Source organism: Nipponia nippon, unplaced genomic scaffold (genome assembly GCF_047370975.1).
Source record: "Nipponia nippon isolate SJK-2023a ecotype South Korea unplaced genomic scaffold, ASM4737097v1 scaffold_4, whole genome shotgun sequence".
Lineage (NCBI taxonomy): Eukaryota > Metazoa > Chordata > Aves > Pelecaniformes > Threskiornithidae > Nipponia > Nipponia nippon.
The window spans coordinates 107,245,570-107,317,658 of record NW_028262358.1 but is presented as its reverse complement, the minus strand read 5'-3'; positions in this window follow the sequence as shown (position 1 = coordinate 107,317,658).

Genomic DNA, 72,089 nt, shown 5'->3' with positions numbered 1-72,089 from the left:
TATTACAGTTTTGCACAGACAACCTTACTATTAGCAGGACATATGTCACAGAATCAGAGTCAGGTAGAGGTTGGAAGGTACCTGTGGAGGAGGTCTAGGCCAGCCTCCCCTGGTCAAAGCAGCATCAACGACAACAGGCTACTCAGGATCTCATCCAGTCAGACACTGAATATCTCCAAGGATGAAGACTCCACAGACTCTTTGGGCAACCTGTGCCAGTATTTTACCACCTTCACTATAAAAAAGTGTTTTCTTATAAAGTGGAATTTCTTGTATTTCAGTTTGTGCCCATTGCATCTTGTCCTTTCACTGAGCATCACTGAGAAGAGCCTGGCTCTTTATGAATCTTTATGATTCATTAGGTATATATCCCCCTGAGTCTCCTCTTCTCCAGACTGGAGAGTTCCAGCTTTTTCAGCCCCTCTTTGTACATCAGATGCTCTTGTCCCTTTATCATCTTTGTGGCTCTTTGCTGGCTTTGCTCCAGTATGTCCATGTCTCTCTTGTGCTAGGGAGCCCAGAACTTGATACAGTAGTCCAGGTGTGTCTCATCAGTGCTGAGTAGAGGGGAAGGATTACCTCCCTCAACCTGCCAGCAATGCTCTTCAGCCCAGGAGGCTGCTAGCCTTCCTTGCTGCAAGCACACATTGCTGGCTCATGGTCAACTTGATGTCCACCAAGAACCCAAGGGCCCTTTTTGCCAAGTTGCTCTCCATCCTGTTGTGCCCCTGTTGGCACAAACACATGGAGTTATTCCTACCCAGGTGCAGGACTTCGCATTTCTTTTTGTTGTACTTTATTTTGGGCCATTTCTGCCGCCTGTCGAGGTCACTGTAAATGGAAGCACAACAAATATATGTTAACATATACTTGAATATATTTTTGTTAGGGTAGCAAAAAAACTCCATGATAAATGACAGAATTCCACTTCCTGTGCAAAGAATTTGCAATCTAAGGTAGATAAAGAGGGCTATCCTCAATTTAGAGACAAGAGAAACTGAAGCACAGAAGTTAAATAATCATCCTATGGTTAAAAAGGAAGTCTGTGGTAAAGGATCTACGTACTATTCCCTAGTCCACTGAAATAACCAGAAGATCATTTCTACGTCCTGAGTATCTCAAAATAAACTTAACATACAGATAATTCTATGCAATGTGCAACCCCAGAAAATTTAGTGAACTAGACCTCAATTACACAGAAATTAGAAAAAATTTTCAAGACACAAAACATTATTGGTTCTCTTGTAAAAATGGCAAATGAATTAACACAGCAATCCTGAATGTACTTCCTAGAATTGTTGTCAATATTTGTAAATCCAAACAGAGATCAAAAGCTAAACCCAAATCTCTCTTTCATACAGCAAGTGGTAATTTCTGTGAACAATTACACAAACAGCATTTAAGGTCCAAAATAAAACCCATGCTCACAAAATCTTCAGTTTCATGTCCGATGTCAAGTTAATACATTAACCTATAGGTCAGTTCATTATTGTTTAAAACCCATTCAGGGCAAAATTTGTTAGGTGTTTTCAGGCATTTTAATTGCCCTTGCAAAATCTCTGTTTGATACTGGATGTATCAAAACCACAATACATATTGCTCCTCGCTATGTACTGTAACACATAACACTGGAAAATATTAATCTCATCTGAATTCTGTATGCGAAGTATGTATATTCGATATTATTTAAATAACAGCAAGCCATTAAAGATATTAGCTATTACTTACATGAACTGATAGAAAAAAGATATTCTGTGAGGATTATTTATTCACTGTTTCTAATCTTTCAACTGTTACATGAGAATGAGGCTCTTTAGATTTTAAAAGCTGAATCTCCTATATCACAATCATTATTTTTTTTTAATCTTGTATCCAAACTGTTCAGAAGCACATTTCTCATCAACTGAACATATGCACTAACAGCACAGGATTTTATATTGTATTTTGCATACACATACTTCATCAATATGCTGAATGTCGAAGATTGTTTTGCACCTGAACTAGTATGCTCCAGAGTAGGACTTGAAGGATTACTATCTAAATTTGCCAATGACACAAAATTGGGAGGAGCTGTTGACACTCTCGAGGGCAGAGAGGCCCTGCAGAGAGATCTGGACAAATTAGAGAGCTGAGCAATCACCAACCGTATGAAGTTTAACAAGGGCAAGTGCCAGATTTTGCACCTGGGACACGGCAGCCCTGGATGTACATACAGACTGGGGAATGAGAGGCTGGGGAGCAGCCCCACGGAGAGGGATCTGGGGGTTCTGGTCGATGGCAAGTTGAACATGAGCCAACAGTGTGCTCTGGCAGCCAGGAGGGCCAACCATGCCCTGGGGTGCATCAAGCACTGCATTGCTAGCCGGTCGAGGGAGGTGATTGTCCTGCTCTACTCTGCACTGGTGTGGCCTCATCTTGAGTACTGTGTGCAGTTTTGGGCGCCACAGTACAAAAAGGATACAAAGCTACTAGAGAGTGTCCAGAGGAGAGCCACGAAGATGGTGAAGGGTTTAGAGGGGAAGCCATATGAGGAGGGGCTGAAGTCCCTTGGTCTGTTCAGCCTGGAGAAGAGGAGACTGAGGGGAGACCTCATCGCGGTCTACAGCTTCCTCACAAGGGAAGGAGGAGGGGCAGGCGCTGATCTCTTCTCTCTGGCAACCAGTGATAGAACCCGAGGGAATGGCAGGAAGATATGCCGGGGAGGTTTAGGTTGGACATTAGGAAAAGGTTCTTCACCCAGAGGGTGGTGGAGCACTGGGACAGGCGCGCCAGGGAGGCAGTCACGGTGCCAAGCCTGACAACATTCAAGAAGCATTTGGACAACACCCTCAGCCATATGGTGTGAATTTTGGGGTTGTCCTATGCAGGGACAGGAGTTGGACACGATGATCCTTGTGGGTCCCTTCCAACTCAGGACATTCTATGATTCTATGATTCTATGTCTATTTTTTTTGAGCACCCACATATATCAATATGAATGTACTTTATATATATGTATTTTTATATGCATATCAGGGGATTTCTTCTTGTATGAATGAAAAAAAACCCTCTCTTAGAAGAATGCAGTATGGTGTTTAAATATATATTTGCAAATTTAAAGAAATGCTAGGTTGTACTATACTGCACTGCAAAAAGGGCTTGTGAAAATGATAAGGTTCTTTATTTCTGTAAGCTTTTACACTGAAAGGCTGCAGTTGACATGCTTATCAGAAACCAGCTTTGCTCTGCTCTTTCCAGTTAAAACCCAAAGATACCTCAGCCTCTTTGCGACTTATTTTAGTTAGGTACCATCTGGTGGGATATTTCCATTCCTTGTTAAAAAAAGACAAACACCCCACAGAAGTTTAATAGGTACAAACTCTGCAGCTGCAGGGTCTCTGCTGGGCACCATCCTCTGCCTTTGGGCAAGGGCACCATCTCTGGCCACCGATTCCTGCCTCTTGAGAAGACAAGAGACCGAGATGCACACAGCAAATCAAAGGAGTGTGCTGTTCACAACTGAGGAAACAGTCTGCAGGCCATGAAGAAAATTTTTAGTTATTTTTTGAGACATTCAGTGCAACTATTACGTACAGTTTACAAGCTGAGCAGTCAGTCAAGTTACATCACTGACATGTACACTCTGGCCGCCCCCGCCGAAGATCGGGGCTTTAACATGGCGATCACCGGCTTTTCGCGCCTCATTTTCGCGCCTTTTGTGCCCTGCCGTGCCCACAGGCACGTACACCCCCCGGCGGGGGGGGGGGCGGGGCCCCTCGGCCAACAGACAGGGCTCGCAGCCAATGAGGCGCCTGGGCTCGGAGAAGCGTCTGGATCATCACCAGTGATGACCACGGCTCAGATCCCACCCAGGCTATAAATGGGGCGCCGCCGGAGGCCCCACTTGGAGTGATCTTCTGAGAGCAGGGGGACTGTGTTTGAAGGCTGTCCCCTTGGTCTAGGATGCTGCCTGAGAAAACCTCCCTGGATTGAGTGCCCTCACCTCCTTTTGGTGAGTGGTTTCTTCTGGCTGTACCCTTGAGTGAGCCCTCGCCCCCTGCCCTGGGTGAGCGGTTGCATCTTCTGGGTACCCATGAGAGAGGGTTTCCCTCCGCTTGTGAGTGAGTGTGTCTGCACACTTGGGAGCATCGTTCCTGTGTGTATTGATATGTAGTAACAATACCCTGACTGATGCCTTGAACCTGTTAGTGTTAAATGTTATCAGAGTGTTGATTGATTTTGGTTTATGCCTGTTTCTTACTGTTTTCTGTTGAGTGGTTTAGGTTGTTTTGTGAAATGAAGTTGGTTGAGCTTGTCCTTTCTTTGGGTTAGTTTTACTGTACCTCTGTGACAATTACATACCTGAAGATGTAAGAAGTAGCTGTGTTTAAGTAATAGAAGTAACAAAACAGAAGACTAAAGAAAAGAAGCCAGGCAAAGCTAGGGTGAAATGAGATGCATTTTTGCATATTCCCTCACCTGAAGTCAAGCTACTGTGCTGAGCCATCTGTTGTCACAAAGGTGCACCCTGCTACCAGGCCTCCACAAGTAAGAGGGGTAGAACACAACAGAGTAAAAGAGGCAGATTATTCACATCACTCTTTGTTCTGGTCAATCAGCATAATTAATCTAGTTCTGCAGCTGACCCTAATGAAGATAAGGTACCTAAAATTGTTTTGCTGAAGCAAACAGTGGCCCAGGAAATGAAACCCATTTTAATCTAAATCAGAGCCCATTGCAGTCAAAATGTATTTGATTATCTCTCAGCAGAAGCCACCAGAGCCTCTGGAAGGTGTCAGTAGCCACAGGAAAAGTAGGATACCCAGAATCTGGAAGAACTGGGATATATAAAAATGGTTTTCAGTAGATAGTGAAACTTCTATTAACTATGAGGAAAAAAAAAAATCTTATTCTGTGCTGAAATATGTCTCTGTCTTATTACAATCTTTATCTCCCTGAATAAAGTCCTCCAGTAGGCACAATTCTAGTTTCTAATCTGACTGAGTCAATGACTCAGTTTGTGACCTTGGGCTAATCACTTGACCTTCCCCTGAATCAGTCAAGCCAGCTGGAAAATTGGGTGAAAACATCATGTTGCTGAAAATCAGATTCTGTACCTAAAATGAGTTTTTATTTAGGAAAAAAATAAACTGCAGAGAAGAAAATAAATTATTATTTATCCTGAACTCTGGGTTGGAAGGCCAAACCAATAATTTACAGTGTTCACTCTGTAATGATACGATGCTTGCCCCATAAATACCATGACAGCGTGTAAGACTGTCCATATAAATAGTCTGCAGTTACTTTATAGGCAAAGTTTATTCCTATACATGCAAGTTTTTAAAGAGTTCTGTCAGTTCAACCTTTCAGCACTAAAAAAATCAGTATTCTCAATGTCTGAAGTACCTTGTAGAAGGAAGGAGAAAAGTTGAAGCTCATTAAAATTTATGTAATTCACAGCCAGGTTCCAAACACATTGCCATTCAAATGAGAAGAAACAGGTTTTCAAAATTCACTGAAACCAGACAAAAATTTAACTCCCCCCAAAATTTTTTTAATGGTATTATTAAAGGCTTGGAAGATAATACATAATGTCTGCAAGATTATCTACCCTCAGTTGTTATCAATTATTGGACTTTCTGGTTGGAAAAAAAAAAAAAAAACCCACCAGATTTTAACAAACTCTATTCCAAATATGCCCTGAAAGTTTACTATTTTAATTTGTGAATGGAGAATCTAATGTAATCTGATTTTGTTATGTGTATATTGTCTGACGTGACAACAGTTAAGTAGAGGGGTATCAACATAGTCATAGAAAGCAAATAACATTTCAACTACACGTAGCAGACTGAAAAATGCACTGTTCTAGCCAACAATCGCTCTTCATCTTTAATTTTCCTTCCTTCATCTGTCATATTTTTTCTTTCATTTTGCAGTAATAAAAAGTCGAAACATTGAAATTTTCAGCAAATAAACAAAACAGTGTTGTTTTGAAAGTTCAAATATGAAATGTAGAATAGCACCAAAACAAGAAGACTTATTTTTGTATTGTGGGCCTGAAATGAAACACTTCAATTTCTTGACACTTTAATTTCTGACAGTCTGGCAATGAAATGCATTTCCAGTTCCTTTATGCTTGTATGGGTGCAGACACTTGGCTAGATTGTATTTCTTTGCAATAAGTGCAGTTAAGCCACTAAGATCTACAATAAAAATATAGGATGTTTGTCCCCAGGGAGGGGGAAAAGAAAAAGAAAAAAAAAATTGCTGCTGAAGTGGTCAACACTTTCAATTTGCCTTGGATATACAGAACAGTTGAAAGCAAAACACATCAAAGTTTTAGAAGACAAACCACTATCAACAACATTCTGAGAGAAATACTTAAGAATTCAACTTACACCACAGACAGAAATTGTGACTCAGAAGCTGTAGGTAGATGACTTAAATTCTACCTCAGTCAGTCAAAGTCAAATGTTGATAGCATCTCTGGCTAAAACATCTGAAAATTTGTGTGGAATGGATGAAAGACAGTAAAGGAACTCAGGTGTAATTTAAGGTGATCTTAGGTGGGATGTAAATATGGCCAATAATCCACTACATTCATTCCAGTATAGGTTGAGAAGAGAAATGGTTTAGTGAAGCTTTTTGAGCAGTCATCCTTATAGTCCTGGTTAACTGATACTGGAGTTCTTTATACCCCCCGAAGTTCACTTATGCTCGTGTTCAAGAGTAAGATTCTGCTTTCCCTGAAGTTAATGCGTTCAGTCACTATGATATGAGAAGAACTATATCCATGGGCAAAAAAAGATGCTCAAGATCTCCTCACATGAGCTTCATAGGGCAGGACTAGAAGTGTGAACATTCAACAGTCTCTCAAATAGTTGGTTTACAGTTTTAATATTAATCTTATTCCAGAAGTAGTTTGAACTAATGTATAATTTGAAGTACTGGCCACTCTTACTGAGATTTATTGACTGTAACAGTCTAATATTTACAAAGGCTTTGCCTCCCTCAATAATAATCTCTTTACTTTTAGCAATAAATCTCTATGTTGGTCTCCTAACAAGTCAATATCTAGTTATTAAACACAGATAAAATAGTTTGAATTATATACATTTCTACTACCTTCATTTGCTAGATAAGCAGCTGATTCTGCTCTGATTATATAAAGTGGAAAAAACTATGTTCCTTTAAAAATTTTTTTAAAGAATTTGGAAAACTATTCCAACTAGTTTTATTTATCTTTGTATTGGAAGAAACATAATTCAATTTCTACTTTACATAAAGGAATATGCTTCATTAAATGGGAGAGGTTACTTCAATATTTTAAAGAGATGACTTCCATTACAAACTAGAAATGATTTACAACTTGTCTTGCCCTCTATGCAATATAAAATGGAGCTGTATTTAATACTGAGAAGCAAAAATTCTTTAATGTGCTCACAGTACTTTAGCAGCTGAATACTGAGTCTTGTTAGAAAAGCTGATCTTGTGCATGTAAAACCACTGAATATTACTTTCCTCCTTTCCCATACATTAAAAAAATGATTACATCTCGATTAACCTAATTTTATTCCATCTCTCAGATACATTAACAGAAGTCTAATAAATAGAAGAATGTACATCTGACCCCAAGTGACCAAAACCAATTGCAATCACTTAGATGCCTCAAGGTATCTAAAAGACATCATGTGTGTGACCTTTAAGAATTGAAATGCTCTGTAGGGTTTCTTACCAGTGGTTGCTTGCCTAACAAGCACACACTTCTGCATGTCTGTATGTACTGAGGAGTTACATATCCACCTAGTCCATGCTTTCTGTTGTGATGTTAGGGGAAAAAAATAAAAAAGAAAATTTTGGCTTTATCTGCACAAAAGAGAAATCTGTCTCCTTCAAATCACAGCTGTGCAGGGAGTAGTGCCTCTGGTGTCACTGCTGAGAACTACACTGTCCTAGCTTGCTCAAGAGTTACTTTCTTGTCCTCCATCTATTCGCTTCAGCTCAGGATGTGCGCTCTTCTTGCCTTTACCTGACCTTAGGAAACATGCTATTTGCATGTATCTCAGTTTCTTGTACTGCTGCAAGTATGTAAGACTACTGTTCATTGCCTAGGCTGGGCCCCAAGGCACCAGTGTTGCTAGAAGACCCACCATTATCTGACCCTTCCTTCCAGGTGCTATTTGTAGAGGGAGAAGTAGCCCCTAGTCCCTGTGACTCATGTAGCTTGGTATTTCTTACAAACTGACAAGGTTTGATTTAAAAAAAAAAAAAAAAAGAATATATTTACAACTAATTATGAAAACTGACAGAATAAGCCTTTCATGCTCAGGGAATATGAGCACAATCATGATTACAGAAAACATATCATTCAATATAATTATTTTTGGAAATACCTTAACTTTGTAGATCAGTCCCTAAGTTCTCCACAAGTATTTGATATTCCACATCAATAGTTGGTATTTGCAAGCCATGTTTTGTCCTGTGCTTCAGCAAGGTGTTTAAGCAGGTACATATCTTCAGGTAGGTAAGTTATCTCCTTAAATTTAAATGAGTTTGCATGTGGTTAAATTCACTTTACAAAATCAAATGACTGTTTAAATATGACTCTTCAGATAGTCAAGTAGTTTGAGGAACTTTTGGTAAAAATAAACTGAAATGAGAGTGAAATCAATATAGTTAACCCAGCTGAATATAGCAGAAAGAACGGTTTATTCTCCAAGTAACAGAAGAATATCTGCATAGATTCTCATTGTTGTTGTACCTGCCATTCTACCATAAAACAGTGAATGTCAGATAGTTTTTTATTTTTCAAAACTTAGGTCATGGAGCAGCTTTTAATGATGTTACCCTTGTTTATTATTGTGACTTATCTTTCACCACAGAAGACGTGCTATCAGCAGATCACTTGGAGAGGATCATCTGGCTAAGGATACCAATTGAAGATGAACAAAAACAAGACTTGAATTGTGTTGATAGAGAAAATAGCTTGAGAGTCAGAAGCCATGCTTATCATTTGCAGTGGGAAGCGTACATCTTCAAATTGTCAGGTCAGTCTATATGATTGTTCCTCAGTTTCTCATTGATGGTAAAGTCTGGGGCACCATCCCTGAGAAATTTTTTCAACACTCCCAAGTCCTGTTGTTTCCATGAGGGAGCGGTGATCTAGTGTTCATCACTCTATCATTGTTCAACAGAACTAGAGTAAAGCTGCCCACCTGGGCTTGTGGTCTTTGGCACATACCAGACTCCAGCCAGTGCCAAATTGGCAGCATGTGTCTTCACTGATCATGGCCCTGTGAACAACCCCCAGCTCCTGACCCAGTGCACCCGAAGAAAAAAGTTCCAAAAGTGCCATAACCCTTATGTTCAAGATCTCAGTTGATCCCCATATTTAGGGGACCAAAAGACTGATTTAAGTACAGTGAAAAAGACAGCAGAAAATCGCTTTGTTCCTTTGATACTAAGGAATGTTCTGTATTAAAAAGTTATTGGTGCAGACTTCTGTGAGCTTGGTCTAATATTGCAGAATGGTCTCCCAGGGAAATTAATGACCATCAGATACCTCACTGCCTTCCCCTCAAGATGCACGCTGTGCTCTGCTTCCTCGACTGTAGTAGCCCAAACTTATTATTCCTCTGGATATCTTTCAAACTAAAACACACCACTCTGCTCATTTTCCCCCAAGGAGAAGACAAGAGGGCAAACATAAGACAGATGTTAGTACTTCTGTTTAATTCAGTACACAGATACATTAAGAGTGGTATAAGAACCTACACAAGCATTACAGACTACATGGTTACTAATGAGTCTCATTTTACGGTAGCTTGAAAAAACTGGTTTAAGAAGTGTTCCACAGAATAATAACATACCTCTTATCCATGCCTTTCACTCGGTGACTCAAGAAGTCCAGGAAATAAAGTAAATGGAAGTGAGATAACAGAAGTTTCATACTCTCTGTACCAATTTAGAAGCTATTGAGAAGTTCATGCATTTTCAGATTATGTCAGGGTGTCATTTGTCTTTGTTTGGCACCAGTTCTTCAGTAAGCTTGTCTTTTCACCATATAAATGGGTCTGATGCTGTATTAGCACAGGGGACTAAACAGAAGCAGCTGTATAGTACTACCCATGCATTTAAAAGCACAACCTATTTCAGTTGATGTCAAAGGAGCTTTCCCACTATCAAAACTGAAACAGGATCTGACCATAACAGATAGCTATATTCCACCTGTAGTGAGTAGAAATAAATCTACAGCAATGCCATTATCAGTACATTTTGCTCTGTATTTACACTGTTGTCTCTGAAAGCAGAGTTTTGTTCAGCTTATGCTCTGTTTTAGTCTATTTGCAGTAGTGAAAAGCATGGTTAAGCATTTTATATAGCTAGGACCACTGAAAGGAAGGTACATTTCAAACATTTAAATGCTTTCACATACAGGTTTTCTTTCTCAATTTATTGTGGTAAGATTTGTTTCCTGAGGTGGAAGGTGTAATTAACAATTAAACAATTGTCAGTTAAATCACCTGCAGATGACCCTGTAGAAATGGAAGATTTTTTGTTCTTGTTTGTTTCTTTCTTTCTTTTCTTGTTTGTTTCTTTCTTTGTTGTTCTGGGAATTGTTTTTTGCTAATCATAGTGAAAGGAAGAGGAAGTACACGTTAGACCTTTCAAATATGAATGTTGAATCCACCTTTTGATTTCGAGGCCTGTTCTCATTAAGTGCAAATATGAGAATCCTAGTAACTCTCTTCTGAGTTCTGCACCTGTCTGGAGAGTAGGATAGTCTTTTTTCATGATTTAGTATATATAAGACCAGGCCCAGCACAGTTATAAAGAGCTAGAAACTTCATTAAAAGAAAGCTAACATTAAAAGGACAAAATCATGATTTTTGTATTGCAGTTTTCATCAATAAAATTTATGTTTGAAATTATTGAAAAGCTTATTCCCTTCAGCCAACCAGTGTCAGCATTATTAACAGTAATGTTTATATGGGACAGACTTACTGCAGTGACAAATGATCTCATTTATGGTAGTGTCCAGAAGTTCCTTTGTTATAAAAGTTACAAATTATGCCAATTATTCATCACTTGCTTATAATACCTTCCTGACACACAACATAAATTTGTTCATAAAAAAATATGATTCCCTTCTCTACCCCACCCCTCCACATTTCATTGAGAAGGTGACATGACTGTGGGTAATGGTTATGGGTCCTAGGTTTTTGCAGCTTTGAAGTGTTCATGCTGTAAGTAAAGCTGGGAATTAGAGCTCTGTCTGGTTAATCTGTGAAATCTGCATATTAATATTTCAGCACTGATTAATGCCATTGTGAAAAATGCAGATTTCCCAGAGAAGCCTGTACTCTGAAACTCATGCTCCCAACAGAGTTTTACACTTATATTGGATAATGAATGTATACCACTGACTAGTGGACATGTTTCTCATTCCCTGAAACAGTGCAGTGGTCTAGCTGAACCTCATAATATCTATCCCAAACAAATTACATGACTCCAACAGTTGCTGTGGGTTGAGTGGAATTCAGGGTGTTTCCCAGGAGGCTGAGTTTGTGAGCAGATGTTTCTGCCTTTCTCTGTACCAGTGTCTTCCGTAAGGATAGAAAGAAAAGGCAAGGACTAGTAGTTGTCCTAATTTTGGGGCATACACGTTGCAAATAAGTAAGGCAGCACTAAAACCTAAAGACCCATAATGATTCTGCTCTTCTAACAGCAGTGACATTTTCAGTGAAACCAAGAGGAGGAACTATGGAACAAAATACAAGAATAAGGGTGGCCACCCGTCACTACAATGTGCGGAAGCAGACTTTTGCCTGAGGCCATATGTCTTCTCTGCCTAACATAAGTAATACAGCTAACTGCTGAGATAAACACATAAAGCTCATGGACCATGCATAGCAGAAGTTCTCCACTACTAAACTGGAATTATGAGACCAGATATGGAACAGTATTTGTACTTATTTTAGAAGTTTTACTCTGTGATGGTTGCTCTTCCTGCTAAATCCAGTTCCCAAAAAATTCTGCAGAGCTATATTATAGATGCCTTGCAGGCAACTGTGGTTTACAGATTTTGAAGACAGTTTGTGAAAATATCCCTCAATATTTACTCAAGATTTTTATTTCAATGTCTGAAGGGTGCTGTGCTGTCTCCAAAGGTAAAATCTTTCAGATTTTAATGGTGATGAAGTGTGCACATTTGATGGATAAGTTGTCAAAATACAAAGAATGTAAGAAAAATATGAAAGCACAAACCAGCATGCGTTGCTAAAAGAGCACTAAAGGTGAAGAGGTAGGGCCTGAAACGTAACCAGTGGAGTACTATTAAGTGGCTGAATAGTCCCATGGCATGACCACTTACTGAAAGATCTCAAAAGAATACCCCTTCAGTACAAATCACACCATACTTCTGTGAAGTATGACTCCATGACGCCAGTTCTGCACGTGGTAAAATGGAAGCATGATATGAATGAGCTACCTATCTAGGACATCCAGTAGCAAAAGAATGAATAAAACTCTGTTGTCCTGAGCTAGTCATCTGATTTCAATATATGACAATGTTCATTTGTCACTTCTCCTTCACAGAAGACATGAATTCTGTCTAATAATGTAGTGTATGCAAAGGTAATGACGCAGGGAAAAAAAAAAATAAAACCTATCAAGGCAAAATCAGTATGTTTAAAAGTTGTGCCAAAGTTTGGATTTTATTTTTATTTTACATTTTTTTAAATTTAATTTTATGTTTATTTTTATTTGGTTACCATGAATTATTGAAATAAACTTTGCACAAATAGATTTATTCAAATGACTTTTTTAGAAAAAGAGTTGGTGTATTATGGTCTGATCCAGTGACACTGAGAACACTGGCAAATCATCCTTTCATTTCAGGGATACGAGATCAGACCTCTGGTGAGTAAAAGGAAAAAACCTATGTATTAAAGATGATGTACTGCAGAGTAATTACGTGTTCCTGTAAATGATCCAATAATTATACCAAGTAACTCCAAAAATAGTTTCACTTGCAGTTTCAGATCCCACAGTAAAACGCTTCTTCAAAAGCGAGAAGTACTCAAGAATATATCCCCTACTTTCATAATACTGATTGCATTGTCCTTAAACTTGCAATATATATTTATGTTGTCACCACAACTGAGCAGGTGCTGAAAGAAAATTCCCAGGAATATTCCTTCACAATTTATTAAAATGTAGTCTACCACGTTTAGATCCCTTTCTATGTTGTATCAGATATATATATATATTATATATATCTCTTCCTAAGTAATAATCTTAATACAAGTAGAACTTTAATTACTATCTGTTGTCACAGTTTCTCACATTTTTAAATTCATATGCTCCATTGTAATAACAGATATATGCTCTAGAAGTGGGTTTAATTGCTGAATTCTGAGGAAAAAAAAAATTAAATAAATATGCTATTTCGAAATGTTAATATGGAAAATAGAACTAGCCCATTCAGTTACTGAAACAGTTGAGATAATTTTGAAAATGAGTTGGTTTATGGGTTTACAAGAGACATGTAGACTTAACCTCTACTACTAAACTTTATGTTAGTCTCCAACACAGGATGACCACATCCAAACTACTTTTGGAAAGAGGCTCCAGACCAAGTTAATTCCAAAACTGTGCTTGGGATGCATTTGGAAAGTGCTAGCTGACACACACCAAACCCTTTAAATAATTTAACTATTTAATGGTTGAACCATTTGAATAATTTAACAATTTAAATGAGGAAGTTCCAGTAGCTGGAGGCATGCCCCGATGGTGTTTTATTTGGCAGAACAGACAGAGACTTAAGGTTCACAAACCTGCATTCACAGACGGTGACCAAAGAGCTCTACTGTGAGTTACCATAGCCTCCTTGGGAAGTGTCAAATGCATTTTAAAAGAGATAGAAGTGCAGAATAAATGTGCTAGCACTTCACAAGCTAAAAAAGATATTAAAAGGAAGATACAGAAGAACTCCCATTAAATATTCACATATAAAATTGCACTGGCCGCTCTACACATGGAAGAAAGTATGATCTCCTAAGAGATCTGAATTACAGACAATCTAAATATTGCTTTATTTGGCTGCGTAGAAATTAACAGAATTTAGAATCTGATACTGGACTGTGGCTCCCCAAATTATATTAGCAAACAAGGAAACCAGAGGGAAAATGCTCTTCACCCTGTCAAATGTCTATCAGTCTCTCCCATCCTTTACTCTTGAATGGAAACACATAGCGAGCGGCTTGCTTTAATTTCCAGAACAGAAGTTACCACAGCTGCATTTCATTCCAGCATGAGAAAAGTATGGAAATGAAAGGGTAAGGTTTGGATCTGTGTGGGTGTATCAAGAACAATGACAACGTCTGCAGCAAGTGAAATGCACATGTATGCACTGAACATCCCATCCGAGGGAGCGCTGGTGATACTGCTGATCACCATACCCAGCAGCTTGTGTACCTTGACCTACTTACTGATAAACTGCTGTGCTATACACATGCTAAAAGATAAATCCTTGTCACCACCTGTGTTTCTGAGCATTTCAGAGGACAGCTCAGGGCTACAGCACACATATACCTTATTAATCACTGAAAAAACCTGCATGAAAACTCCTGAAGAAAGGAAAACAACAAGCCCATTGAAATGTCATGACTGATAGCTATGTAGGCTGTACAGCCTCTCAGAAATCGCATGGTATTAGACTGTTTCTAGATGGCCTATAATGAACCAAGGGTCTGGTGCACATATCCAGAGGAAATTCTTGACAGGAACACCAATACATTACCAGGGGGATAACAATGTGAAGATCTACATCAACATAGGCAAGGAGCTGAAGACTTTGGTTGGTGAGCAGTGCTGACAAAAAAATGTAAGACTTCTGACCAGAGAATTTTATTTTCTCTACAGGGCAAGTAATGGCAGGCAGGCAGGCAGTGCCTGAATTTTTTATTTATTTTTGTTTTCTGAGCAGTATCTGGTTTCTACTCTAGATTTCTCAAAGTAGAGCAGCTGTTTGAAACTCAATCAGAGATGTAGATGGAATAAAATCTCTTCCTAGTGTGGGATACAAATGATCTTTGGAAAAGATTTTCAACTTTGCTCTGCAGCCTTTAAAGCGAAGGCCCAAAACTACTACTTGAGTCATCTTCAGCCTTGTGGTTTTTTCCTGAGCTAACAATGAAGCATTATATGCAGTAAAATTCACCTATTTCCTTAGATCCTGCTCTTGCTCCTTTACCCTGTCTGTAAACACAAGTAGCAAACTGTGTCCATCCAAAGGTTACTGTATTAATGAGAACAGATTTGAGATCCATTATTCCCATCATCACTTTTTTTTCTGATTCCCTCATTTTTTGCTCCTGGACCTACTTCCTGAATCTACAAGGAAAAAAGATCAATATAAAGTTTGTCAAAGAGGGGACTTTGGCAGTTGTAATAAGAGTTTTAGAGACTTGTATCTCTGTAATCTATGCTATAGTTGTGTGACTGTGTTATTGAATGCTACACAAAAGGCTTCATCTGAAATTTTTTGATAAATAATTACAGAAGCAAGATTAAGTAGCATGGACCTGCTATGCAGACATCAAATTTGGTCTTGGTTAATCACAATCTTCAAAATGGATTTAAATCTTTGAAGACTTGGCAATATGAATAAATAAAAAAGGCAGATGTGGACTTCTAAGAAAAACATTGATGTGTTATCAGTAAAAAACCTGGTGTATGAGATTGTAACAATGAAATGTTGATTTTAGAACTTTGATCTAAGGCAACCTTGAAAAAATGAGAGAGAATAACAGCTTCATGATGGACAGAGATTTTGTAGATAAGATTAGTCTCATTTTACTTCAGGCATTTATATCTTAGCTATTTATTTGATGGAGATAAATATTTTTAGCATGCAGCCCATCTGACACATCGTGGGCATCTACTTTAGGGTAATAAATACATACCTAAATGTGATCCTTCCTCTCCACTGCCCATACAGTCAGTCTAAGTTATCTAGGTATCTAACATCGACTTCATCTGATTAAATGTAGGTAGTTAGAAGAAGTCAGAAGGATCCTACCTTACATAGCTGTGGATAAAAACTACTCAGTGAGATTATAAAATACCTGACATTCAAAACATTTCTAGCAATTTCTGTAGTGATTTCAGCATCTTCGTGTATTTTACATTAAGACTTTTATTGTCTCAGCTCCGAGATCTGGATAAAGAGGTGGGTCTGGACTTCGTTTTTTCCAAGGAAAGAAAACTTTTTCATTTTTCATCCAATATTTATTCACTTTGTTTCCCAAAGAACTGCATAATCTCTGACTGACTAGTCATTCACTACTGAAGAATAAGCTAATTTATCAACCTGTGAGATGTCATTATACTAGCAAACAACCAGAAAAAAATTAATAGGAAGGTGGAGTTAACTGAAAAAGCCCACCAGTTTTGGTATAGAGATTTTTTTTTTCCCCAAAACCCATTAATATTCTCATGAGGTACATTTATTCTAATACAGTTGACTGTGATTCCACCTCCAAACAATATTTTACATTAATGGTAATATACACTGCAATGGTGGCAATACAAGTGTTGATATTATTTTTATGATGCCTTCATTAGGTTACCTTATGCGTTGACATCAGTATGGAAATCAAAAGCAGCAAAATAATGTTGATCGGCTGCTTTATATGAATGTCATGCTGCACTTATGCAGAGGAACATTAATGTCAATGCCAAAGCCACATTGCATATAATATCAATATTGATGTTCTTGTGAGCCTTGTTTCTTATTCGTGTTGCAAATGGCATGTTCAGAAAAAATAAAATACTATTTACAGTGTAGCCATAATGACTAAAAAGAAAATAATAATGATGTGAGGATAAGTAACACAGCTGTAACCATGGTAACATTGCAGAGTGAATAATTCACAGCAAATAACATACTTGATGAAGTTAGCCTCCTTTTGCTGCAGTGGAATGACTGCTAGCAGATTGCCGTTTTCTCTTCAAATGTACTTCTAACGCTAAAGTACCTGGCACATGCATGGATATTTTGTATGTGATCCTCAATATCTTAAAATGAAGTTGCTTTGGTAGCTGTGGCTGGAGACCAAACTCTGTTCTTTATGCTGCTTGATCAGATGAGCATCTATTCCCAGAAATTTAATCCAAGTTCCATTAAATTCAGCAGAAACATACCTGTTACGTTTAGTTGGAACTGGATCAATAAGGAGGAGAGTTTGAATATGTCTGTTTATGATTAATGATTTTTACTTACAGAATTTAATAACCAGCCATAGAACTGTAGGCTCTCTATTCAGGAAAGAACTTACCTTTATTTTTGCCTGTACATAGACAAGAAAGGTATGTTCTGATTCTTTGACATAGTTAAGAAATATCTTTTCAACACACCTCTGGATCCAAAAGCTAAATGCAAAGTGGATTGGGAATGATGTGGTCAAAAATCCCCTGGCTGCTGTTGGCCTAGCATGCATGATTAAGACGCATAAGCTTCAGTAGCCAACACCACACCAGGGGTAGCAGTTAGCATCACATTCAGCTGTCTTTAAGTCCCTAGCCCACACAGGTGTTCATTTACAGCTGGATCAGCTCAGGCAGTGGGATTTACAGTACTAGTTCACTGCAAAGTCCTCGCTCACATCTGTGGATCTTACCCAGAAGGCTCAAACACTCTGCTATTGTGCTATCCCTCCCTTCTTTAATCTGTCTTTCTGGCATCCCTAATGGCCTGCGTGCAACCTCAGACCAAGTAGTACTAAGGCAGCTCAGAGAGGCAAACTACTGCCCAGTAAAGAACAGATGAAGTTTTGCCCTGGTTTCACTGTCTCTGTCTTTTTACCCTTCTTTTCTCCTTCCTCACCCTCCTGTACCTCCTCTTTCTCTATTTCACATCATCTGCTGGAAACTGGAGAAGGGATTGTGCTTCACTGGATACCAGTGGGAGAATCTTGCCGAGCATTTCGCTCTAGCACATCAGAGACTTTTTAAAGATATAATGTGACCTAAATAAAAAGTAATTTGTCATGTGATAAGATTTTGTACCATTCCTTTTGCAATTGCAGATCAGCTATTTTTCTGTACTGCATAAAGAGATCCTCAGAAGTGTCTAAGCTGTTTTATTTTACTATTAATGAAAAAAGTTTGCTTGTTACAAGCCTAAAATAGTGGGAAATATTTTCCAGTACGCAATTTCAAAACTCAGATGCTGCTGATTTGCTGAAATCACATCTTGCTTAGGTGACAATCTTGATTCAGAGACACATTAATAGAAATAAGAGTTGTAGTTCAGATGCATGAAAAATTCAACAGGTATATTGGGTTTGGGGATTTCTGAGTTTCTTGTTTGCTTGCTTATTTCTAACTTTCATGAACAGTTTTTTTTTTTCTCCTCTAAAAGCAATTTTAAGTTTTCTTTGAAGATGATTTTCAGTTGGCCATTTAATAATCAATCATTTAATTCCAAATTCCAACTTCTGTCCTATAGCCTTATGAATCATTCTGCATGCTTATTTTCAAATATAACATAATTTTAATGAGTCTTATTCTGCACTGAAGTAGGTTCTGAAATGCAAGTACATATGAACAGATTCTTTTTGAAGGCAGAATAACTTCACTGCTGTATATGTACCCAAAAGATTCTGGGCAACCACAAATTTAGTCCTGATAACAATCAATGTTTTGTACTCTTTATGGAGCTTTTTCAAAAACACCCAATATACCTGCAAGCACAATCCAAATATCCCTTGTCGTTTACATGCAGAAAATCATTTTGGTCACACTTCATTTTAAATACCCAAATAGTAACTTGAGTCACAAAGACAATGAACCTACGAATAAGAAGACAGAGACAGACGTATTTTAGTGGTGTTCAGTGATAGGACAAGAGGCAACAGGCACAATCTGAAAGACAGAAAATTCCATCTGAAGAAAATAAAAACCTTTTTTACTGTAAAATTTGTTGAACACTGGGACAGGTTGTCCAGAAAGGTTATAGAATCTATGTCCTTGGAGATATTCAAAACCCACATGGACACATTGTGATTCTGTGGCTAAAAGGATGTTTGCTGATGCATGATCAGCATTGCTAACTGTTTTCGTTTATTCTAGCAATTTGGCAGTTCTCAGTACTATTACATAGCTTATTTTTCTCTTACTTCATTTGTAGGATTAACAAGACTGGAAGAAACATAGCACGCAAGAAGTCTTTTTCAATACTTGCGGTCCAAGCAAATGGTTCCCACTTATAGAAGGATTAGCTGGATCTCTCAGGAGAGTATGTATAATGCAACAGTTAGGGTTCAGAGTTAATACACCTATACAAATTCCAGACACAACTGCATATTCATTAAAGGAGATAAATGAAAAACTTTTAAAAATTCAGAGTCTTAAAGGAAGTATTTGCAATTTGTCCCAAGAACTCTCAACCATGGTAGACCCAGCAGCAAAAAAAAAAAAAAAAAAAAAAAACAGGCATTTTCTTTCCCTACATCAATAATATCATCATCCCTAAAAAATTCAACTGACTTAGCCTGAATTTTGTTGGAGGCTTGCACCAGCTGTCCCATCACTTTGCATATGGCATGGAGCATGCCAAGGAGCATAATAATACGCATTACCCATGGAAGCATATGACCTTGGGAAGGGGTTCAGCTACCAGCCAAAGCACTTTTAAGCTCCTTTGAGAGAACTGGCTCTGTGAGGACGTAAGAAAAAGCAATAACATCGCAACTAGCACTAGGCTAGAATGTTGTGGAGTTTAAAGGACATATATGCCTGTTCCTCCTTTTACAAGGATAATACGTCTGAGCTCTCCAGTTCGCAACTGTTCTGACCAGCAAACTTCTGCATCTACACGGAGGCCAAAGAAAGCTCTGATAGATGGGAGACACCAGCTGCGCTAAATAAATCATAAAATTGGAGTCTGGGGTGGAGACAGAAGCAATGTTTCTAGGTATTTTTGGCTCTGCTTTTAATTAGTCTACCATTTTACCTCATAAAGCACTTTGCAAAATTTTGTACTGATCACTGAATATCAACAGATAGGTTTAATTTAACCAGCATTTGAGATTTTCAATTTATTTTAATAAAGAGATAGTCTGTTTACTGGTTTCATTAGCGACTAAGCCCTTGGCTAGCTTAAGAAAAGACTGTAAAAAATTGATTGACCTAAATTTCTTGCAAGATAGGTTTTTCATTCTTTCCTTTTTGTATGTGCAAAAGGCATCAGGGAATTTTTGATTTGGCAGACTGAATAGTAGTTTATAATCAAATTTTCTGCAAATATATTATGCTTTCTGTTGCTGCACCATGTGAAATGACTGAGTATCACCCACTGTGAGAGATGCGTCTTTTCTCAAGATAGCCTGAATTTCTGGTAACTAGGCAGCTGATTTTTTAGACGTAGATACCTAGGTTAAAGAAAAGCTTACCAGAGTATTCCTTTGTGCTTTCAAAATGCTATGCAAAAGTTCATACATTTCTTTTGCACTTGGGAACTATATTAACTAGCTTTCATAGTACGCAACTCCATTTCTCAGGTGTCATTAGTATCAGCGCTACTGCTTCATTTTTATCTTCTCTTACAATAATGATAATAATGCTGAAGCTTACAAACATGGATTTACATTAGACATCAAATGAAAGCCCCCAGTGAGTGGATTAACATATCAGGACAGCTGGCTGATGCATTTCAAGCAGCCTCTGAATTATATATGGCCCCCAGTGCCCTTCTCATGAGGCAAAAATGTACTTACAGTTCATTGAATGGGACAGGATAAGTGAAATAGGACAACTTCACTGGGTGATTGGTAGAAGGGTGTTATGCAGCTAGATGAAATGGATTGTTGATGACATTCTGTTTTAAAGTTCAATAAATTCGTCCCCAGAGCATAGACTGGTGTTACAAAATAATGGATTACTCAGTTGGTGGACTGTCATGGTTGTATTTAATATGGTAGAAGCCTTTATGAGATGGTCAATAGCCATAGATTTATACAGAAAGGCAAAATAGCCTTTCACTTAACAGGAAATACTTTGTCTATGCAGTATTTTAAAACAATCGCAAACTTTCCTAGCCTGAGTAGATTGCTGAAGATGCAGTTTACTGGTCCTCTTACAAAAGCAATGGAAATGCAGATCAATTAAAGCAAAACACTAGGCTTAGAGTTAAAGAGAATGGACAAGAAATTAAAACTCAATATATGCCTGTTTGGGGTCTGCTCATGCTTCCTTAGATAAGATTTAATTTTCTTTTGTATTCAATCAGGAATTCAGTCTTTTTGTTTTGTATGGGGAATATAGATAAACTTATCCTTCAGTCTCAACATTCAACTTGTGGCATTTACTCTTTTCATATGGAATAAGTTTCCTGAGAACTAACAAGATAAACTTTTCTAAAGTCATTCCCTCCAGTTTATTAGAAGTGTTGCATGATGGCTTTCTCTCTGGGGTTCTAGTTCAGTCATTTTATGGGGTTTTTTTTATATATAAGGACAAATCTATACAAGTGGAATTAAAATAATGATACATATTCCCAGCTTTAAGAGTAAAATCCCCAAAGTGTTGTGACTGTTATGAAACCAAGCATTTTAAATCCAGGAAATTCAGTATAATTGCACACACAAGACATCCAAACATGTATTGGTAAGAAACAAAGAGTCAGGGTATTCTCCCAGCTTTAACACTGTCTTATGGGACAGAAAGTTAAACACAGAAGAAAAAAAGGAAGGTAAAAATCTAAAAATAATCTAAGAAGCCATGAATTATATTATTTCTTCATGGTGTAGCTACAGAGAAAAGATTGTGTGAGTATCTCTATACCTGACTGGTTTTGCTTTTTATATGAATATACTAGATTTTATCATGTCAAGTTTATGGATAAATGCAACATCCTTTTAAGATTCCTAGCCCAAGACTACTGACATACATTTATGTAGAGGTAAGGTCTGTAAGGAGAGATGATATATTTTGTTAAACAAACCGATAGACCTATAAAAATGAACAAGCACATACAAATCTAGATAGGCTCTTAGTAACATCAGATTGTCAGGAAGACTTCTGTGTCCAAAAACTTGTTTTCCCCAGCAAAATTAGTCTGTTAGAAACTGTTAATCCTTAATAGACCTTATCTTCTTAAACAAAAATTACCTCAGTGATATTATTACTATATATTAGCTATTTCTGTCTTGAAAGAAAAGAATTGCATTTATGACAATCATTGAACTTCAAAGACAGTCACATTCAGGAAACCTAAAACTCATCAAACATAAAATACTGAGTATTTTGTTAACATAGGCAAAATCTTGGCTTCTGTTGGTGAAACTGGGGCAACAAAAGATGCAATAAGTAGTAGTGTCACTGCTCATAATCAAAGGGCCTGACTTTTATGTCCTCACAGAAGACATACAGCGCTGACTGGAACCCCATCTCCAGCTGCATGTTCTACTGTATTTTCAAAAATTACATATGAGAAATATTAGCAAAATTAGTATGAACACAAACAACAGCTTCTGAGTATATTTTTTCCATATTTGAGCCCAGAGGGAAAATTAATCTTTATTTTGCATTAATGTTTTTCTTCACTGTTTTTCTTCCTCCTGTTTCCCTTTGTTAAGAGAGTGAAGAGAAAATTAAGTACTGATCAGGGGCTTCCACAGACTACACCAAAGCTATTTAGTCAGCCACTAAGTAAGCTGATGAGCAAGGAGAAGGAAAGACAGTGCTATTGTCAGTGTTTTTCTCTAACAGTTCAAGAAGCGTTTCAATAAACTACTTATGGTATTGCTTGTTGCCCATAGTGTCTGCACCTTGTAATTTTGTGTTGCTGCAGACAAAAACAAGGGAAGGAAATTAAGCTCCAAACAGAACCTAAGGCCTTCCAATGTTTCTTGATTATAGTAGCTTGATTTTATGATTTCCCAGTATCTGAGAAATCATCATGTGATTAGGTTGTTGCTACTGCAAGAAGGGAAGGAATTTGAGATTGTCTGAGTCCCTGGACAAAAGAGGCAAATGTCTTTGGCATCAGAGTTGTAGGGGTACCAAATTGGATGAGATTTTACTGCCTGGTTCACCTTTGGCATAGACCTGGGTAGCCCAGTGAGATTCTGTTGCTGTAGACAGTGAGAGGATAATGTAGCTGCAGCGACTGCTAAGGATGGAGAGGAAGGTGCTCCACTGAACCAAGGCAGCAGTACTACTCTCCTTCATTCTTACCTCTGACAGCAGGAACAGCAAGCCCTATATAAATGGTGCTTCTTCTGGTTCTCCTCCTAGCTTTGTCCTTTGTCTCTTCCCATGACAGCAGCAGCTAAGTCCTGGCCTAGCCCTCAGCCTTGGAGTGACAAAATCAACATTTGCCTACACTTTTCTCTACCTGGTTTAAGTAGGCTGCACCATGGGGATGAGTGAGACACGTTGTGCGTCTGCCTCTATCAGGTTGATTCTCTGAGTCTCTCCCCCTTATTGAAGCCTGTCTTTTAAACAGTCTTAATAACCTGTGCTCATATACCCAAGCTTCCTGCCTATGGCGAAGCTGTGAGTTGTCAGACAGGATGTTCAGAAAAAGAAAAAAAAAAAAGCTACCCTGAAAATTTTGGCTGTATTCTTTCAAGACTGGATGTATAGTCCTGGCTATCTGCATGCCTGATGCTTGAATTAAAGTAGAGTTAATGTGCACATTACCTTTAAGGTTCCAACAAGCCATAACTTGTATTCCTATGTATTACATTATATACATATATGATACACAGAGAAAAATATATTGGAAACACTTACTGCAATACAAATATAAAATATTATTATTATTAACAAGAAGAATTAAAAAAAACTCTGAAACATCCTCCAAAGTTTTTACATTAATATTTTAAGCATGTGGCTAATATCTGTAAAGAAACTGAAGATGGTCACAGCTGACCATAAAACAAAATTCCAAGAAGTTACTAAGCTAATCTTCTGTTTAAATGAAGCTCACCCTATTATAGACAGAAATAATAAAGCAAACAAAAACATTTCTGATGGATTTTACGCAGAAATAAAAGCTGCTAGTGAGGCAAACTCCAGCTTGCCTTCACTTAGTGAGTTTGAAAACTACTGCAGATTTTAAAAACTTGATCAACAGATGAAAGGGTAAATGAACTTCTAACCACAGAAAGATGAAATGGAGAGTGATGATATGATCGGTATGTGCTAACTTTCTTAAGATATGCATGCGTTGTGGTGACTTAGGCTGCAGTTCCACAAACAAGATAATGATTTCAGGGCATAAAAAGCCATAGCCACATGACACAGAGTGCCAAAGAGGCAGAATATCAGCCTGATAAATTCATGGTTACTGAAAAAACAGTTGAGGGGTTCATTTAAGTTTAGATGAACTTAAGGGTCACGTAGTTTTGCCAGGTGGTTAAACTTGTGTCTGGTCTGTTCAATTGGATCATCTTCAGTTCACAGTCCCGTTTTCTTCATTTTCAGTACTGCCTTGTAGGTCAATACCCTCCATTATATTTCCTTGTTCTCAAAAAGCTGTTGGCTATGTTCACATACTCAGGACCTCTCGTTACCTTCTGTAACACCAGTTTGATTCTTGACTCATCCACTTCCAACACAAAGCTAGATCCCGATCCAGTGACAGATATCAGGAGCCATCCACACTGAAAGCCATGTCCCTCACAGTCGTGTTCTGTAGAGCCTCTTTACTACAGACATACCTGGACCAGTGATCTGCTCAGACTGGGAACAGAAATGTCTGTGTTAAGAACTATTGTTGGGAAGTCACAGAACAATGGTCACTACAAGGCCGTGCAAATGTCACAGACTTGAAAAAGCAGAGAGTCTAAAAGAAGGCTAGGGACGGCTTTCTACACTCAGGCTGTTTCTATATGAGATAGAAACGGCACAGGCTTAGTCACTGTCACAGTCATCCATACTGTTTAATGTTAGCACATTCCCTGACACTGTTGGTCCTTTCTTCCTGAAAAGGGTCTGGCAAGACAGCACAACCCAGGAACTGTTCCCAGTAATCAATATGAATAAGATCTCATCGTTTTTTGGAGCAAAAAGAGTTTCCTTTTATGGCTGTGAGCCACACTGTGACACCTGCCCTGAGGACCAGATGGTGAGCCCTCATTCATTTAATTCCTGAAGAGGGTTGGTTGTACCTCAAGTTTCCCTAGCATGTGTCTACCACCAAAGAAGTTGTTCAGGGTCTTGGAGCACTCAGGAAGCCCTTTCAGTGCAAAAGCAAATAGTCCTCGATACCTTGGCATGGAACTGCAGCTGCAACTCAAGTCCCCACAAGGACTCTGCTTTCTAACCTCCACCATCCTCATTTCAAATCTCTGCATAATTGAATAAATTCTGGACACTTTTTCCTATAAACTCTATTCTAATTTCCTATTCTATTCTATTCTGTTCTATTCTGTTCTATTCTATTCTAAAACCAGATGCAGCTACTGAACTGAATCATCAAACAGATTTACCTGTTAGGATGAACCAACAATGCTGAAGAAATACTTCTTTAGACTATTCTCCCCCTTAATTTACGGCATAATTACGGGAATACATGTAGTCTCAGGTAGATTTTCAAAGTTGACTGCATTTATAAATCAAATTTCTACAGAAATAAAAGGAAGCTTCTCAATTCCTTGCTGACCCTCAGTGGGCAAGAATTACATGGTTTCCTCCAGATAGTCACAGCTCTGACATTTTAATAATGCTTCCAAAAGCTCTAGGGAACAAACACCAACCACCAAACACCAACGTCCTGTGTTGAATGGACGTGTACTGAGTATCTGTTCTTCTTGACTGGGGAGGAAGAAACTACAGATCCCTTAGAAAAATTGTTAGCTACCATATTGTTCTGAGGTTCATTTGTTGAAGTTAATTGGGATTTTTGGCACTTATTCATCTTCTTTAAAATCAAAGGGACACGTATGATTGGCTAGCTTGACTTCCTGCACAAACAGGCCTGTAAACCACCCCTGATGATCTCTGCACTAAGTCTGTAATTTCTATTTGAACTATACTACATCTTCTATGGATACATTCAGTTATGATGCCTTTTTAAAGTTATGAGTTCTTCCCATCTCTTGGGAAACTGATCCAGTTGGTAATTGTATTTCTGCACAAAAGTTTCCCTTGCTTTAAATCTGAACGGGCTGTGGTCAGCTTTCATCTACAGGATCTTATGTATGCTTATATGTTCCTTTTGCCAAATAGGATGTTTACGGCCTTAAGACCTGAGTGTTAATTTATTAGATGCTGAATTGTTCTCATGGCTCCTTTGAGAACTACATCCTTTTTTTCAACATCATGTTATGTAAAGCAGTGATATCCTCTCTTAAATCCTACCTGATATCCCCTGCTATCTCCCAAGAAAGTCCCAAGAACTCTGATTTCCAGACAGTCTTTTAGGTATTGTATCACACAGCCCATGTAAGGCAATGTAACACTATTCGTACTTGGACATTCACTACCATTGCATACCAAAGTACTTTTCAATCCCAAAATCAAATCTAAGTCAAATTTCGCTTTGTGAGAAACATTGAATCAATTATTTATTACTAAAATACAGATAACTGATCTCATGTATTCATTCGAACTGTGTAATTTGCCTGTCATTATTATTTATCACTAACTGGTAAATTTTTCATCACCAAGAAAAAATACTTCTAATAATATTTTTTTCTTCCAGATCATTCATATTGTTAAGAACTAAATACCCACTTAAGTCATGTTTCATTTCAAGCAATTTGCTCTGAGGGATATTCTAGTTTAGCTCAGTTTTGCTTTACAGAATTTCAACAATATTATGCCCAATATGCTGAAAGATACCCATTTTGTATTACAATTAGGCAATGATGACATTACATGAGAGATTATCCTTCCCTATTTACAGTAAATAGCTACAAGTTACAAGAAAATAGAAGCTCTATTCATGAATGATTTACATGCTGCTGCTTCTCAATGTTTTGTTTTATTCAAGTCAAAACTTGTGCCCAGAATATTAAAGACATTTTCTAATTTGGTGTATGCAACCAAAGCTGACTGCATGCAGTGGCTTCTTTTGAATCAGTCTTACCATGGCTATAAATTCCACCCCCTCTCTTACTTTGAGGGGCAGATAGAGTAAATCAATAGCTTTCCAAGATGCATAGTATCTAAGGTACAATAAGATGAACATTATTTTTGGCAGACATGAACATACGCAGATATGTACGTTCCCATGTGACAGTTTCTTTGGTATCTAAGAATTATTTAATTTCCCTATAACTAAAGGAGCAAATATCTGTGATCATTGTCCTGCTATTACTTCCTACCTGAGGACAAACTAACTTTTTGAATGTGCTTAATAAAAATTTAAAAATTTGGTTTTCTACATTTAAAACAGACTTTTATTGAGAACTTAACACAAGGAATTCATTGAAGCCACATTTCAGGAAAAAATAAAAGATTTTGAAAGACACTTTGCAAACTCTTCAGCTGTGAGAACGATGGATAATATGGTCTTTTTCTAAGGACTTGGAAACAGAATCAGAGTACTCATGTTTGATACCTTGGCTGTCCCACTAACTCTGTAATCCATGAGTCTGTCCATAAATGACTTAACTGTTCATCAAATTAGCAAACATTATGTCATTTGTTTTTCACTCCGCCTCCACCCCCTTATGTGTGCAAAGGAATGAATTACCTTGGCAGAAGAAGAGAAAGAACTGTGTGACAGTGACTCGCCAGTGACAGTCACACTGCATTTATTATCTCAGGATCTTTTAGTTCTCACCTACATTTTCATAGGAAAGCTTGCAGAGGGACTTGAAAGCAGAGAAGAGAATGAAATCTGAACTTTTATTCTCATGTCACTACACAAACCAGTTCTTCACGCTTTTGCTCAGTCTAAACATGTAACAAGGACTCCATACACTGCAATGTGTTACCTGTACTATGACACCTTTTCACCTTGGTAAAGATTTGAATATAACATATCAAATATAACAGCAGGATCACCCATAAGTCAGCTGATCAGTACTGTAATTTTTGAGGGGCTTTTGCACAGTTACCTTTGCCTAGCTCCTAACTTCACTTAAATGTGTTTTCTTAGTCTCTAATATTTAACTGGTGGTGAGCAGGGAAAGTGAACGCAGAGTTAGCATTCAGTTGTGCTTCACTGTATGGTCAGAGATTTGCTAGAACCTTGAGCTCTCTAACCAGCAATGGGAAATGTAAATAAACTTGGTTTTAAATGGCTTACTGATGTATGAAGCAATAATGTAGCACAACAGCACAAAATGATCTTTAAGGGGTTTTTTTACATCTTAGGAATAGAGAATGAGATGTGATCTAGAGAGGAAACCTATCAAAAAAAAACCCAAACTTTGTAAACAACTGGAACATATATAACACAAGAAAATGAGGTTTTCTCCTGGCAACATATGCCCCTTCTCATTTTTTTAGTCCCAAAACAGAAAAAACAATTACATAAATACCTAAATAAATAAGTAGAATGCAGTGTTTTAAGTATTCAGTCTCTAATAAGTTTGACAGTATTGATGGAACTATTTATGGCCTCCTCAAAACTCCTTACAAGACTCCCATCAAATTCAGTAGTTCAGGATTAGTCTCTTGAGTTTTGACTGTACTTTTAGACCATTATGAGATTAACAGAATTTAGCTAACATGATTTTCCACCAAAGGGGGCGAGGGGGAGAGGGAGAGAGAGAGAGGCAGGAAGCAAGCAAGCAAGCAAGCAAGCAGCATTATATGGGCATAAAACAAGAAAGTCGTACCAAGTAGAAGTGTGAGCTCAAATGCATTGTAAATTGCTGATAAGCCAAAGACTGTAAAAGTCTCCACATGACAAAAATGTATTACAGTGATGACTGAATTACAAATGTATTTTGTTTCCCCCTGTATCTCATGTTTAGCTCTCTAAACAAATCTGTTAAAAAAATCAAGGATATCTTCAGTAAAACTGGATAAAAATAAATTCAGTCCATCTGGCTTTTAACTAAATCCTGACAAAGAGAAGAGAATGCATATGTTTCTTTACTGTTAAGTCTCCAGGGCAGATTTTTGGCTGCTTGGAGGTTGCTTTGCCCCATACTGCTAAAATATTCTGGGCACTGATTTGTATAACTGACCTTAGAAAGATACTGTCAGGTTAGGAAACCTTCTATAGTCTCAGAGATGGGACAAGAGCTCTTTTGGATCCTTGGGCAATCAGCCTAATTTGGAGTAACCTTTGTAATGCTCTAATTTACCCTGATGACTGTATGTTTCAATGTATTTCTTGCCCCCTTCTCACTTGATAATCGTTTTTTAGGCAAAGCAGCAGATATGGTCCCTTTCCAACCAACTGCCTAAAACCCAAATATTAGCATTCTGCAGTTGTATAAGAATAATAAAAGCTTTCACAAAAGATGAAAGGGGAATAAAATGCTGTATTTTGCTGTGAGACATGAGGTATTTTGAAATTATCTTTCTTAAACCTTTTCATTCTTTCAAGTATACTGTTTCTCTCTCTTCTGAAAACATCTGACTCCCTCTCCCATAAAGTACTACCCATTGATCTATTGGCTCAAGAATAAAGAATATTTTTATTATAACAGTCTTGGCTAAGATAGAATAATTTAATTGTGGTTTAATCGTAATGAGCACCTTAATCAAAAGGAAGGTTACAAAGAATGACTAAGATACAGAACAATGCTGTTTACCTATGGATTTACCTATGGATTTTACCTCTTGATATTTGAGAGATTCTGTATGGATTCCATAGAGAATCTCTCAAATATCAAGAGATTTTTGACATTCATTAAATGTCAAAAGTTTCCTCTTGGAAAGAACCTTATTTAGTTTATTTTCTCCTGCTGCAAACAAAGGAAAAATGAGTTTGCTAATAAAAGTGCATTTTATTTACCTAACTGTATTGAATTGGGTAACTGTATGTAATCTGGAAATAAGGCAATAACAGTATGTAATCTGGAAAACCTCTGACAAAGAAAATGAAGTTGAAGCTAGATTTTTGGTTATAAAGAAAATGCCACAATCTTCCTCCCAGAACTGTATTTGAAATATCCTGCTAAATGAACTAAAACAGAGAAAATGACAGAATAACCAGAAATGCATATTGCAGCATTTCTACTCTGCATGTTCTCAAAAGCTTCATAACAACAGTTATTGCTAAAATAGTTGTATGTCTGGCTATGAAGACTGAATAAGAGAATGAACACTTCTGTTTGCAGAATCATACCTCTATACACCACCTAAGCAAGGAAGTGTCCAACACAACTACTCTGAATAGTAATTAAACTTATAGTGATACTTCATGTGATCAGAAACCCTGATTTACAGAACATCTCTACAGTAACTGAAATTTATAGTCCTGCCTTCCTTCTGAAGCAGTTGTGAAAGATTAAAGTGGGGAAAAACTGAGGAGGAAATGTGTAACAGCCAGTCCAGTATAGCTCTCTCCCTTAACAAAAAAATCAATAATGTCTGTAGGCATCCAAACCTTATCTAAACCAATCTTCTCTTAATTTTCCATCTATTCCAAGGTTCTGTTTCATCTGCTAACCTCTGTTTTATATGTACATCTATTGTGTGTCACCACCATTCCCTATAAAACTCTTTCCTAGAGGTTACTCAGAAATAAATCTGGCAACAAATATTCATGTATATTTTTTATTGAAAAATAGCAACACAAATTCAATGGAAAGTAGAATTATACAGTTGTGTTTACTAATATTTTATCTAAGGTTTTTCAAAATACTTTCCATTACCAAGAACCCTCTGTACAGCTCTTTGTCACAAAGGAGAGTAAACAAATCTCTAAGTACACCTAGGGATGACATCTTTGTTGCATTTTCATGCATGGCTGGAGGGGAGTTCAGAGTGTTTGTATGATCTTTAATTTGGGCTAGGCAATATTTTCTTCATTAATAATGTTTATAAATGTTACTTCCAAAGATCATGTCTGCATGTTCTTCTCACAAAGAAAATGTTGTATTAAAAGCAGACTATCCTTAACACCATATATCTTTTCTTTTAAAGGTATCTGACACAAACTTACCACCGTGAATTAGAGTTCAGTATGAGTGAAAATTACATTTTTATTCACTGCAGGTTTTGTAAAAGCTGCTTTGCAAAACCGATTGTCTCTTACACATTGTTTAAATACAGAATTACAACTTAATTTGGAAACTATAAGGAAATTGAATTTGTAAATCATGGAATTATTTGAATCATGAAATGTTATAAATCCATGCTGTTTGTCACTAAGCTTACAGATTATTATATCTGTATCAGAGGCTCTATATCTATCATGCAAGAATTTTTTTTTAAATAAAGCCTGTTACGGCCATTAAAAGCAAAGGTCTTGGGTGTTGGAACTTAGAATTATGGGTGTGTAAATTCAGCCCTCCACTGAGAATTTGTCCCTGACCATTATTTCAGTGTTGCATCTCGGATTTTCAGCTACTGACCATACTACTAGCTCTGTACAAAACAAAATAAAAATACCATCCTTTCCATGAAGAGTTTCCAGTTTAAAAGAACAACCACAGATGAATAAACACAGACTGATGAGTGAATTAGGGGAAAAAAAAAAAAAAAACCAAAACAGAACACCTCAGGCAGCTTGACAGTGCAGCAGAAAATTATATCCACATAAAAGGCACTGATTCCCTTCACCCTTTGCTCAACTGTACATAACTACCCAGCATGTGTAATATCTGATCCACTGGCCCTACGTTCTCCTTATAATAAAACAGAGAAATATGTACTTTTAGAGTACAAATATCAAACTTGGATTAGATGTCTTTTAGATGACTTTTGAATTTGAATACCTATTTCTTTATGCTCATTATAAGAAAATCAAGGAAACAGAGAGGCAGCAGCCTAATTGTTGTCAAAATCTTTGGGGTTTTTATTACCCTTTTTGTAGTCAGAATAGCAAAGGAGAATTATTAGGATGTTTTGAAGAGGTTAATCAGTTCCTTTTCTGTGTACATGCTCATATGAAACAATGAGCACCAAGAAGCAAACTTTCTTTGTGAATGAGAAAAGTATATGATATAAGTGGATCCTGAACGATCTGCAAAGACAATGATTTGCATTAAACATAAGCTACTTAAGAAACAACACAGAAAGATACAGATGCATTTACTAATGGGAATGCTCAGAGTTAACAAGTCGTAGAAGAAAAGTAGGCCAAGGACAGGAATCTGGAGTCCTCATTGCTTATATGGGAAAAAGAGACTGTAACATTTTACAGTTAAGTAGATCTAAGTAGAACTGATGTAGTACAAACTGTGCAGATCTAGAATTAATATATTTTATAAGAGTGTAGATTCACTGGAGTTTTTATTTTATTTCGGTTTTATCTAATACAGAGAAATTTCCATCTCATTGTATGTTCTGGCATCTGTAGGTTGGAAGGACACTGAGCTTTTCCCGTACTATTTTATCCTAAGTTTATCTCATGACCTGTGAGCTCTCTAGTGTCACCATTGTTTGTATAACATACCTTGGACTGGGCTAATCTGTTTGTCTGAAAGAATTTCCCACAGTGAGATAGTGTTTGATTTATTCCCAGTGTTTATACTACTGAGAAGTGACCTACACAGAACTAGGGGCTCATAGTAGGTATTTTGTTTGGCAGTAAAAAAAAGATTGCATAAAAATTCACACTTATTTACCTGCATATTACTACAGACCTACACAAGATCTGATAATCTCATGGTAGCAAATACAACGTGTCAGTGAACTTAGTTTTATCCTCACCAGTCATACCAGGCTTACACAAGTCTATTTTCATAATCCGGCACTTTTTCCTGTCTTTTTTCCCTATGTCTCTATGAAATTAAAAGCCTGTTTTAGGCTCCTGGAGTAATTCTGTTTCTTCTGTCATAATTCTCCCATCAGAGAAATATCTTCTCAACTTAAGACACAACATAACTCTCAGTTGCTATTGACATGTAAAACATACCACATTACTCTTAGAGATTCAAGGAAATTTCATTAAAACTTTCTAAAGGGTTTTCTTTCATTAGCTGAGTTTGAATTCAGTGACTAGGGAAAGCGCCTAGATTTGGCAAATGAGAAGCTACTCAAGATGAGCTGCTAGTGCAATGCAGTGCCAGAAAAAATAAACAACTTCTTCATTGAAAGATTAGCATCCCATTTCTCTGCTATGTACAAGCCTCATACTATAAATTACACTTGCTCAAATTTAGTAGTATTTTAATAAAACTGACGGCCTCTTTCTTGGTTTTGTGTGGAGGTTCCTTCTTTTGTCCATTAGTTTCTTGTTTATTTTTACCCAGTAATGCTATTAACTTTGACTGAGTTATGTGATATTTCTAGTAAGTATAGGTGAGATCAGAATAAAGACACGCACTGTAACACAGTAGTTGTGCAAGTAGTTTGTGTCCATTATAAATCAAGCACCATTGTTACATAAAAATACACAGTTAAAGATATTATCTGTTTTGCAGTTAAAGAAAGATTTGCATTGGCAGTGCACCCTGCAAAAGCTACTGGCTATATTTGTCTTGTTTTACTCAGTAATTTCTTCATTTAAACTTCATCTAAAGGTTGAACATGATGATGTCTATGGTTTGAAAGAAACAAATCAAAGAATAAAATCCTGAGATTCATCTCACCACTTTTATGTACCCTGGTAACCTCTATTTTCAGAATTTGAAAAGATATATATATAAAAAAAATTAAAAAGGAGAGAAAGGATAATATGTGATTCAAAAACACTTGTTTTCAGCTCAACTCACCAAGACAAAACTTGACCTCAAATTGATCTTGCTGCACATAAAATGAAAGGGACCATTATGCGATAGAACATAGCTCAAGAAAAAAAAAAAAAAAAAGAATGAAAAAAGTAAGAAATGAGCCAAACTGACAGGCATGAATCCTAGCCAAATGAGTGAAAGATGCGTTTATCATTCCGTTAAAAATTAGTATCATGCTGGAAATGCTAGAGGCTGAAGAATTTTAGAATCATAGAATCATAGAATCGTCAAGGTTGGAAAAGACCCTTAAGATCATCGAGTCCAACCGTTAACCTATCACTGCCAAGTCCATCTATACCATGTCTTCAAGCACCGTATCTATCCGTTCATTAAATACCTCCAGGGATGGAGACTCAACCACTTCCCTGAGCAGCCTGTTCCAATGCCTGACTACCCTCTCGGTGAAGAAGTTTTTCCTAATATCCAACCTAAACCTCCCCTGGCACAGCTTGAGGCTGTTTCCTCTTGTTCTATCACTCGTTACTAGGGAGAAGAGGCCGACCCCCACCTCGCTACAACCTCCTTTCAGGTAGTTGTAGAGAGCAATAAGGTCTCCCCTCAGCCTCCTCTTCTCCAGACTAAACAATCCCAGCTCCCTCAGCCACTCCTCATAAGACTTGTGCTCTAGACCCTACACCAACTTCGCTGCCCTCCTCTGGACACGCTCCAGCACTTTTGACCACTTTAGAATTTAGAAATCCATACAGCCTCCCCAATGCCAGCTGTCAATAGAAATTCTTGCCAATTTATGACTGAAGTCACCTATTACTTAGATTGCTTTCACAAGGCAGCCTGGCAGGTGGCCAGTGGTCCCAAAGTCCTGGATGAAGCCTGAGTGGGAAACTTCATGAGGACTTCTAATTGAAATGGAAAGGAAAACCAGAGAATCTTCATCACACTGAAGGGCACAGGTGGCTCTTCCAAAGAGGAAGCAGAGATGGGAATTCCCCGCACTGTCCAAAAGATGTGTCTGAAAGCTTATACCGTAATTAGGTGCATCTCAATGAAGCACAATTGACAACTTTTATCTGATTACACTGTCTCTTCATGACTGCATCGCTATGCTTCAGATCCCTTAGAGATGTGAATTTCAAGGTTTTATATAATCCAGAGTGCAACAACAGTAAATAGGAACAGAATTTATCCTTCCTTTTAGTGATTAGAGCAAGTACAGATCTAAACGGCTGTCCATGGAAACTGCAAGGGTTTTGCCAGCAATGGAGCTTGTCTATTCCAATGGCTGTGCTTTGGAGAGACTAGCTTTTCCACAATTCAGCATTTCTTCTGCTTATGGTAGTTTTCAAAATATGTTTGGTCCATTTTTCCCATTCTCACCCCTACCTGTTTATTTAGAACATATTTTATTCAGAATTTGGCCCTGAAATGGTGTTCAGTTACTAGGCTGGTCTGCTGAAACTGCAAACCACCACATCTTCAGGGAGAGCATGTATCTTAGTATTTTGATGCATTTTCACTATGGTATTTAGAAGTGTTGTCCTTTGCTTTCAATCAATGTAAGTGTTTTAGACTTCATTCACTTCCTTGGTTAATTGTTATTTATGTTTTATGAAAGGCAAGACTGGGTAGAATTGTTGAGGTCTGCTCTTTAGTTACCTTGTTTTCCTGAGAGCTGTTGAAACATAAGAATATTTAATATATCTTCACATATAACCAGTTTTTTAGCATGAGTACAGTACGGATTTTACAGTTCTATCTTATGACACTTACCTTTACATTTTATTATTATCAAGGTTGATTGTTTTTTTTTTTTACCAAAAACATGTATATAAATGGAATATATCTAATATTGCTGTCTTTGATGTAGTGCACCTATTATTACTGTCAACATTAAAACTTTCCTTTAAAAGTGAAATTAAAAAAACCCCAACATTTGTTTAGTGATCTGGTAAATCCTCTTTGAAAAGATTTGTCCATTTTTCCATTCTTCCCCTCTTTTGTTGAGATTTTCCTAAGATTTTAGTAAATGAACCAGTCTTCCAGCAGTTGAGCTCTTATTTTCTTCTTACAAATAATGATTACATATAAATACGTTTCCTTCATAAAGATGGAAAGCATTGGTGGAAGTGGATTGATTTAGGGATTTTTTAGTTTGCAGCCCTACGTTATGACTTTGGTCCTTTCTTTTGTATCTGATATCTATCCACTCAAAAAAGAATGTGGGACCTTCCATGAATGTTTTAGAAATACTGAATATGCTCTGAATTCCTCCTCTTTTTGATATTTAATCAAAGGCTCAAATAAGTTTTAGAGTTACCATGAAAGTTCAGGTATTTATTTTGAAGTACATGTTTTTCGATTGTTGTGGCTGTTTCCACTTCTCTCGGGATCAAAATAATTGATAGACTCATTTTCTAAGTGGGTACTATGGGGGGAGGGGAGGATGGGGGGAGCAGCCAAACCCAGAGTATTAAGATGGACTTTTAAGCAGAAATACTGGACAACACAAATAAAGAAGAAAAATCAATAATGAATCTAAAATGGCTATCCTACTGTCCTATGTTTTTAAATTCAGTATTATAGATGATGAATAGAAAAAAGTGCTATAAATAGGTAGGAAGTAATTTCAATAAAGTTTTTCATTAAAAAGAAAGTATATTGGGAAACGTAACGTATACACATAAGAAGACCTGTCCACTTCTCATCCCATTCTTTTAAGGGAAATACATTTATTAAACTACTAGCAATTATTTTGGAAAAGTCATGGAGGGCTAAGTAGATGCCAGGAAAAAATTGCAGAAATGATGTTTGAAGCATGTAAATAAGATACAGGCAATTACTATCTAAAAGTTTCAACTGAAAATCCTAGTAAAATAAATCATCTGCTTTTAAGAGAGAAAAATGTACTGGTACCAAAGACAGTAATGAAACTTTGATCACTAAACAAAAGAATAAATCTTGCTGTTCAATAACTTCTTTGATCAAATTAAGTAATCAATAAGTGAACTGTAAATTAGTGACTAGGATAAAGGGTCGTACCCTAGATGTATACTTTCAAATTGCAGCTCACTTCTGTGTGACAGAAGTTATTTAACCTTGTAAGTCAGGGTCTACTCTATCTCGACTCTTATTGTTTTAGAGCTCGTTATGTCCCTACCTTTCAGGTGGTTAGTGAAGATAAAACCCATTAATGATTATAAGATGCCCAGATACAACTCTGACAAGGGCCATAAAAGTGCCCAGAAAGGTAATTAGAAGGGAATGCATTATCATGCATTAAAGTTGAATGTAATATCATATAGATAAATGTAAACATAATGCCTAACCATAGCCTAATGTTTAATTTTGTCTCTATCTTGCCCTTTTGAAATTAACTGAAAATTGTCTTGTGCAGCAAACATGAGTAAATACACCTTTGGCCCTTAAAAATTCAAAGAAGTTCTCCATGAGGGTGGGTTTGCTAATACATCAGTCTTGTTGGGGAAAACAGGAAGCAGCACAGAACTAAAGCATAATTAATCTAGTCTCTGGTTCAGAACATAATGCAATATGTTGAAATGCTCAGTTGTATTGAATAGTCCCTTTGGTTCAGAAGGACTGCTTGTGTAAAGTATAAAGCATTTGCTTGAGAATAAGACGGAATCAGGGACACAGTTATTAATGATACCAGGAGAAGGAATGAGTGGCACATTACCTGAACTGACATGCTTCATTCAAAGCTTTTCCATGTATTGAAGGAGATCACGCAAAGCAGAATGGAGCTAAGGAATTTAAAAGCAAGATCAAGCATAAAACATTCAATTCATTGGAGGCAAATATAATTACACTTCTTTACCCTGCAAATATATATATAATTACACTTCTTTACCTTGCATGTCCAAAGAAGGGCAATGAAGTTGGTGAAAGGTCTAGAGCACAAGTCTTATGAGGAGTGGCTGAGGGAGCTGGGATTGTTTAGCTTGGAGAAGAGGAGGCTGAGGGGAGACCTTATTGCTCTCTACAACTACCGGAAAGGAGGTTGTAGCGAGGTGGGGGTCGGTCTCTTCTCCCTAGTAACAAGCGATAGGATGAGAGGAAACAGCCTCAAGCTGCGCCAGGGGAAGTTTAGGTTGGATATTAGAAAAAACTTCTTCACTGAAAGGGTAGTCAGGCATTGGAACAGGCTGCCCAGGGAGGTGGTGGAGTCCCCATCCCTGGAGGTATTTAAAAGATGGGTAGATGTGGCACTTAGGGACATGGTTTAGTGGTGGACTTGGCAGTGTTAGGTTTACTGTTGGACTTCATGGACTTCTTAAAGGTCTTTTCCAACCTTAATGATTCTATGATTCTATGATTCTGAATATTTCTGTGTATACTAGGCATCATAAGTGGTATATGTAATTTAATGGGTCACAGAACATGCATATAAGAATATGGCCTATTTTGTACAATAGAGAAGTATGGTTAAAATCTATTACTAAATGAGCTTTGAAAAATGTTATGAAACTAAGATTAATTTTCAGTATCTTTTGATAACTCCAATGATATTTCAAACAAAATTCGTTTTCTGTGTTGTTTTTCTTTAAAACAGCACTAAGCCAGTAATCACTAAGCAAAGAGAGGGGAAGATGCAACATAGAAGATATAGGTGCACTGACACTGAGCTCATTTCACTTCTTTATATAACATTTTAAAGGTATTTGTAGATCACAGACTGGATGCTTATCTGGAATTTCATGTTCTACTATAGGAAACTGAAATTCAGACTCAGACAGCATTACCTTTGCCCTGCAGGATAACTGATCTTTTCATATGGTGACTAAGAAACCAGCTATTTAAGCAGTAGTGACAGATCACACTGAATCAACATGTTTCTGTGGGCATTCAAAGAAAAATATTAGTGACTTCGGCAATGATTCTTCCTCATTTGATGTGCTTTCCGTAAATATTCTAAGAATAGTTTACCAACCAAAAACATTATGGCAGCAGCAAATTTTCAACAATTGCTGGAAAATATCAACAGTAGATAACTTTTGACCTTATAACTGTAATTATTAACACTCTCACTCACCAAATTCTCACTCTCAGGCGTATATTGGCAGAGATAAGAAGGAACAGCTGCATATCCAATCAGAAATAATACTCAAAGACTTCATAAGTGAACTGTGGGCCATGACCTATTCTGTAAAACCGCAGAGTCACAGTATCAATCACAAAATGCTTGAGGTTTGAAGGGACCTCTGGCTATCATTGGTTCCCAGATGGAAGAACAACATGGGTTAATAGTCAACAGGGCCGGACAAGCTTTGACAGTATCTCCACAACATCCCAGATCCAAGCCCCTTGCAAGCAGCAAACTTCTGTAGATGGCAGGTCAGGTTGGCAGATGGGTGCCTCTGTCCCCCGCTGCAGGGAGTCACCCACTATTATCACTTGCTGCTTCTTCCCAGTGCTCCTACACAGCTCCAGGTAAGTCAGCCCAGATGCTATGCTTGAAAGCATCCCCGGCTCCCTCTCAGCTTTGAGGGCAGTGAACCTAGTTGCAAGCCTTAAGGTGGAGCAGGAGCCTTCCTCTTGGTGCCAGAGGTTACTAGCTTCTAAGCTTTGCCTTCCTCACAAAATGTTTGACAGATGCTTTTGAATAGCAAAGGCAACTGAGATAATCATAATATGCTGCAAAATGTGTAAATGAAACCCCGAAATCTCTTAGTTCTATAGGATGTTGTCTAAATATTTTCTTCAAATACGTTGCAATTTCATACATAGAGAGAGAGAGAGAAAAACAGAGAAAGAAGGAAGGAGGCAGGCACAAAGGAAGAGTTTTAGGTAGCACTGGAACATGGGTACCATGCCTAACAAACAGGTCAGAACAGCATCAAGATCATCTGTCCAAATATCAAGGACTGCTCACAAGTAACCATCCATATACAAAGTATTTCTAATACAGATCTCAAATTTGCACTTGAGTATCTCACATTTTTTTAAGATTTGTCCTTCTAATATCCTTGGCAGGGAAGTACCAATATCCCTATCTCACAGCTGGGCATATGTGCCATACAGTAGTGAAGTGACTTCATTCAGAGGGGTGGTATGGCATGGGGTGGTATCAGTAAAAGTGTGACTCCCCACAAAGTAAAAAATAATTATTTTCTTAGAAGAAAGTGATTAGTAACCTGCTTTAAAAATCTACTTAATACTTAACCACTTCTGAAATCCCCAGGATTAAGTGTCTTTCTCATACTGAAATATTTAAAATTAATCTTTCATATTTTCCTACAGATATCCCAACTGATATCCCAGATATCAGTTCAATTCTGTCTAATATACAGCATCTGTATACTATGGAAGGGGATTCCCTTGGTTGCAGACAAGGGAAAACTGTAGGCATATGTAAACTACTGAGCATATCTACTATCGTCTAATCTAGAGAGATCAAAATGATGGAAAATGGCCACTGTCAGCACACAGAGCTGAGGACAGGACGAACTGGGAAAGACAGCTTGTCTCCTTCTTCCCCTCATGTTCAGTGTCTTTCGCCCCATTTGCCTAAAGCAAATGATACAATTACTTGTCGCAGTATAAGTTAAAACTGTGGAGCTCTTTTTGAATCTCGGGATAAATCAGTGCATTTTAAAGCCTGCTGCTTTCTTCAGACCAGCTGCCTACTCTGCAATGGGGAAAAATCCTTCCCTAAGAAAAAGTTTCAAAAGACTGGTAAATAAAAATGAGTAACAAACCTATTAAAAGAAATACCTTTAAATCTGTACTCTCAGTTTTGGGGGTGTTATTGGACACTTCCTCTGAAGCCAATTCTTTCATATTTTTGAAACTTTAAATAAACAAGAATACTAAGTTCAGCCTTAATGCCAAGTGTGTCTCCCGTATTACTGTGGTTGCCTACAAAATGGATGTATGGCTTATTCTGAGACCAGTACCATCTATTACTAAGAAAGGAAAAGCAAAAGCAAGGTTGTCTGGGCTTCTTGCTTGTACTGTCAACTCTCAGTTACTGAGGATTGTTTACTTAGTTGGTATATGATATAGGTGAAGTGGCACTTGAGCCCCAGCTGTTTATGTCCAGCCGTAGTTCAACAATGGCATTTTCAGAGGCGAGCTGGTTCCCCACAGCTGGGTGTCCGCATGGCACTTCCCAGCATTTGAGGAATACGTACTATATAAGAGGCAGCATGTTGGGTCTGCTAGTCAGCGTTCAGGACAGAAATTCTGCCACCCTGAGCTTCTGCACCGCAGCAGCATGTTCTTCAGTACTCATGTTACCTGTGCTTTTCCATTATCTGTGGTATTCCAGCAGCCCACTGTCCCTGATAATAGAAAGCTGACAGCATTCCTGATTCTGCTACGCAGTTACAATAGTGGTCAGTAATGGAGCTTTATTACACCTCAGTTTATCTGTTGTATAATTGAAGTAATAATATCATTGCATTTTACTCCCAAGCTGGAGATGAGCTGGAATGACAATTAGTGTCTGTAAAACCTTTCAGATCCTGGGATGAAACGCTCTAAATACTGCAAGTGTGAGGTGTTATTACTGCTTTTACTACAGCTAGAGAGTCATCTCTTTGTATTCCTACCAATATCACATCTTTTATTTTTAATTTAGCATCTTCTTAATCAGTCTGGCAAACCTTATCTATAAAAATATTTTTAAAAGTGATTGGTCAAGCTAAAAAAATGAAGGCTAGCTGGAGACATTAAATATGAAGAACTTTTAAAGTTCTTGTTCATAATGAGCTTTTCTGAAAGGACTTGGGGGTCCTGGAGAACAGTAAATTGACTGTTCCAAGTCTCCAGTTGACCATGAGCATGCAATGGCTGTCTTGCAGCAAAAGCCAGCAGCATTCTGGGCTGCATTAGGAGGACTGTTGCCAGCAGGTCGAGGGTGTTGACCCTTCCCCTCTACTCAGTACTGGTAAGGCCACATCTGGAGTGCTGGGTCCAGTACTGGACTTGCCAGTACAAGAGAGATGTGGAGGTACTGGAGAGAGTCCAGAGAAGGGCCACAAAGCTGATAAAGGGACTGAAGCATCTCTCATTGAGGGAACACTGAGAGATCAGCAACTGTTCAGCCCAGAGAAGGGAAAGTTTGGGGGGATCTTACCAATATGTATAAATTCTTGTTGAGGGGAGTAAAAACAGTCAGGTCTTCTCTGATTTTGTGACATATATGCTCAAAATAATGAGGCTGTCTATGCAAAACTGTAATATCACCCATAGGTGATATTTTCATTTGTCATTTATGTGAATTCTGTAATTTTGTGATATTAGCACGATACATAATCTGTTGATAAATCTATTTAGGCTGAAAATCACAAGATCTCCAGTCAGAACAGGAACATTGTAAAAAAAGCTCCCTAATAAGAGTAGTGAAGATTAACAATACCTGCAGATTTCAGGGAAGAAATTGATAAATATATGAAAAGCATTATATGGGATACTTAAATCAGGGATACGGAAGGTCACATCTAGTCTTCTTTGCATTGTATGAAAGCATTTTATACATAATGTGTGGGTTTATGTTTATCGTGACCTTTGGTGGTAAGGACACAAAATTAATCTCAGCTTTAGTTTGGGAGCTCAGACAAAAACCTGGAATATACCTTATCTAGTTTTAGACATGCTGAATAAATCTAGACTCTGGAATATGTTTTTAATTGATAACCACTCTATATTTTATACATTGTTTCTTCTGTCATTTAGTATGTCATGTATCCCAAGTACAGCACTTAAGCATATGTATAACTTTGAAGATGTGAGTAATGCAGGTATTATGCAGGTAAATATGTTATTATTTCAACCTATCTTCCTAGCATTTCTTCTTTAAAACAATACTGAAAAATCTCTTTGAAACTGGTAATCAGCAAGATTATTTGTTTAAATAATCTAAGCGTGTCCTTTCATGGTCAGCATCTGGTATAACCATAATTTGCAGATATTCAAAAGATAAAAGGAATAATTCAAATATTTTAAAATAATGCCGTCTTCATGATAAAAAAATAACATAAACCATTTTTTTAATATTTATTGTAGTTGCCTGTCATGGAAATTAATTACCAGGTGTTCCTTTAATGACAAAGTGATATATCACAAAACCACACGATAACTGAAATACATTACTATCTTATAAATACACACAGTTTTAGCTGTGCTTCTAATTTTCTTGGTAAGTTTTCATCTACATTTTTTCTGATCTTTCCAATATGACCATAAAAAAACATGTTTACCTTCCTTATATCTCATACATTTGATCTAATTCAGGCTAGTTCTCTCGGTTAAGCCAAAAGTTTGTGTGTGGGGAGGGGAATGTTGAGTTTTATACAGAGGACAATCACCTATTCTATTAACTTTTTGACAGATATTGTGTTGGATTGAAGGTTTCCAGATGCAAGCATGAGACTGTAGGTAGAGCAGATCATTGGGGTCTACCACGAGCCATAAAATAGTTTGGATCCATGAAAATACATAAAAGAGATTATAATAAAACTCAGACAAGCACAGTAATTTTTGTGGTGAGGTTATAAGACTATACTAAAGCAAAAGATAAATAACGTTTCTTTTCTCACAGTTCAGTGTGTACTTGAGGTACAGCCATTCATCCCTAATTCCACTCACTGAACATAAGTCACCATTCAATGTTCTTTCATCCACAGATGAATAATAGACTCCTTTGCCTGAAATTGGGTACTGTTTTGACAAGGGAACAGTGGTATCAAAATGCTTGGTACCTCCAGCTCTCACAACAGTTGTTAAAAGCTCCTTTCCCCCCCAGTTGTTATGTCTCTAGGAAAGGACAATGAGCCATTGGCAGCATTCTGCTGTACAGTAGGTTTCTTTATGCTGGTAATCTTCAAATAGTTCATATTTGCTGAGGTTAAAGAGAAATTTTTCATGTGTATTTTTTTGTTTCACTTTGTGTACAGGTGTTAAAAAGGACTGCAATAGATGATGGTCAGTTTACATGCATAGGACACTCTGAATTACGTGGTAGATTTCAGAATGTTTAACTCTGTTTAATTCCACCACACAAACATTAAGCATCTTCTTGAACATTGCTAATTAGATCTCTAAACACTCTGCGAGGAAAGGCAGCCATGTCGATGCAAGCAGTGAAAACACAAATATTGCATACCGGTTTTGTTTTCTCTTGTTCTGCTGTTCTCAGTCTAAAGCAATTGTCACCTACAATTAAAATGTTGATTCTTTTTTTATACTGGTTTTGTGTTGAAGTTAAAATAACATCATAAGTTTTAAAAATAAAAGTATGGTAAATTAAAGTACAGCAGAGAGAGCTTCTCTGTGACAAGTGCTGAGAAACTTTGGGGAAAGCTCAACATAACTTAAACTGCAACTGCATGTAATCTGGAGAGAGTTCTCAGCAGAGAGCTCAAAATCAAAAATGCATCAAGGCACTAAGAACAAAAACTATTTCCAGTTTGATCCTAATGCTCAGGATGAGAGGATATTGTATTTCCTTGCAAATAAATAAGATTGTGTTTGATATATGGCTTAACTATAACATCTTCTTGAAGCCAATCTACAGGAGATGAATTAAGCTAACTTGTGTCACCAGAAAGAATGGCATAGTGGCATATGAATGAAATCATTATGATTTCATACCAATCAATATGGTGTCCATATGGTTACTCCTATGGACACATTCCTGTCATGATTCTTTTTGTCCATATTTTCTGAGCTGTTCCATAATTATTAGAAAAAAATGCTGTTTATTTAAATGTGAAATAGTGACAATGATGGCAATAAAACAGTGAAGTTATTCTAATAAAAGCAAGACAGACCCATATTATTCATCAAATATTCATACTCTGTCTGGAAGATAAGCTAATTGGCCTTTTTCTGAGAGAAAGGGAGAATGTTACGACTTTTCAAACATGTCCTAACAAATACAAGCGGTATCTAGGAAAAATACAGTACCAATGCAATACCATTCTACAACCCAAAACTGAAGGAAAACTAGTTTGAGTGGATCACTCCTCCGCTACAGTCTTCTCAGAAAAATTCAGTATATTCAGAGTGCAATATTGACTAAAAGATCTAACTCATGGTGTTCCATAAGGTCACCTTGACATTTTGGCTCCAAAAGCTTTCATTAAGATTAAGGTCCATTTTTAAGCTGTAGACATTGTCTGTCCTCAGAACCACTTACAAAGGAAATATTTCTAGTCAGTACACTGATTTAATATACTGAATTTAGTTATTGCAGTACAGAATATAAGAACACTCACTGAGATTTCTTATTTGCCTTGGATGAACATGAATTAAATATCAGTTCTCACAATACGATATAGTATGAATATACTTGGACATATCTTTAATTTTCATTAAACACAGAATAGCCCCCGAAGTACTGGTAAAAGCATGAGTATTTGTCAAATTTTGTGTGGAAATCTATCATGAGGACAGAGCTTCATTAGATCTACAGTGTTATCTTTGCAATGCCCTCTTCTGAATCATCAAATGCAAGTAGAATTATCCATGAGGAACAACTGTAATCTGGCCAAAAACATTGCAGTAGTGAGGAACAGCAGTTCACACCTGAGAGATTTTATTATATTTCAGATCAATTGCTTTATTTTTATCTAAGATTTTTTCACTGCAGAGTTAACTGCGTTTCTTGATTGTGCATTGCTGCTAAACAACTTCTCATTCCAACGTAGAAACACCAGGCCCAGAGAATGAACAAGTTCTCCCATAGAGAGGGTTTCTAGAAGTTTGTATAAGGGAGGAAAGCACATGCACAGCCTGTCTGACCTGACTCAACAGTACCATGTCACCAGGCAGAAAATGCCCTTGCCTTATCTTGAAGCTCAGTAACCTCTGTACTCAAAAGAAAACCTGAATTTGGGCTTTCTGTATATTGTACCTGCCTTGGAGATGTCAGGGTCCCCACGGTTGCCTTTTCTACCCATCATTAGCAATGTGACAGTGACTTAAGGACAAGTTAGAATCTGGTGGCAGACTGAGTTGACACCAGACCCAAGTGTGTGGGAACCTGAGCAGATCAGGAACCATGTTTTGTCCTTTGATGCAGTAAGGAGCTTTCAGCAAGCCCACACCCGAACAGTTTGCATCCAAGGCAGCAGTCAAAGCACAGTTATGTGGTGATGAAGTCAGGGTCTTACAGGAACATCTGCAGATAACTTTCCAAACCTAGCCTCATTTTCTTAATACCAGATCTGCTTTTATTAGTGTCATATAATTAAGATGGTATTATAAAAACCTAGATGCTAATTAATCTGCTGAAATTAATGACATTTCCAGGAATGTTTTATTGTAAGCTTTCTTAAAAAGATTTTTTTTTCCCATTTCAGATGAAAACAGCAAGAAAACTGATATTTCTTTTTATCCCTCTCCTGATTTATAACACTCTTGTGAAATGCTCTTCTGAAAACACCTTCTTGTACCAAAAAAACTGTACTCTTGAAACATTATTTCAGAGGATGTAGATGTAAGAGTGCTGAGCATTGAAGTTATTCACTCCCAAATGCCATGCATTCTTCCCCCATCCAGTCAGGACAGTTGTATAACTGGTTTATTCCACCTACTCATGCCATTTTGGAACCAGACTTCTTGTCTTTCTTAATCTGTAGCACTAGCTGTCCTCTTCTACACAATGACTATCAATGGCCTGTTTTCTTAAGGGACCACCTGGAAGTTCAATTCTGCAGAGTGCCTAGCCCGTTGAAATGTCTATTTTCGTTAATGTATTGACATGCATTAGGTTAAACGCATGTTTTAATGCTTTGGAATTAAATATCATGTATCATGGAGGGCTGAGTCTCTATGCTGGACTGAGGAGAGAGGTGGATGTGACAAATATCTCTTTGCTATCCTTTCCTTTTTGCAAGAGGGACACATTGAATTTTTAAGAGTTTTTAATTAGGTGGTCTAGTTCCTTCATGCTAACTGAAAGGAAAGAAGGCAGAGAAGCAGCATAGGGAGTGCTTCTAGGATTACAGGCTGATGTGGTATCAGCACTTTGCTCGCAGTAATTAAAGTGCAGTGGGCACAGGGAGTGAAGCCTGGAAGGGACAAATGCCTGAAAGAGAGGGTGGACCTGGACGTAACAGAAACACAGTCGTAGAGGAAAGTCTCCACCCCTGCTAAGGGACAGACGGATTTTTTTTGAGAACGTATATTTATTTTGATCATGAATTTGAACACTTGAATTAAAACAGTTAAATTGGTACAGACAACAGAAAGAAGGAATTATTCTATATAAGGTTATATGAGTATTGTTTATCTTCCTTCCCATCTGGGAATAGTTGTATTAGTTCCTATCTAATCAAATATATCAACATTAACATTATTATACCCGTTTAACTAAACAGGTTCAAGTCCTTGCATTTCAAAATGATCCAACTCTTCAAGCTGAATAAATTTAACATAACACTACTTCACAACCAGGCAGGACAAGGGGCACAGTAAGTCATCTAATATATGATAACTCATTAAGTGGCAGTAAATCTGACCAATTTCACACACGTCACCATATCTTTAAAGTGACATAACTGTATAATTAGATTGCTCACTTCTGATATATATAGGTACTTACAGTACTCTTTATAAATATCCGTATGTAACATTGTGCAACAAACCGCAGATGAGAGAAAATGGTTGGCAGTCATGTGAAAAAGTGCCAGCACGTACAGCTTTAGAAACATAAAAGATGACCCAAAAAAACTAGATGCTGGTAGTGGACAGACAAAACTGCCATTAAAAGCAGAGCAAACAGAGCAGAAGAACCCTTGAAACTGAGAAAAGATAGAGACAAGCAGAAACAGAGAAGATTGCAGATTAAGAAGGTCTGAATCTACTCTTAGTCAAGAAAAAGGCATAATTCACAGAGTACACAAGAAAAATGAAATTCAAACCAAGGAAACCTATGATATACTTCCAGTTTTTCAAAGTGCAAACTGTAAAGCAATATACTTAAACAAAACATGCATATTTACTCCAATCAAGTCTAAGTATTTTCACCTATTTATAGAGCAAAATGGTATATAACTTCCTACATATAGGCAAATTCTGTAGACATCTGAAAACTTTTCCAGGACATCCCAAAAATCTGATTTTTTCCCAGCTGTAGATAACATTCCATTTGCATGACAAGAAATCAATTGCTAGCAACCAAGCAACAGTGCGAGTTGCCTTATTCAAAGCGTTACTTTATAAAAATACTCAAATGTCACTTGGTTCAAATATTTGGCTTATCAAGCACTGAATACCAGGGTTATTTGCTAACAAGATAGTGACCTGGTGTTAATGTGCAATGAGAAGCCTTTATGTGAAAGCTGGGGTAACTCGTGGACACTTAGCTGTCTATCAGCTTCAGAGAACATGACAGCGCCCGCCAGAAAATAGTGTGTTGGCCCCCTCCAGTGTCACAGCAAACTAAGTGTGTCGGCTGTGGTGTGTCAAATGAACATGCCTGCTAGTGACTCACCATTTTACTTTACTCTGACCTTATGGTTCCACCACAGCAGATAAAAATATTCTTCAACAGCAGCTAGACTTAAATAAATAAAAAATCCATGTTAAAAATAGCAGACAATATTCAGGGGTCAATCTGCTCTTAAGAAAGGAATGTAACAAATAATTATTCTTCAGGGAGCAGATTTAAATGAGAAGCTGGTAAGTGACATGCAAGATCTGGCCAGGGTTTAAGTAATTCTTTCTTTCACTCCTCTTGTCCTTCCTTGTTTCTATTTTACAGCAAAGCATTTTCTTCCACATCTGAAAACTTTTTTGAAAGATTTTTGTTAAACTTAATGGAATCCATTCATTTCAGCTTTCTACCTATATAAATTGTTCTACATACTTCTACTGCCTTCTTCCCCTGTACAATGAACAAAGTACTGAATTATGAAGAAAGCAGTGCACATCTTCATGAAGAGACAAGAAAAACACGTTACCAAAGCACTTCCCTCTTAATCGCAGTCCCAATAAACTCATTTCACATAGTGACAAAGCAGTGGAGGTTACTTTAGGATATCCTGCTGCTTCTTGGACCTTACTGAGAAAGGTATCATTACGAACTTCAGGCAGTTGAACCTGCCTCAGTAAGCCAAAATTGTCTCCCTGAGTTTAGTGCACCAAGGCTTTGAGAAGAGCTCCTCAGAAAAAGGTGAATATGTGTCCTTTCTCACTCATTTTTCTCTGAAATTATTGCCACAGACTCAGAACCAATGTTTAAGGGAGACTGCAAACAGGGTCTTATGCTACCCTAAATAAAATGCATACTTCTTACTCAAGGCTGGGAAAACCGGAGAGCTTTCCCACTGCTCGTAAAAGGGCTGGCAGAGTTGTGCTGAACACCTTTTTACGATATCTTTCTCTAGAGCTGTTGCTGCTGACTCTAGCTACCAGTGGACAGAGTTTGCACTTTTGGAAGTCAAGAATCACCCAAACTCAACTGGCTGCACATCACAGTTTGACAAATGACCTAGGACCGTATCTATCTAGAACATTTCCCAGCACTGGGAAAACCTGGCCAGCATATGCAAAGCAGCAACTGCAGAAAACAAGATATGGCTTCCCAAAGTCCTTCTAGCACATCTGCAGTTTGACAATAGATTTTTGGGGGAGCAATTTCTTTAAAAGGCCCAAATGTCTGGTTAAAGATTGGAAAGGATTATTTTCAAGACATAACACACTGGCTCAGCTACAGTAATAAGTCACCTAATAAACTTTTTCCAGAATAAAGACTGTGTAAAGTTTCAAAGGATTTTCACTTAAGTTTACACTCAAGTCTCTTGCCTTACAATAGGCCATGAAGTCCACCTGTCAACCTCATTCCAGAGTGAAGAACAAGACAGAAACTTTTTCTGCAAAAAAAGCCCCCCCACTTAGTGTAGTTACATTAGCATAGGAACCTAAGCCACCAGCAAGACCCTTGATCTCCTCTGTTCATTTCCTCTGACATGTTATAATTACGGCTTTTGGTTTTTCAGTTGCAAATTCAATACAAGTGTTGGGATGACTTTTGTGACTGTCACTGCATTGTAATAGTATATGAAAGAAGGGCACTATGGCTCCGTCTAAGCTAAATGCCTATTATGTGAGCACCTGTTATTCCTTCTAGTCCTGTGGTCCTAAATACCAAACAGGTTTTTGTCAGTAAGGAATGGGTGAAGTGAGGATATCTTTAGGGTGTTTCAAAGCTGTACTGTTTACAGCTGCAGCACTAACCTGTACCACTTGCAGTTCTGCAGGCTGCCTCCCAAAGGAGCTGCTGCCAGACCTGGTTGGGGGCACCAAATGAGGTTGCCCAGAGTGTATTACTGTTTGTTGGTGTGGTGAGTTGGTTTGCTACATAGGTTTTAACTCAATAGCAGCATGAAGAGAGGGTGGTAAGCAAAGTAGCAAAACTGAAGCCAAGACCAAACTTCAAAAGCATCAGGCATCTCTGGTGACTTGACTTCAGCTATTGTGGTGGATATCCAAAAGATTATATTCAAGTGATAGCCAGTCCCTCTTCCAATGTTATCTTGGGTTTTGGCAAAGGACCTCCCCCTAGGCTGATATTTCCTCTAGCTTTGAATGGGTCTTTCCCAAAATCTTGCAGAAAACCATAAGGTGCAGAGAACACAAAGCATTTGTCTGATATGGAGTTTCCCCTCAAAAGATTTTGAATTAAGAGGATGGTAAGAAATAACTGTCTAAAAAATCCCACCAAACCGTCTGTAGGAAACAGGGTTTTTACCTGACTAAAAAAGTTGGCAGGCTTTCATTGGCTGAATGATAGACTAGTTCTGCAGTGCCCTTTGATTGACTACTGCAGCCAGACGGATACCAGCACTACAGGCAAAAACCCGCGAGGTTCTGAGAAATACTCATAATTGGCTGACATCTGCTGGCTGCAGCTGTGCATTGGCGTTACAATCGCACCACTAACTCCATCATGTGTCAGAGAACATACAGCGGGCTTACATGGTATATTTAAATTTATGTATAAGACAGTTACGTAAGCTACAGAGTTCTTCAAGAAAAGGTAAAAAGCTATTACTTTTCTAAACAAGTGTTTTAAATTTATTAAAAAAAAAAAAACTCCCAAACTAATTCTAGCTTTATAAAATCATATAATTGGCTTTATATTTTCTCATTATCCAGTAACTAGTGATTTTTTAAAAGACACTAACAATTTAAGGGAACTATAAAGTGCAGACTGAATATAGAAATAGGTATCTTGGCAGAAATATGCAACTTCTCTAGCACTTGAACTGATTAATTGGCAATAAACTATCTAATAAAACCATGTTATGTCCCCTAGTATAAAAAATGTTCTACACAGAAATGTAAAAAGTAGGGAAAAATTGAAAGACTCATACCTGAAGGGAAGCAAATATGCATTTTAAGAGAGGGTTTTTTAACAGTCTGCTTTGTTTTGATTGATTTATTATTATGCTCAAATACTGCAATATTGTCTAAGTTCCTGTGGTAAGTAAGAATGTGCAGTATGTTACATAACTGATTAAACCCATTAAAACATTACGGAATAGTACTATTTTAGTATATTAATTTCAATAGGTTAGTTGCACTAATAGTGCTTTGACTTTGATTTTTTTTGGCAACGTCTCCCTGACGACCCATTCACAAAATACATTGAGCCATCATCCTAATGAAAAATCCTGCAAACAATAGGAACACATATCTGATTTAATTCGATAATATTGCAACTATTGCAAAAGATAAAATGAAGGCTTTACCTTATGCCTTTAGCATACTTTTACTATATTTATTACTGCTATTACTCACTGATGGGTTACTATTATTCAGTGATAGTTAACATGATTTAAGATAACTTCCATTCTTAATAGCATTTCCTAAAAGAACCATTATTACTATTAATGTCTTAAATAATACTTAGCCAATGCAGTTCTGTTAAGTGAAGAGCTAAAGTTGGTAAAGGAGCGCTTTGAATGTTTTACAGTTTAAAACAATCTATAAGGTAGACATATTGATACCTAACATGAAAACACCTTTTAAGAAGCAGCAAAACTGATAAAATAGTTTGTGAAAACATCAAAAAATCTTCTGAAATGCAGAATCTTGTGGTGATTATGCAATACTTACATAATTAAGCATACAGTTAACTTTGGCACATTACAATATGAGTAATTTAATTTTGCCTGCCTGAATTTTGCCTGTAATTTCCTAGCCTGTAGTAGTTTAATGATACTATGCTTTAGGCTACTTTCCACCAGTGGGTGACTTCAAGGACATAAGAAACAGCTTCCAGAGGGGTGATGATAGCATCTGTCCCCAAGCAGCAGGAATGTTCACTCACAAAGTCCGTTTTACAGCACTGAGGCCTTAGTCAATAAAACACATTGGAACCTTTTAGCAGGAAAGATGCACTGCAAGTATAGAAAGGTGTGGTATAATACCAAGATTAACTTCACCTTCTTAATGCTTTTATTTAATATCAATGGAGGAGAATTATAATAGATATCCAGGGCTATTTATTGTGGTTTATGATCATGGACAGACATCAACCTCAGGCTTCAGCCACTGCCTTTTTGCATTTATTCTCATACAAGATGCAGGGAAAAAACTGCTGCTTTAGCTGTATACAAAGATCTGCCAAGTCTCACATATGCAGTCAGCCCACTCTTTTCACATCCCCAATATATGCCTCCTGCACTGGTTTTATGGCACCATGCCTCCCTCCTGCTCCATTATCCCTTGCGCCAGAGGCAATTGACTGGCAACTCCCCCGCTGGTGGCATCTAGTACACAAAGTCAAGGAGACGTAAAAAAGGCAGTGAGGCTGTTCTGCATCCCAGGAACCACACGCTCCTCTGCAGCGGAGCGGGACCACGGATCCCCCAGCATGGAAGTCCCTCCTGTCACACGACTGTGCGCTGTTTGGTTAGCCTCAGCTACTGAGAAGCTGCTAGCTTAGGGTCCCACAAAAAACACAGTGCTGTTGCAGATATTGATGATTTTGCAGATTTTGTCATTCATTGTACATTCCACATCTGTATATTTTGATGACATGCAGAGACCGCAGAAACCAAGGCACAGAACTGCTACTTCCCTTAGGCAGGTAGCCAGTGAAACCTCTCAGTCTCAAAGACTAGGACCACAGTAACTAAGGAGCCAGCCAAGCCGTGCCTGCACCCATCCATCCTCCCCAGACTTGACAGGCTGGCCAGCATGGCCCTGGCCACCACCAGTGACCACCCTCTCAGGCTGCCCGGGCCGGTGACATGCCAAGAACCATTCCCAAAGGATATTTGGCCACAGCCACCCTGAAGAAGGATTGAAAGGCTTTAACTGTATGGACATAAGTTGTGCCATGTCTCTTTGCCCCAGGACCAGAGTCTGGTCCCCAGCCTGTTTTATTTACTAGTAGCCAGCAGAAGGTGTGTCCGGTTTTTTAACCACAAACTCACTCTTCTGCCAGGTAGAGTATGACTAAAGGCCAGTGATCACTATTAAAATATTTACCCTGCTGTAAAAATTCAAGATGCTTTAGGTTTCCGTTGTTCCTTTTAAAGGCAGAGCTTCACATAAGTTCTTGTGTGCTGCTGCCTTTTCCCAGGCAAATCATGTCAATGCTGCTTCATCTCTGAGGCAGCAACCTGTCTCTCCTGTGCCCTTCAGTGCTGTTCTCCACAGACACAGGGAAGCAAAGTCATCTCCCTCCTTCTGTCCCCACATTTTTGGTAGTATGATTTTCAGTAGCAACACATGGGAGAATTGAAAAGAAATCCTACTGGTAAACAGCAGGAGCAGAAAATACCCTTCTTAGTACTCTCTGGCACACCCAGAGAACAGCTGGTCCGTCATGTGCCAGGTTTTTACCAAAAATCCAAGTTTGGTATAGTTTATCCCTACTTGAAATTAAATGGACACACTTACTGTTCCAAATACTCCAAGTCAATCTGGATGTGCAAGCAACTGAAATAATGGCGAAAGTTATCCAACATGAAGTACTCAGGCCTGAGGTGTGCTGCAGATGAATATTGCTATCGAGACATTGAATATCTGCCTTTGGCTAATCATACAGACAGCAGACAAACCCAATGCAAGTGGTGTTTGACACTGGGATGGAAGGAGAGAAGGGAAGAAAGACACAAAGTCTCACTCAGCCTGATACTTGCCGAGAGCCACATGGCACAGCTTAGGCGCCAGAACTTAAATCAGGAACTAGCACCAAGAACTGACCCTGTTGAGCAGACACTCAACTACTTGCAAAATGGAATCGGATGAATTAGGAGAAGTGGCCTAAGACTTGCTAGAACAGGGTGGAAAACAGGCATAGTGTGCCATCAGTGAGAATCTCTCTTTTTACATACAGTCATTACTACAAACAGGTTTTATGATAGATGCAAAGACAGAAAAATCCACAGTCACCTGAGACAATAAATTATGTGTGTTCAGGTGCACTCACTTCCAGGACATTTTGAATGCATGAATCTCAAGGGTAAGTAGAATTTTATGTACAAAAATGTTCTGGTACTTCAAATGGTGTTTCAAGGCACCTCTGTGTATCAGCTTTTAGAAGACAGCAGGTCAAATAATGCTTATTACACCTCATTTTGCTTTCTTTTTGTTTTTTTTTTTTTTTCATGTCATGAAGTCAATAGTCATTACTGATGTGTAATAAGAGTTAAGCTTTTCTCTGGTTCCTCTTTCCAGCACCAACTTGCTTCAAATACAAATTAAGTGCTACTGAGCTAAATTGTCCTTTCAAATTTGCTATAAGGCAATTTGCCATTCTCCCAAATCCTGAATAAAAATAGAAACAAGGTTTGTGTTTCTAGCAGAAAGCTTAAAACAGTCTATTCCAGGCTGAGAGGCATGTGCTGAGAGATCCTGTGTTTTATAGCAGCTCTTGCCAAATCACAGCATCTGAGAAGCAACCTTCCCACTCTTCCTTAGCAGGATGTATTTCGCATTAATATAGAATAATCTGTATAAGAACTGCAACACTGCCAAGAGGAAGTAGTAGAGACTGACACAGTGGAGCAAATATACTTTCATATTAATATATACTTGTTCATTTGCTTTCTTTGCACATGACCTGGCTACAGACAAATATATAAAGAATAACTCATAACGAACTGATAGAGTCCTCTCCTAACCACAAAAAATTGAAAACGTTGATCATTTTCCCTTCATTATGAATATTAGATTTAACTTTTAAAGCCTAGATAAAATTACATTCTGGTTAAAGCTCACAATAAGAGTCTAGCAGAAATCCTTTCCTTTTACATTTATTTCAAATTTTTACACTTATCAGACTGGAAAAAAATGTTTGATAATTTTTAGTAAGAAAATGTTTGAAATTCTCAATGTAAGTTTACTTTTCTGAAATAGTGAAGGTCAGAAGTTTATTTTTTTCCTTTCAGAAAGAGGTTTTCATTTGTTAGTTAAGACTGATCACATTTAGGAATGCAGTACATGTTCAGATAAATAAATAACAGTTACTAGCAATGTATACATTAAAAACAGTGGAAGAAATTAAACTCAAAAGTCATTTGCCCAAACATATTTCTTCATAAAATGTGAAAAATAAGTTTTCCTATTGGTAATAACCTTCCAAGTACTCTAAACATACTTCTGGATAGATTTATTAGAAGATGGTCTATTACTATAAACAAGCAGTTCCCGTATTTGGAAATCAAGGGTGTCATTGCTTTCTTCCTAAATTGTTGGTGATTGACTTGAGAGCTGAGGTCACTATCTTGCCATCAACTCATGTTTTCTAGACAGATGGCGACTACAGATATTCTTGGGATGAAACAAGGCACTGATGTAAGGCATAATGAATATGTGACAAGAATGATACTAGGTGCCAAGAAAATTCACAAGATATACTTCTAGAACTGTTTCTCTAGGGAAAATGAATTGTCTAAGTAGTTTGAGAGAAGACTTTGCTTTAAATCTCATCCAAATTCCAGATGGGGTGGCCAAAAGAGTTTGTGTTTCATTTTAGCTCATGGGGGAGTTTTCTGCTCAGGCTGCTTCTGAAACCAGGACGAGCTGTGGATATAAGAGTTGAGACCACAGTACAATAATATATTCTTCTTTGAAGGCAAAGGACCCTCATCTTATAATTCAGCCCCTGGCTTTAGGGGCTGCTTCACATGCAGTGAACTGTCGGACTGGGGCCAGGGACTGGGAATACGTGAATTTGAGGGCTGCAGTTCAACAGAATGGCTTTGCTTTACCTAGCTGTAAACATATATGGGTTAGCTTTTCTTTCTAACCTGTCTCAGCCTTACTTAGTCTATATGTGTACTGAGGAGTAGCTTCAGTGCTTTAAACACATTTTATCACTGTTATCTCCTGGAGCTTACCTTAGACTCCTTTATATAAAATCACTATCACTGCTGTAAACCAGGATGAAGTCTAACATGCCCAACTTCAAAGCAACCAAGGAGATGAGGTTTAGGCCTAACAAATTTAAGCACTTAAAATAAACGTTCATTTAGTGCCACAAAAACCTAATTCTGACTAATTTATTTTAGTTTAATGCATGCCTGGAGGCTAAGCCCAGAGCTAAGGGTGGCACAACATCTGAGGCTCACCCCTTCCTTGCTTTTGTCTGGCTCCAGGGAGTCAGTAAGTTACTACTTGCACTTCAAAGGCCGAAGTCACCTTACCCCTTAGGCCAGGGAACAGGAGGGGTATGGATGGAAGCAAGGCTTATCCTATTCTTCTCTGCCTCTTCACAGCCAGCTTGACCCTAGTAAGAAATGCCTTAAGAGTGTCAAGATCCAAGAAAAGGTACTATCCAAACAGCCGTCAGCAGGATCCAGTGGCAAAGAGGTCCTCAGGCTATTTCACCTTTTCTGACTTTACTTACTTCCAGCACAGCAATAGCATGCTGGCATATGCTGAGTGGCCAGCATACATTTAGTGGCAACAACCTAACACAAACAGCATGATTGGAAAACAAAAGAATTTGTGGTTCAGCATATTTGAAGCATTTTCTTTGTTCACCAGTGATAAAAGGAAGAACAGTTTGCCATAATAAAATTTTAAATAATTGTCATTGCCCAGATGAGTTTGAAGACTGATTTGAAATCTTAAACAATATATGTTTATATTTTCAGTTATTTAACTTGAACTTTAGAACCTCTGCAGAATTTTCCGGAAATGGAAGGGAAAGCACATAGTGATACTGAGGCTTATCTTCATCTAATAAATATCTGTTCTTGCTTTGATTGCTGCTGTTGACCTTCAAACATCTTTTATCACATTATATCCATAAGTTTGTTTTATTATCTTCACTGGCTCTAATTACCTGGATCTTTCTATACTGTTCCCTACAGGGAAATATACTGCTGAAGTTTGGGTTTTTAAATACTAATTAAAAAATTCATTAGTGTGTGAATTAATTTCCACTTTTTGTATTTTCCTCTCCCTCTTGATAGCCATCAGAATCTGATAGTAACGTAGTTGTTGCCATACTTTAATTATACTGGTAGGATTCCTTTATCCACCTGTGGTATAGGGAAATAAACTTTGTTTACACCCAATCTAAATGCAAAGCCATCTAAACTGTAGGTCTAATAGGTTTAAATATAAATATAATTTATTTGTGCTGTATAAATAGTTCAACTGTGTTTCTAACATTTCATTATGTGTTTAGTATGTGGAACAATATTTTAAAACATCCTTCTTAAAAATGTTCTTGGGCAGTATATTGAAGGCTGGGTTCATAGATCTTATTTGTTGTGATAAGTTATACAAATGCACTGCAAACAAGTGTCAAACCACTTCTAATTTCTTACTTGAGGCTGGTGTTCATTCAAGTTTTACATGCCTTGTACACACATAGTTTCATGAAAGTGACTTTAAGATTGTGGATACGTCAGTGGCAGCTTTTTGTTCCTGTAACTGATATGCGCAAGCTACTGTTCAGTGACTGAACTAATTGGCCAGGTTTTAATGACATAGGATTCAGACTTGTTATGGAAAAATTCGGGTATGGCATGGTTGCTGTCAAAGCAAGATCCAGAGAGAGGCTATTTGGTAAAATCACATAAAATTCCTTTAACAATACAGTGGGAACATCCATGCCTGTTGAGCCTCAGAAACAACAGTATGTCCTGTTGGTTACTGAAGAACACCGGTTCATTATATTATTTAAAATGCTGTTAAATACAAAAACAAGCATCTAATCAGTTATGCATTCATCTTCCACTCTGTAACTCAACAAGCCATGCACCACTTCATTTAGTTTTGTCCTTTGCTTTTCCTGTTACAAAGTTGAATGAAAAAAAGCATCAGAAGTGTTCCTTTGTGCTCTAATTCATTAAGATCTTGTCCAGTTGACCTCTATCAGTCTGTATTACACGTAATAGAAAAAAACGTAACTTTCTAGATTAGGTCCTTGTTTATCATGAAAAAGATAGAAATGGCTGTCATAATTCTTGTTCCACTAAGGCTAAAGTAATTTTAAATTACAGCTTTATATGTTGCAGAACAGAAAAGTTCTTCAAAACCCACCTAGGATCATACAGTCATATTGGTGCAACAACAGAGTCTAGCAGTAGTAACTTAGGTTCATATTATGAACACTGAGATGGTATTGTTTCTGAGTTTGACAGGATAAAATTGTGGAATTGCTACTGCTATTGCTTTTTCTTACTCCGACTACTGTTTTCTTGAATTGCTTTCTGCACTTTTACAGAGCCTTAGCAGGAGAGGTTGAAGCTGCAGACCGGTTGTCCAGAGAAGTACAAACTAAAGATATGGATCTCTGACTGTGAAGGAGGACTAGAGCCTGGAGTTTTACATTCCAGATGACAACTGCATTTGTCAGGATGTTATAGGCACATAATTACAAGAGGGGTTTCCAGGCTGCAAATCTCAGAGCAAATCTCAGAGGAGGATTCCAGTCATGTCTCTTTTCTCCTGGCACCTCCTGTGGGCAGTTTAGGCATATCTTTGGCACTGCCAGCTTTTTCAAGTGCTGGCTGAATTCCCTTCCGACATCCCTAGCTTGCTCTATGAGACATATTAAGAATTCAGAGAAATATTCTGCATTTTAGGTTCAGAGCAACCTAGATGAGGAGCTATCTAGATGTTTGAATGTTATGTATGACAATACTAAATGTCAACATTCCCAAGTTCCTCTGTATAACTGACTCTATATTCTTTTATAGTTGTGCTTCAATTCTCCAAGACAGACTACAGTTTTCAGAATTAAGTAGCTCTGCAGTGTCTCTGTTTTTTTCAGAATCTGTACTAACACTTTCTGAAAACTGGGTGCGATAAGATAATTTCTGTTATTTGACCACAAATTCAGAAATATCAAGATCACTGGTCATTTCTGAAAAGCCACAGATATATACATATGTATACATATATACATCTGTACACAAGTATCCCCAGGTATACACAAATATAACATTGCATGCTTAACTCACTCTTCCTAGCAAATAAAACATTAAGTGATTTTTAATGCCAATACATATCATTCAGAAGTTCACGAGGAAACAAAGTGAAGGATCAACAATCTGATCCTTCACATTCTTATTAACAAATTACAAAATTAAGGTTTCAGAGGAGCAGACTGTCAATGATATTCCTTCCTCTGCTGTCTCTAAAGTACAGAAAAAAATTAACTGTAAGAGCACGTTTGCATTCATTCATATCAAACAGCATTCCCACTATCACATACAAGATATATGATCTCCTCTTATGCTGAACACAAACTGGTACGGTTCAGTAATGAATGTATGCAGGTCTAAAGAGATGATTTCAGCTGGTTGTTATCTAGCTGGGTCAGAGTTTAGATAGGGAGGCACAAAAGTCAAAGGAGACAAGCAGCATAGGTGGCCTGTGGATAAAGAGGTTCATTCTTCTGTGCAATCAATCACCTTCAGGGGCAGAGAGTTTGCTTCATGAGCAGAGAAAACAAATACATATATGACTGAGAGGGTGAAACTAGCTTTGAAGAAACATGATTACTTTTGACTGAGTAGTGGCACACTGGTTTCATCTTAAACATCTAGTTTAGATTACACCACATAAATACACACTCAAGGGACTGAGTATGTGCCAATTTCCCTTAACTTTACACTGGTGCTTTTCCGGTTTCGGTGAAAAATGCTATTTACAAATAATTAATATTCAGGAAAAAAAATTCCTATTCTTGTAACAGGAAACTAATTGATTGAAAGTTACTAAATAAAACAGAAAATATATATTACATTGTTCTATTTGCAGAGAATATTGGGCTGGGTGAAAGAAACACAAATTAAATTGATTAACTAATGGCTAGATTTTTACTGGGGCTTAGGCACAGCATTCCAGTTGAACTTCATGAGAATAAAGCATTGAAATGGATTTTAAAAAGCTGTCCCTAGCACTAACATTTTCAAATATGATTATTTAAAGGTAGAACTCATACTGAAGTCCTAAGCTTGCACTGACAAATGTGTGAACAAGCCAGCCCCTCTATTTCCCGTAAGATTGCAGTCAGAGACTTCTATTGCAGATTTACGGCATGGCTGAGGTTGGAAGGGACCTCAGGAAGTCATCTAGTCCAACTCCCCTGCCACCAAGTAGGGCCACCCAGCACCAGTTGCCCAGGACCATGTCCAGACAACTTTTGAATATCTCCAAGGATGGGGACTCCACAACTTCTCTGGGCAACCTGTGCCAGTGCTTGCTCACCCTCACAGTAATAAAGTGTTTCCTGATATTCAGAAGGCAACTGCTGTGTTTCAGTTTGTGCCCATTGCCTCTGGTCCTGCCACTGGGCACCACTGGAAAGAGCCTAGCTCCCCAGGTAATTTTTTTGCAAAGCTGCTTTCTAGCTGGGCAGCTCCCAGCATGTACTGGTGCCCGGGGTTGTTTCGCCCCAGGTACAGGACTTTGCACTTCCATTTGATGAACTGCATGAGGTTTCTGTCAGCCTATTTCTCCAACAATTTATAGATGAGTATGAGGACTCATCTCACTAAAGAAAACTGGGATTGGCCAACCCTTCCATCCGACAAAAGGTGAGGAGATGATCCTCCAGTAAGGAAAGGATTTAAAAAGAGATGACTTGGGAAGAAGCCACAGAACTAAGAAGGCAGATTTATACTTGAGTGAAGACCGTGGTACTGTTTTTTAATCAGTAAACAAAATCTCAATCCATCATTCCAAAAACAGGAGTCAATCCTGTGCCCAAAGAACTGAGAAGGACAAAAGGAAAATTATTCTAGTTGGTGTTTAGTTATGATTTTTACTGTTGTTAAACATCTGCAGCTCCACTTAAACGTTTGGCCAAGCATTTAAAATACAGTCTTGCATCACATGCTCCATAGCTGGGGTTGCCACCATTTTGTTCCATTGCAAGTCTGGAACCCCTGAAGAAATAAATAAGTAAAACAGAGAGATAATGTTTTAACTTCAGAAGCTGATTACCAAGCTGTACTGTTTGTCAGAAAACTGGTGATATGGTCAAAGAGAAAAAAAAAAAATGGAGCATGTGTTTTTATTCTTGTGTTTGTTGTGTTCTGCCTGCAAAGATGCACAAAACGTCACATATATCTTTGAACAGGAAATGATTGCTCTTGACATATAAGTCAATATAGCTTGTAAAGCGTGAGGAAGTATAACGTGACACAAAGCTCACCCTGCAAGTCTCTCCCTCAGTTCCTCCCTAATAATGTGAGGTGAATAAAATTTCCTTCTCTTACCTTATATCCTTTTTCTATTTGAACATTAGGATCTTGTAATTCATCTGCCTACCGCAATGGAAAGTATCTTATTTGCTATCTCTAGAGTTTAAAAACCAACAATAGTGAATAATGGTTCTGAAGTGACAGCCTTCATCATATTTTTACTTCCCAAAATAGGAGTATATGAACTTTGTAGCCTATGTGGGCTATTTTGGCTATTTGTGAAAATATATTTCCAGACTTAAGACTTCTAACAGGAAAAATTCTGCTGGAATACCTCTCACATTTATACCAGTGACAATATGGATCTTTCCTAGAGATAAGTCTTAACTGTATAAAGCCATCTCTTTTATTAAAATTAGAAAGAAGAATGACAGTATATCTAATCTAAAAGGGAAGTGGCTAAAAAGTTTCTGTAGGTGTCTAGAGTTTAAAACTTGCAAAAAGGGCTAACTTAATAATACCAAGATTTTCCTCAGTTATTAATATGAAGACACTTGGACATGAATTTTTACCTACTTCAGTTTTAAATAACCAAAGAAAAAATGCAATCAAAAATAGAATACTATGTTAAATGTAGTACAAAACTTACTGGCACCAAGTACAGTTCAATGAATGGGCAATTTGATAATTGAGTCACCGCTTTCCAGACTAGGATCAAATTTCAGACTGACTTAGAGTGTCACCAGTTGTACAATGCACAGAGTCTCCTGAATGCCAAAAGGGTGGATTTGATGATAGCCAAGTTCCAAATAAACCAATGTGCTCCCCTGGCCTACCAGGCACAGAAAATGCCTTTTTGATTACTATTTCTGCAAGACCATGTTACAACATGTGATACTACAATATCAGCTACAAATAATTGCTTGTGCTTATATATTGCATGGAAACACACTAATGAAAGCAGGCCCAAACATAATCCTTAATAGATTTTCCAGTATTAATGTAGTTCCCTCTATGCTTGGTTCTCCTCTGTAATCTCATCTAACTGCGCATGGCTACAGTATTCATAGCAGTGCCAGGGTTGAGCTGGACTGAAATATAAACACAAATGTTAACAATACATCAAAACCAACACCTTAATAAATAAATATTTGAAGAAAAGATGATGCATAAAATCAGTACAGGTATCCCATTCAAACTGCTAAATGAGGAAGGTTGTAAGAAAACATAAATGAAATACATAAAATGAAATTTCTTTCTTAGAGTCAACAAAAGAGTCAAAAATACAAACTTCAGATATCTTCAGATATCTCACTGACAGTATAAACTGTCACATTATGATTTAAGAACCTGTTTCTACTTCAGTTACACAAAATCCTTTTTCATTTTCTAGGATATAAAATGTAAAATGATGTCATAAAGACCTATTGCAGGAGGGTCCTTATCGGCCAGTCACTAAAACTCAGAACATCTGAAGGGTAAACTAAGACCAGGGGTTTTAGCAAAAACAAAAAGCACTGTGAAAAAATCCATGCAGCTATAGAGGGAAACATTTAAATCACTATAAAATGATTATAATTTGCTTGTTCTGAATATAGTTAATATTTGATTAGGTAGGTGCTTGGAGTTAATGTCCTTCTTAATTAAATCAGACTCCTCCTTCTCTACCCCAAGAGAAAAAAAAATTGATCATGCTTTTTTTCAAATGCTAATTACTATAAGCAGGGAAAATCTTAAATCAGAATGCTTTATTCAGTCCTGCTGCTTCACCCATTTGGATCCTACTCACATTTCCTTGGGAGGCCTGCTCTTTTGTATCTGTGAAAATAAGCACAGATGTTGGCTCCACCTTCCTCAAAGCAAGTTTTGCCTAATGACCATTTTGAATGTATCCCACTTGCACCCGTTCAGCATTTTAAAGTCAAATAGAGCACTTGATTGACTCTAAATATCTTGTCCAGATCTTCTTAACTTGATTATGTTGCCATAAAAGCCAAGAGCTGATTTGAGCAGCAACCACAGTATCAGCTGGAGTAGGGCCAAGTTCATCATTCCTGGAAGCATTTTTGTTGTTGCTGTTGAAAGTCTGACATGGAAGATACTGCAGATTAATTAGAACATTAGATGTCACTACTACTGCACTGAGGTATGAAGAGAAGCAAAGATAACCATATGTAATTATTTATAGTGTACTAACTATACAAAAATGTTAATATTAAAATGGTCACATTGATCTCAATATGACATTAAAGCAGAACTGCTCTTTTCTTTATCAACAGAATGCACTAGCTCTCTTATTTGTTACTTCATCCTGCAACAGAAATCCTCGTACTTATTTTCCTCTATTAGGCTTCCTTCCTCTTCCATTACAAGTGTCTGAATAGCAAAATTTTTCTCTCACAGAATTCACCAAATCTTACCACCATTAAATTTCTTGTCAGTTTCCTAAGGTTTTCAGCAGTGTGGAAAAAATACTTTCATTTACACTTTCATAAATATGAATAAACTTTTCTGAAATCTATAAATCTACTTCTGGCATCACAATACTAATCAAAGGGAATTTGGCCTTTAACACCTAACAATGTATTTTTTCAAGTCATTATTATCACCATTTAAATTTACACAAAACCATTGTTTCATAGCAAATGAGACATCATTCTATGAATTATTCTTTTGCTCTGAAATTAAATGAAACCTTGATGTTCCACAGTTCTGTTTGAAAATGAATTCCCTATATGAAGTGATGGAAAAAAATGACACATGATGAAATGGAAAAAAAAATTCCATTTGACATTTTAAGTATGTATGCTAGTATGTGACACAACATTTAAAAATATAGAACCAACAGAAAGCCATTCTGCAAAGAAGTATTAGCATTTTGTTAAAAAAAAAAAAAAAAAAGAAACCGAGATATCTTGTTATTACCAGGAGGTATTTTCTTGAATTTTCTTCTCAGTTATTTTGAATCAATGTAAAATTGTGAAATGTTACCATTTTGACTGTATTATACTCTCCAATGGAAGATGTTTTTGTAAATTGGTGGTGAGGCAACAGAGGAGTTGCTCAATTTTAGATTTGATATCTCTAATTAGAAGACCTTGATTGCAGTTGCTTAAAAATTTCATTATCATTTTTCCCGACAGCATCTCAAATAAAGGAATCTTTTATCTGTTTCTTGTTTTTGTAACTCCAACAATTTTCTCCTAACAGAATCCTGTAACATGAATTTTATGTTGCATAATTCTGCATATATGTATGAATTGTGTGTGTATATATATATGTGTGTATGCATGTATGTTTCCTATGTACATTGCAAAGAAAAAAATGATTCAATATCGTATCAGAGGAGGATTATTAGTAGATAATAAGGTACAGACTGCTAACAGATTCACAACTTAATTTGCTGATTTTTTTTTCTCGTGAGAATTGATCAAGGCAGAATTCTTAGAGAATTCTTAACTATTGCATAATTAAGAATGATATCCTAATGCAAACATACAAGGAGAATAATGAAGTCCTTACAGAAAATCTACATTCTAGCATTTCCTGACTTGGTGCTTTCTTTGGTTTTTTTAGCATCCTCCCTAAAGTAAATTAAATGCCCATTCGTACACACCGGTTTTACATAAATTGTCTAGTATTTCATAAAGCATCACATATTTGAATTAGCTGCTGACATCTCATTATTAAAAAAAAAAGAAGAGATGGTGTTCTTTCGATGATAGATGGATAATAGTGTGATACTAGGACACTTCTGTATGCTTCTCTAAATCATGTCACATCTTAATGCAAGCCAAAATCAAATGACTTACATTACAAAATGGTATCATAATGCAAACTATAAAAATTAAAAAGATTTGTTATTGATATCAAATGTCTGGTAACCAATGCTGTCACTTGTTATAATAAAATATCTGACCATCACAGTGAATATTCCTACTGAAATTCTCACATATGAAGAAAGACCTAGGATGTCTTGTGATTTGGTCTTCCTGTGACTGTACATAACTTAAAATTATATCTGCTGAAAAATAGTAGTGATCCCATTAAACACAGAATAAATGCATTATACTGGCTAAAAATCATTCAAAAGTACACTGATCCAGAAATTAAACTGTCACTGACAAAATATCAAGCTGCACCTTAGCCATTCAGATGAACGTAATGTTCAGTAACACAGCATGGTATTTCATACTAGACATTTCTTTAAATTAGATACGTTACATCCTCAATCTTCTGTTAGCTGACCTGACAATAAATATGATGAATCACTAAGAGTACATAAACCCAAGATTATTATGCAAAATTATTGTCCCTTTTTTTTTCTTCATACTTAGGTGAACTATATGGACACAGACTATTATAATAAATATCAAGAACTTGAAATCAAGATTTTCAAGTTATATTTCAAAATTAGTTTTGAGTACAAAATTTTTTTACTCAAAACCAAACTTTAAAAAAGCCCAAACAACAGTGCAACATAAATCAGAGAGAGAGAGAGGTTATTTTAAGGCATTCCTAAATTGTTACAGTAACCCAACAACTGCAGCTTGCAGTTTAAACCTCAAAGATGAAGCACATGTCATACCACCTTCCTCACCTACGCAGATAAGCACACAGGGCAGACAGATTCTCAACTGGAGTAGGTTGGCATAGCTCCATTTTAGTCAACGAGACTAACTAGCTTCACACAAGCTAAGGATCAAACCCAGAAAACGGGGGATTACTAAGCAAAGGAAAATGTAATAGTTCCCTTACTTAGCTTGGATGAAGGACAGCTTCCAGAACTGGTGCACCTTTTCTGTTCTTATCTCTCTCCATCCTTCATTTCAGTGCATACCCATTATGTTTTCTGAACACAGACAGTTTCCTCTACACAATAGAAGTTTGCAGACTATCATATTCATAAAAATGTCTGATAGGCAGGGTTACACAGTAATCATATCAGGGTCTATTCTCAAATGATCTCTCCTCTGTAAAAGTGAAGTCATTAGCATCAACATTGGTGTTCCATAACTCTTTGGCAGCAATTGATTCCTAATTCTACCCAGTTAAAACTATACACCCCTCACAAAAGCCCTCTTTGGTTGGCTTTTCAGCAAGCTGACATGTTAGGAAATGTCTAAAGACAATTAAGCTATTCATACAATGCAAGCAAAAGTTGCACGTACATAGTGGCAGTTAGATGTGCAGCTGGTACAGTCTGTGATTTCTGTTAGCTGGCTTGCAGATTGAGTTGCAATTTCAAGGGCCTGATTTTAGAAACATGACTTTGTATTTTTATTTTTTCTGAGACTTTATTCTGATTATTCATGGCCCTATAGTTAGGATACTGAGTTCCATGCAGAGTGTCCTAGATTTTCCTAGAAAGCAGTCCACATGTGTACATGACAAAAAAATCTATATCCTTGCCAAGAAGGAATCCCTACGCATTTGTAGTGGTCATACCTACAATTTGTTACTAATTGGTATAACTCCATTACTGCAATTATTCATTACAGATAAGTTTCATACATTACTAGAAACTTCTAAGAGAAAACTTCAGCTGTGATCTCTGAGCTGAAATGCCATTGGAACAACATTAGCTGAAAAACCTTTGAAAGAAATCATCCTAGCTGCATTTTCAACTAATTGGATGATATAAAGGGAACTGAAAATAGATCATCCTGTTCACTCTAAGGTACTCTTTACAGAAACAGTCACAAATATTCCTTTCAGATTGTACTGAGATGCCTTATCAATATAGAAACACCAGTTGCTTTGATTCAGCTTATCAGCCTTGACCAACTAAAACAAAAATACAGATATTTGATGAATAAATAAATAAATAAAGAGATGTAGATTCTTAAAACTTAATGGACCATTCAGTCATCTAGTCTGTCCCTTTTATATGCCATAAAGACTGAATTGTATCCAGTAATTCTTGTATTGAGTGTAATACTTTCTGTTTGCAAAAGTATATCTTCCAGTAGCATATTTGGGTTTGGTCTGAATTAAGAAATATAAAATGCAAATATAAGCTTTGAACTGTGACACCATACTTTCTAATATGTTTTCTTCTGCAATACTTTAAATAAGATGTTTTCATTTTGTGGAGTTATCAAATGTAGTGAAAAATGTACATATAATTAAATTATGCAAGTATTTTGCACAGATCTTAGAATTCATGTTCTCTGTGGCAAAACAGAAAAGTCAGATCTGAAAATATAATGGATAAGGAAGAAGAAAGATGTATTATTGAGCCAAGACAGTCTTCCAGCAAAGTCTTAAACAAAATATAATCTCCACAGCGTACCTGGTTACGTGAGCATAAATACAAAGAACAAAAAGGCCGTGATCTCCCAGAAAACATTACTGTCAGCTATGTCTTTCTTGTCTCTTAGGAGTTCTTTCCCAGAGATTCCTGAATTACAAATCCTAATTAGATATGTTATTAATCTTATTCACATGAGAAAAGTTACATGTGTGCACAAATATTTGCTGGATTAGAGCCATAATATGCTTCTGGTGGCTTTTGGAGCATAAGCTCCTTTTAATTTTCTAATTCATTGAATGCACTCCATTTCAATATTAAAAATCTTTGTTCCTAGTTGGTTTTATGATCTTTTTAAAGCATGTTTAGTTTTATTTTGCCCATAATTCAATAAATATGTACAATGTTGCCCAATGATAGTGAAGAAAATAAATTTATGTTGAAACTCCAGTAATACTGCTGAAACAGATGCTGCTTAATAACTAAGAAAAGGTCTTCAGTCATAAGGGCTGAGAAACTTTTGCCTTGTACAAATAATAAAACATCTCCAGGTGGAGGTGGTAGAGTTTAAAAGCTAATCAAATGCTAACAAGAAAAGGGTGGGTTTTAACCGTAAAACTAAAAGAGACAGCAATCTCAGGATCTACACATGTGAGAAAAGTTACATTTTAACTAGTAAAATGCTGAGACTCTGCTCCTGAATCTCAGTGTGCGTACTGGCTTTATCCCAAACCATAATAGGACAAAATCTAAAATAGACAGCAGCATTCACACACCCTTCATTACTCTGTGCACTGTTTTCCATAGAAATTAAGCATTGGAAAGAAGTCATGGCAAACACCAGTCTCATATCTGATCTGGACCACCATGAATCAGGACCCAAGTGAGAATCTGACGTGCTATGAAGTCTAGATGTTCCCAGAGACACCTACAAACAGAAGGGATCGTTGCGATGGGACAAAACAGAAATGAAGGAGGTGTGATGCAGAAGCAGCTATGTACTTTTCATAAACATGGTAGTAAACTGGGGGTTCTTGTACTGTTTTTTAAAATCAGGAAGGTCAGAGAGAAACCTTTTGTAAATTACCTATCCTTATTTATATGACAATCTTGCGTCCTTTAATACTCAGTTCTATTCTCAGGTACTTGTACAGATCTTCCTTTCATTCTGCTAGGAGTGGCATATGACTATGTGAAGACAGATCTATCATCAACTATGAGCAACTATTGTCCTTTATAATTAAGAACTTTTACACTGACTCGTATCTGAATTATGAATTTCAGCAAAAATACAAAATTTAAATGCATTTCAAAGCAGCAATGGAATTTTTTTCATGGAAAGCTTGAAATCAGCAAGCACAGCCTTCAATGTTTTCAAATAATTAAAGCAGACCGCAGGACAGGACTATTCAGAAGAGTTCACAGACAAGAAATATATTCTAAGCATAAGCAAACTTCAGTAATCTAACCTATTAAAACAGAAGGAAATGTTTTTCATTTTCTGTTTAAGAGAAGCTTAATGCTAATGTACATGCAGAAGAAATATACTACAGGAATCTAGTTTTTATGTCAACAAGCTGTCATCAACACATGTTATTAATTTTTCTTACTATGTTTTCCGTACTGGAGAATCCCTGTAGGCATGGCCCAACAAGGGTATAATAAGATGGTGGTTGTTCAATAGCTTAAATATCACAAACAATAGTACCAGATGGATCTTTAAACATTCCATCCACCCCCCTTTATGTTCTTCCTTTTAGATACCACTTGCTTTCTTTCTTCCTACTCCAGTTCCCACAGAAACAACATGGATGGCTTCCCCCGATATTTGTGCAATGGGTCAACAACATCCACTTTCTAAATACAACCTTTCAAGGTCCACTTCTTCTGCCATCGTTTTCTTAGAAGAATTCAGTAAAACCCCTTTTCACACTTAAAATTTCTGCCCCTTCAGGCAACTCTAGAGAAAAACAGAAGTTCTGTGCTGATTACTTACTTGTTAATGAATATGGCATTTAAACCACAAAGAGTGAAAACCCAAAACATAGAAATCAAATGAATGTTGACCACAGTTTCGAAAATAGGATGTAGACAAGTTGTTTTATATCTGTTATGTATATATATGCATTTATATTTGTGGACATATCTTTCCAATAATGAATATGAAGAAAACCTCTTCATATTCAGGATCAAAAGGGTGCTAGCAAGACTGCAAAATCTGGGCTGTAAGAGATTAGATATATATTTGCAAATACACACACATCATTCCTCATTTTTCTACAAATACAGCCTTCAAGCATTTTCTGGATTAGAAATTATTTTCCACATGTTTCTGCATATGAAAATTGGCTCAGGCTTTCTAATCTTGTTAGCATTGTATCATTCCATTTGTTGAAGCAGCATTTTAATTGCTAAATTGCTTGTCATTGGTTACTCTAAATACATTCTCAATTCCATTATACCCATGAAAGACTTTCAAAGGTATTATGAAACTTTCTCTACGATAAAGGTATTCGCATTTCAAAGTAAACCTTACATCTGTGTATTTCACGGGACATACAAAGTTAGCTGAGAGAAAACCACTTACTACATATGATATAGTAAGGCTGATATATGGGGCTTGGCTGTCAGCTTGAATTTTGTCTACCATGTATTTCTCATTTTAATGTTAACTTTATGTATTGCCTCTGTTTGTCTATTTACGTCTTTCTCAGCTCTTGCAAAGGCATCGTGAGGCACCAAGTAGAACCAAGCTGGGACACCAAACGGTGTCTGGTTAGACAGATATCAGTGCTACAGCCTTAAGGATTTGGCTAGAGATACACTGAGAAGAGCAAGGTCAGCATGGTGTATCAGCTGCTGAAAACAGATTTTGAAGAAGTCTTAACTCTCACACAGAAGACTTTGCCAGCATGCCAGCAGGCCAGCTCTTTCTTATTCGATTTCCCCCTGGACTACCAAAATACCTAAGAACTGTATAATATTAAAGGACAAGATCTGATTCAAGAAGAGATACAAGGCCTAGACACACAATTTAGATTCAGGTGTCATGACATTTCTCACTTGTTAAGTTAAAGTTCCAAGTTAACAAGTTCTTACTTGTTAGGTACCAGTAAAGTTCACATCGCCCAGACTGTGCAGGGAGCTGCCCAACACAGTAGGAAACAATCAAGTGTGGGAGCATGTCTTCAGTTTCACGTGTCTCCAGATTAAGTGTCTTATTAAGCTGAATGACAATCTCCCCCTCTGCTCAAGATACTCAGCTCAAACAAGTGGAGGAAGGACCTATCCTTTCTTTCTCAACATGGCCAGAAAATAAGCTTGCTTACTTCCTGTCCGATAGCTCAAAACCTTTGCAGATCTAGCTCAAATTTCTGGTCATACTCATGGACTTACAACTTGAATCACCGATCTTGAAGGAAAGTAATGAACTGAGATTATAAGGTATATTGAAATGCACGTCTGCAAGTAAGATGTTTCTGCTGATGTCATTTTACTTCATGGGGAATAATGACGTAGCCATGGAACTCATTTCAAAGCTTTTGATTTGCCATACTAGATTGAATAAAGAGAACTGCCCCCTCCCTGGAAGTGTTCAAGGCCAGGTGGGATGAAGCTATAAGCAACCTGATCTAGTGAAAGGTAGAACCAGCTTCAGCTTCACGCACTTATATTTACGTGATGAAAACACAGGCATCCACATGTAAGCTAGGTAGCTAGGCTACCATCATATTCAGTAGAGCTTAGAGAGCTGTTCATCTTAGCCAAAACTTGCCACTTACACTTGGTCAGCTGAATAAGTCTCTGGACTCCACTGACTCTATTGACTAGATTTTCACTGAGTATAACAGCAGCTCAGATGCTCAGCTCACATGCAGATGGCTCCTTTGTATATACCTGAAACTCAAGATGAACCCTGCTGTAAGAATAATTCTGTGAGGATCATGAAGTTCTGGAATAGATTGCCTGTGTATGTTGTTTCAACCAATAACAGCAGAGAGTGGTTTATACAGAGTTGATCTTTCCCTGGGGCAAAGGCAAAGCTGTTCTGTAAAGCAGAATAGCCTAGCTCAATAAAACTTGAAATTATAGCTTCTGTACTGCTGTTAAACACTGCCTACAGCAAGCTCTGCTCACTGTTTCTTCTCTGGGGAGCCACACATGTGGCATGTGGCATGTGGCAGAAATCAGAATTTTCTCCCTGTGCATGCCCAAGCAGGCATAAACACAGATGATGCTACATCTCCCATTCCTGGGACTGATTGTATTAACTAGGCAGCAACCCTCTGGGCAAAGGAAAGAATTAGACAAGTTTCCTTCCCATGCTTGTCTCTGGAGGGCAGCAATGGCATCATGTGCAATTCTATTTGAGCAGAATCCAGTTCCCAAATCAGGAAACCCTTAAATTAACCTCTTGTAGATATAGGTAGTAGAAAGACAAGGTTGTGGATCTTCGTAGGATTTAGGCACATACTC